Source organism: Boleophthalmus pectinirostris, unplaced genomic scaffold, assembly GCF_026225935.1.
Source record: "Boleophthalmus pectinirostris isolate CB_2022bp ecotype Guang Dong unplaced genomic scaffold, ASM2622593v1 HiC_scaffold_20, whole genome shotgun sequence".
Lineage (NCBI taxonomy): Eukaryota > Metazoa > Chordata > Actinopteri > Gobiiformes > Gobiidae > Boleophthalmus > Boleophthalmus pectinirostris.
Window position 1 is genome coordinate 26,162,720 of NW_026571153.1, and position 67,844 is coordinate 26,230,563.

The 67,844-nt window shown below is 39.0% G+C and overlaps 3 protein-coding genes across 3 annotated transcripts; 1 reads left to right on the forward strand and 2 right to left on the reverse strand.

The window, feature by feature from the left end:
- Positions 1–305: 305 nt before the first annotated feature.
- On the reverse strand, positions 306–6,103 carry LOC110153823 (high mobility group protein B2-like). The gene is made up of 5 exons (XM_020917749.2): positions 5,956–6,103; positions 4,594–4,744; positions 4,237–4,388; positions 2,670–2,844; positions 306–1,725 (listed from the first exon to the last, which is right to left on the reverse strand). The coding sequence occupies exons 2-5, from the start codon at positions 4,741–4,743 to the stop codon at positions 1,600–1,602; spliced, it is 603 nt and encodes a 200-aa protein (XP_020773408.1). The 5' UTR covers position 4,744; positions 5,956–6,103; the 3' UTR covers positions 306–1,599.
- A 986-nt stretch (positions 6,104–7,089) lies between these two features.
- On the reverse strand, positions 7,090–39,749 carry tec (tec protein tyrosine kinase). The gene is made up of 18 exons (XM_055156275.1): positions 39,568–39,749; positions 31,085–31,285; positions 29,114–29,218; positions 26,670–26,751; positions 24,532–24,660; positions 22,279–22,319; positions 19,759–19,961; positions 16,931–16,996; positions 16,668–16,722; positions 16,177–16,256; positions 13,660–13,793; positions 12,165–12,239; positions 11,874–12,045; positions 10,723–10,939; positions 9,691–9,755; positions 9,195–9,313; positions 8,335–8,492; positions 7,090–7,387 (listed from the first exon to the last, which is right to left on the reverse strand). The coding sequence occupies exons 2-18, from the start codon at positions 31,220–31,222 to the stop codon at positions 7,304–7,306; spliced, it is 1,923 nt and encodes a 640-aa protein (XP_055012250.1). The 5' UTR covers positions 31,223–31,285; positions 39,568–39,749; the 3' UTR covers positions 7,090–7,303.
- A 3,601-nt stretch (positions 39,750–43,350) lies between these two features.
- On the forward strand, positions 43,351–62,259 carry txk (TXK tyrosine kinase). Its single transcript, XM_020917750.2, has 16 exons — positions 43,351–43,585; positions 51,987–52,035; positions 53,886–53,973; positions 56,011–56,139; positions 56,610–56,674; positions 58,076–58,135; positions 58,208–58,262; positions 59,192–59,271; positions 59,482–59,606; positions 59,963–60,037; positions 60,204–60,375; positions 60,663–60,879; positions 61,095–61,159; positions 61,375–61,493; positions 61,724–61,881; positions 62,024–62,259. Exons 1-16 carry the CDS (start codon positions 43,573–43,575, stop codon positions 62,105–62,107), a joined length of 1,554 nt encoding a protein of 517 aa, XP_020773409.2. The 5' UTR covers positions 43,351–43,572; the 3' UTR covers positions 62,108–62,259.
- Positions 62,260–67,844: the final 5,585 nt, after the last annotated feature.

Here is a 67,844-nt window from a genome sequence, read left to right on the forward strand (position 1 = left end):
GAGGTGCTGATTCTTTGATGTAAATGTTGTAAATGAAAGGTCAGTGTTCTGATATGGAAGTCACTGGAGTCGTTTCTTTTATTAATTCATTTAAGATGAATACTGTGATTTAAATTATGGCAGTTATAACATAATAATCCAAGAGTGTCATAGATTATAACTGTGTAGTATCATAGGCTCAAGCACAGTAGGTCTTCTTTAACCCCCTAATGCAACAGAAGAACTTTTAAATTTAAAGCTTTACAGTTATATATTTTGGTGTTTAAATTTCACCAACCAAAACTGAAAAAAAAAGTCAGGGCACATTTTTGGTTCATTTTGTGTTTTTATTAAAAAACTTTTCTACGTTTCAGTGAATCAAATAAAAAACGTCACGAACAACACGAAGAGGTGGAATGGTGTCTACAACAGCTCAGCCGCGCACGCACACACACAGCACGTGCACGCCCCTGCGCTCGTGCACGAGGGGCGCGCACGTGAGGGTCTCAGAGGAGCACCACACAAATCCAGCCCGACCACAAGACCAAGTCCGGGTTAAATCCTGGTCCTTCTTCAAAACCCCCGTTGTAATCTCAATTTTGAAACTCATCAAAACTAAACCAAGAAAGTTCACCTTTCTGTTCATTTAAAACTAATTTTACGTTACATAAGCGCTTTTTTTTAACTCCAAATTTAAATTTTATACAAAATAACATAAAATACAAGTTTCATATTTTTCCCCAAATAAACTCAACAGTGGATCTAAAACATCATTGTCACCTGTTACAATTTTTTCTCTTTTCCATAATTTGTGAAACGATAAACTTGCTGCGTAATCACTTTTTATCTCCACATTTAAACTAAGGATGCATCAATCCTGCTTTTTCACTTCAGATATCGAAACTGCCGATATTAACCGATACCAGTGTAGGGACAGAAAATGGTCTTTTTTTTCTCAAAATGCAGTTCAATTATACAAAATGTACCTACTGTTATTGTTTTATATAACTGTTATTTATCCTGCAAGTGGCTACAGAACAGTTTTATACGAGTTAAAGTTCAAACATTATGAGAAGTCTTGGGCCTGCATCAGTCAATAAAGAGTTTCAAATTAACAGCTCAACCAGAATATCGACTGAATCGATATCATTTTACGATACCCAATCCATCGATATCGGTATTCGTATTGGTGCATCCCTAATTTAAACACTATTCTTAACAAGATAAAATACAAGTTTCAGTTTTTTTCTATAAAATCCGTGGAACTAAAAATGCTAAAATTCACCTCTTTTTTTTTTCTTTTTTTTGTCAATAATTAGTGATATGTAACAGTTTCCTCTTTTTTCGTTAAATATTCATGATTCACACAATTTTTAAACCAGAAGTCCACAGCGTTCTCCAACCACTGACTACATATTTGGAAGATTTTAAGATACCACGTTTTCACTTTTTCCATTCGACACCATTCAAAAACCAGGGATGGGATGTGTAACTATCAAGTCCTAAGTCCTGGTTTAGTTCCAAGTGCTACTAAAAGTCCCCCGGTTCAGTCCTGTCCAGTCGGGTTTTGGTGGTGGTTCTGTGAGACCCGTCAGTCCTGGTCCAGATCCCGGTCCAGATCTACTCGTCGTCCTCCTCTTCTTCCTCTTCATCTTCTCCTTCGTCGTCCTCGTCTTCCTCTGGACCCTGAGCCGAAGAGCCAGGATTTCTGGCCAAAGTTCCTCCCCCGCGGTAAGCCACCATGTCCTACAGAAACCAGCGAAAACAGGTCAGAAACAAAGGCGCAAAGTCATTTTAAAGGGCCTGTATTACACTCTTTTCTGAGCTATGTTCTAATGTTGTTTCCTCATCACAAATAGACCTGGAGTTGTGTTTTGCTTCATTCACACCTTTAACACACACACCCTGCAGATTTAGGCTGAAGGCCACACATTCACTAGAATCATTTGGATAATTTCAGCCCTGGACTTGCCCATCTCTACTGAACTAAAGGTAAAAAGAGCTGCTAATTTGAAAACGACTGCTTCATGACATCATAACAATAAAGGATTACTCATTTGTGTGAGCTCCAGGTATGTTTTTGAGGATGTAACAGCAGTATAAGGGATTATAAGGGATCTGAGGGATTCTAGCATGTACAGGTAATTGTAAACCTTTTAAAATCTCAGGAGTTACTCTGTCTCATCTTTCTACACATACCAGAACTGTCTCTCCTGCTCTAATTCACCAAAGCTTTATAACAACTCAATAATAAATAATAAACATTTTTTCATACCTACTTTGTACTTCTACTTAAAGGAACCATGAGGAAGATATAATGTAGGCATGTTCAAATCAAATATGCATTTTACTGATAACAATTGTTAATACTGATTTATTCTTAATTACAAAAACACGACATGATGTTTCGTTTGTTTATGTTTGATACTTTGGTTCTCAAGACCATTATTCAACCAGAAAGCAGAATGAGCCTCACATGAGTCTGTCATTTGAGCTGCCAGTTTCAATGCTGAAACTGAGTGCTTAAACCTAAAATGTCTCTCTCTGATCTGAATGGTCACTGCCTAAACCACAGTGCTTGCAGCCAGTCATGAATCAGTGCTAGTGCAGCTTCTGCAGCTCACTGGGGGAATTCTGGAGGTTCTGAGGTCTGTTCATATACTAAGAATAAGAAAGGCTCTGCTCTGTACCCGGTCATATTTCTCCCGGAGTTTCTGGGCCTTCTCTTCGTACGGCTGCTTGTCGTTCTGTCCCAGTTTGGACCACATCTCTCCCAGTTTTTTAGCGCAGTCCCCGATGGACAGACCCGGGTACTGCTGCTTCACTGTGGGTCTGTACTCACCACAGAAGACGAAGAATGCAGACCTGCAAAGAGCAAGACCAAGACCAGGTTTAGAACAGGGTTATTGCAGGGTACGTCCAGGGTTTGACCTGGTTTAGATCCGGTTAGAGACTTGGTGCATTATTGACCAGTTTGAGTCCATTGACCTAGTTCCTGGTTTACTTTGTCTTATCACCATAGTAGTTCCAATGATAGTGATTAGCAAGCAGATTAACCAATCTGGCTCAATCTCGCTGAGATTTGGAAAGTCTTTTTCAAAGAACATACATAAGCACAGTGTGAACATGCAAACTGCACACATAGGCCCCTTGCTGGCTCCATGTCACCCCCCGCTCTGCTCTGCCATTATGTGTCAAAACAATCCTCTGGTTTCAAGTAAAAGTTCACACCTGTACTCCTGAGCTGACTGAAGCATCACGTCTGGAGAACATCACTCATGCCATTTTCACACTGACATTCAGGTCGATCTCAGGCCATTGTGAACCCAACAGTCAAACTCTGGACCATTCGCATTAAACAGAAGATCTCAGAGCAGCTCCTCTCTGGAGGAGGCAGCGTACGGTGTTAAAGATCAACTGATGCCTTTCACGTGGTTCATGGTGTTTGGGGTGATTCATGCATGGTGCAGTGAACAAGACCAACAAATAGTACAGAACAACAAAACTGAAGCTAATGCCACTGGGCCGCTCCACAGTGGGCATGAGTGAAAAAAAACGATTGGTGTCGCCATGTTTTGGATGCTTCACCTTTGACTCCACCCAAATCACAGTGCTGCCCTGTCACTGGTCCAGCCTCCAGCCCACTTCTGGCCCTGGCCCTTTCGCACCAGCAGGAGTCTGGAGCCAACATGGATTCTCCTGAGTTTGTGAACTCACAAATATTGCATGAAAAAATTTTGCTTCGCAGGGTCAGCCATCCTGGACCCTACGGCCTTTGAACAGAAAGTCGAAGCCATACCAGCTTGTCAAAAGCCTGATCCCGTCAGATCTCAGAAGCTAAGCAGGGCCGGGCCTGGTTAGTACTTGGATGGGAGACCACTGGAAATTCCAGATGCCACAATGGGGCACCAGTGGCATAAAAAAAAAAAAAAAAACAGTTGTTTTGTCCTTAGGCAAGAGACCTCACCTACATTGCCTAGTATGAAAGTGGTGTGTGCGTGAGTGTTGGTGGTGGTCAGAGGGGCCGATGGCGCAGATTGGCAGCCTTGCTTCTGTCAGTCTGCCCCAGGGCAGCTGTGGTTATGATAGTATCTCACCACCACTGAGTGTGGAGTGAATTAATAATGAACAGTAAAGTGCTTTGGGAGGCTTGAAAGGCTCTATATAAATGCAATGATTAATTAATTAAAAGTTGGAGGCTGTCTGACCAGGCTAGTCAAGTCTCAGTGTCAGTCCTGGTACAGACTCAGTACTCACGGTGGTCTCTTGGGGGCGTTGGGGTCTTTTCTCTTGCGTCCTCTTTTGCCGAAACCTTTTGGAGGGATGTAGTCCTTCATTTCACGGTTGTACCGGACTTTGTCGGCTTTGGCCATGTCCTCGAACACTTTCTTATCGGTGGGACTCAGCGCCTGGAACCAAGAGACCAGGTTTAGAATTGGACAGTTTATATAAAAAACTGCCCCCAACTAGGACCAGTCAGGACTTGACCCTCATAAACCTGTCCTGGAGCTGTATCCAAGTGACTTGCTCATTTGCCTACCAGAGTTTCCCTTACACTCTAAGTACTTTTATTAGCTTTGCCTCCATCTGAGAGAGGGACCCTGTGACACTAACCTTCCATCTCTCGGAGCACTTCTTGGAGAATTCTGCGAAGTTGACGGACTGTTCTGGGTTCTTTTTACGATGCTCCTCACGACACGTCTGAACGAAGAAGGCGTACGCCGACGTCTTCCCCTTCGGCTTGTTTAAGTCCTTTCGCATCATTCTGGAGGTGAAGGAGACAAGGAGTAGACAAGGAAGCATGAGGAGGAGACAAGGAAATAAGAGGAGGAGACAAGGAAGGAAGAGGAGGAGATGAGGAGCAAGAGGAGGAGATAAGGAAACAAGAGGAGGAGACAAGGAAACAAGAGGAGGACACAAGGACACAAGAGGAGAGGATGATAAAGGAGAGAGTGGGAGAAAGAGGAGGAGGGAGGAGAGGAGTCAGTAGTCTGAAAAACATCAGCAGCACTTTGCTTTATTTATCTGTATGACATTATTGATTTTCACGATGAAAATGTGTCGGTAGATTTTATATTATTTATAACTAAATGTCTGAGCACATGTATTTATTAGCCTCCTGGGTTTTCTTGGAGCATGTTCCTCCGTGTGTGGCGTTTTGGACAGTGGACGGGACAGGCTGGGGTCTGGAGAACAGAGGACAAAGGATCTGACGGGGATCCATTTTCCCTGGGACCCGCGGGCTGGGGCCCTCTTCCCGAACACTTTCTCCACTTTCACTGATGCGCAGCGCGGTCCAGCCCTCCCCGGGGCTCCGCCGCTCTGTGCCCGCATCTTCACTCCTCTTTCCGGGCTTCAGCCCCTGCGCCCTGACGCTTCTCTGGAGCTCCTCTGAAGCTAGCCCCGCTGCTAATGTTAGCCCCCGCAGAACAATGGACCACCATTTTCCCGCCGTTTGATGCGCCCCTCCCCCTCGGCAAAGCCAATATAAACATTAGAAGCGCATTACTACGGCATTTAAACTACACTTTCACTAGCGGCGCATTACAGGGAACAGACTGCACATCAAACGCAAGACAGGAGCGGTGTGAAGTGCTCAGGTGAGCCGCTGTCACATCCGCAGATGTGCTTTTTCAGGGCTCCTGGATCTCTGGAGAGGTCAGGCGGAGCGCACAGGACGACACTGTTTCCTGACCACAAAATGGGCGTTCCGTGTTTACAGCGGCAGCCTGGCACAGCCATGGGAGTATGGGCACAGCGCGACCCAAACACACGGAGAGGCGGTGATCCAGCGGGACCAGAGCTCAGATCCGCCTCGCTCTGGCCTTCACCAAAAAGCGGCCATTTTACCCCGCTTTGGAGCACCCTTCTCCGCTGGGGCTGCTGTGAGACCCCCGTGCAGACAGCCGCCCGGAGCGCAGCGGCGCGTAGTGCGAAACGGACGCGGGCAAAGAGCGCTGAGGACGGGGTACTCACGTGTCGGGAGGACCGGCTGGAGCTGCGGCAGTAGCGGGGCTTGGCCGGGTTTACTGCCGGGGTTTGGGGCTCTGTAGCGGGCTGGTGTTGTTGTTTGAGGCTGGAGCAGGAGACTGGGGGAGCAGAGGCACAGCGCAGACCCGCCCCGCGCTCCTCCCCGCTGCAGCTGCTTCCATTCAGGGGGCGGGGCAGTGGGCACGGCTTCCTCACGCTCCCGCCTCTGATTGGCTGGGGCGGGAATCGAGAACTACAATAGGGCGGGGTTTGTAGAATATACTTCTGTGATTGGTTATTAGATATGCGTGACAGAGCGCTAGGCCAATCAGGAGTGAGAAGGCAGAGATAGGGATGCGGTTTAGAATTTCCATCAAAACAAATCACTGCTTCTCGCACGCAGTTCGTCTTAATTATTTACTGCAATCAGCTGATTTAACACGTTTCAGAATTTATTCATAAAGAAATTACAACTCAACCAGGGACCTCTTTTTATAAAACAGGACCAGAAATACTTAGCTGGTGAATTATTTGATTTAACCTGTGTCAAAGACTGTTACATGCATAATTAAAGGGCCCAAATTACACTATTTTCTGATGTATGCTATAATGTTGTTTCCTAATCACAGACGTACTTGTTTTTTGTTTTTTTTCCATTCTTACATGTTTAACACACAAACCCTGCAGTTCTTCTCTCAAACACAAATCACACACAGTTCCACCTTGTGATGTCATGTGATAATACAGGAAGTGCTCTACTGTGTTTTTAAACTCCATACACCTTCAATAGAACCATATGGATAATTTCAGCCCCCGGAAATGCCAATCTGTGAGAAACTAAAGGTAAAAGGAGCAGCTAACTTGAAAACTACCACTACATGACATCACAAGTTTGAATAGAGCATTTCAAGCTTTGGAGAAGTAGACAGACTAATAATAAAGGATTACTCTCACTCATGTGTGAAAACAAACACACAAACAAACAAACAAACAGGGTATGTTTTTAAGGAGGTGACAACATTCAAGAGTTAATTTTATGTAATATAGGACCTTTAAAGTTGCACTATGTAACATTTTTGAGGGGCCACCACTGGCTTGTCTGAAAATAATATATGGATGAATTGAAGAAACAAAAAACGGTTTATGCTGTTTAAGTTTAATAGTACATTGTGAATAGACATTTCAAAGGATAGGCAGACTTCTTTAAATATATCACAGTAAAACAGTTTCTTGGTCTGGGAGCTTTTTCATTTGATTGGTCAGTCATTCTGTTAGTAATGTCTTTTATATTTGTTACTTCTTCAAAATGGCTTCATACGGAGTGGAAAACGGAGGCAGCTGATTGTTCAGTTGGTCACGGTGTGGGAGGGACATCACCTTCCAAAACGGCGGAGATTTTTGAAACTAGTTCCTTAAAAGACGGACGTTTATCTGGTCTCTGAAAGCAAAACAGAAGATATAAGAAAATGCGCAAAAAAATCGACAAATTATTTTACATATTTTAAAATTTTAATTGTGATTAATTAAATTTTTGGGATCAATTAACTGCAAAAAATATTACATGGTTAAAAGTACAGCTGATTTAGGAAAAAATAGGTATAATAAGTGTCAATTCCTTTCTTAAAACTTGTTTTTGGATTTGATTTTTGTTTTTTCCCTCCTCTCCACTAAAAATGTTTTGTGAACTACAAAAACAAAAGGTCCAAACTGAAAAGACTGTATTCAGAAGTTGTCATATTTAAGCCACTGGGGAAATATTTTATGAATGAGAAACTACTGCATTAAACATACAGCCCCAACATTTACATAATTTGACGTCTCTGATTTTAGAACACTTCATGGCCCTGTGCTGTACTCCGCTCACTGACTTTCTTGCATTTTCAGTGTAATTTCCAAAGCAAGAAATTGGGAAAAATAAAAGTTTATTTTCTTCCAAACGAATTGATTTGAACTTCAAATTCGATTAACTGATTTTATTGATTTAAAAATATATTTCTAGGAAAAAATGCATAAGCTTTTCTCTACAAGGATTGCAATTTGAAAGAAATCTATTAGTAAAACAGAAATGATAAAGTTCACATTTTAAATGTGTCCAGAAGAATTGCCAAAAAGACTGAAATCTGAACTAACAAACTAATACAAGAAACACATTTGAGAACATTGTACAGATCTTAACTACAGGGTTAGATGTTTTTATGCAGAATAAAACAGGAGATTTTATTGTGTGGAGGAAATTATGGTACTTTAAAAATGGCAGCCTTTGCCATTTGCCTATTACTCCATTTAAACTCTGATTTTGATTCATTTGTGATAAATTTTGCATCTGTTATTAAAAGTTAAACTCAATCCAGTGTAGAAGTTTCAGAGGATCAGGTCTTTTCTCACCTCATGCCAGCACTTTTGCATGATGCCGTAGATTGTTTCTGATGCCAGTTTGGGCCGGTACAGGCGGTGACCTTTCATCACCATGGATACGACTTCGTGGTTTGAGTTCTGTTCAAACGGCATACGGCCCTCGGTGAAGACCTCCCACATCAGCACACCTAAGAAAACAGAAAACCATGTAAGCTCTGAATCCAGTGTCTTTCAGTAAGGGCATGAGTAAAATTAAGGCTGCATTATGTAACTTTTCTGGTGGCCATCTGCTTGTCTCCATGGAGATATTATTGCTTTACTGGAATGCTCCATAGCATTAAAGTGCTTATGACAGTATTTAACGATTCTCAAAATTCTCCTTAATTTGGTGGGGATAATTATGAAAGCCCATTTCCATCAGTAAATAAAAAATAAAAGCCTCACAGGAAGTCATAAGTACAAGTTTAAAAGTCATAACTATGACTAAAATCCAGCCCTTGCACTCATAGAACCAAAGTTACGTTAATGTAACCTGAGTTTCTTTGTTCCAGGTAGAGTTTTAGAAGCAGACTACTTTCTTTTCTGTTCCTATGTGTTTTATATCTGTGTAATCCTTCAGTGGTGCATGTAGGTTCTATAGTGATCCATGGGCGTATACTAGTCTATGTGCTCTTATACTTGTTCTGAAACTGCTCAAGTTCATTCTAAAGCTATTCAGGAAAGCGTCATTTCTGTCCTGTCAATGTGACTTTTTTAGTATTGATTCTTGCATGAATGAGTATCTAGTTTCAATAGTAGTTTCAGTATCCACATTCAATATTTGAGAACTTTGTTTACTTGGGAGTAAAACACGTTGAAGGTTCTAAACTGTGCTCTGTTTTCATCCTCACCAAAGGACCACACGTCTGACTTGCTGCTGTATTTGGAGAAGCTGAAGACCTCTGGAGGAGACCACTTCACCGGGAACTTGGCTCCAGATGAACTGGTGTACTGGTCATCCAACACGTATCTGAAAACAAAACATTACACTATCAGTCAAAAGTTTGGACGCACCCTCTCATTAGTTTTCTTTATGTTTACTACTTTCTACATTTTATATACATACAAAAGACCTCAAATATATGAAGCAAGATACATGGCAAGAAAAAAGTCAAATAACTCAACTAAACATAAAAATAAATATATTCAAAATAAATATATTTTAAATTAAAATCTATCTATCAAACTATCCACCCTTTGTTTTGTTGACAGTGCTGCAAAGCCAGGACCAATTTTTGATGAAGTCTCCAGAAATGGTTTTCACTAAAACCCTTAACAAGCCCCTGTGGTCTTTGGCCCCAGTCACAGTCCACGGTCAAAGAGGATTATAAAATGATGAGTGCAAACCTGGTCATGCCAAAATCGGACACTTTCACAACCATAGAGTCGTTCACCAAACAGTTCCTGGCAGCCTGAAAGAAAAAAATAAAGATGCATAAAGATTTTGGCTTTCCTATGTGGGGGATACCATCTGCTGGTCTTCATGGAGATGTCATTGATTTGGCTGGAATGTTCCACAGTGTGGTATTAAACTTATCTATCCTAAATTTATTCTATTACAGGTATTTTTATTCCTCAAAAATGAGCGGGCTTTCCTCCTCACGGATCCAACCTGTAACTTGAAAAGTCACAAGTTACAAGTCAGGTCTGTGGAGACGTATTTTAGCAAAGAGAATACCTCCAATGAGTATTATTTATTGTCTGAAATGTCCCGCACTGGTGCTTTAAGGCTCATTTATGCTCCACTTTCCTATGTAAAAAGATCAGTGTGTTCTAAGTATAGTAATCGTGCCTGCATTTATACTTCCAAATGTTTCTAATGTCAAGGCTGTGTTCTGTTAACTAACCACCAAAGGGCGCTAAAAGTCAGTTTGAGAATTGACCAAAACGGAAAAAACAGAGCAACAAATAAATCCATGCAAATATTTTGCATGGATCTATTAAAATAACGATAGGGTATTGTTTGCTTAGAGCTGTCGTGTGTTGACTTAGTGGCCACTCACTGGAACTACAGCGAAAAAATCCCTCCTGCCCTGAAAGGATTTTTCCCAGAGCGCAATGTAATCACAAACTGCTCGTGTTTGGCTTTCAAAAAGGTCATATTTTGTGGCGATTTTTACTTATTTTCAAATCATATTTATTTCTCAGCTCAAAATCCTTCAGTTGTCTTAAAAATTGCTTTTTAATCATTAGCTAAAGGCCAATTTGGAGACATGCACTACTGAGCTTGGCCCACTGACTTGAATGGGTGACTGTGATTAGGCCCTGAGCCAAGAAAATGAGGTGAGGGAGACATGTATTTGTCTTGCACCTGGTTCTTTTTTTCAAGTTTAGTTTCCACTGTCAAGCTATGTTCACTACTGCCCCACTTTATTGTACCAAGTCTCTGTGGATGAAGCGGTTCTTTTCCAGGTACTCCATGCCCTGGCACACGTCTAGAGCTGCACTGAGGAGCATGTCCTTGGTCTGGCTCCCTCTCTTCTGCCTCAGCACGTTCAGGAGGCACCCCATCTCCATGAACTCCGTCACGATGTAGATAGGCCTCTGCTGACTGCACACGCCATACAACTGCACCAGGCGAGGGTGGGAAAGACGCCTGGGGACACACAGGTGAGGATACAGTATCTTTAGATTATTATTTAACATAGCTTTAAGAATTCTATTTTCAGTGTATTTCTCTTTTTTGGCTTCTACCAAACTCATTCACAAAGACAGCTGTTGTACATATGATGAAACAATAGGCCACATCATCTTAAAGGTCTTATACTGTGCAAAACTGACAACTGGCAATTGATTGTGAGCCATGTTATAATGTTACCTCATCAAAAACATGCCTGGAGTTGTGTTTTGTTTCATTTTCACATGTTTGAGTCACCTACATCGTCTACATCTCCAAAGGTCTAAATGCTCTGTTCCACCTTGTGATGTCATGAAGCAATAGTTTTCAAGTTGCAACTACTTTTTAGCTTTTGTTTAGTAGAGATTGGCAATTCTGGGTCTGAAATTATCTAAATGATTCTAGTGAAGGTGTATGGAGTAAAAAAATAAATAAATACAGTGGAGCACTTCCTGTATTACCACAAGAGATTACAAGGTGGAACTCAGGTGAAATATGCAGGGTTTGTGTGTTAACATGATTGATAAGTTTCACTTTCAGTTTTGACAATGAGTTTCCCTTCCCTTTGCTCTCCACGCTAAGTCACTCCCCCTTCAGAGCACTATCACAACACAATCAGTGTGCATCCCACTAATGAAACTAAGTTGTTGTGTGCAGTTTTGTATCATGTTTTTGTAGATTTATGGAGAACTGTCGTGTGGGAGCATGGGTGATTTAAGCTTGTGGGCGGAGCCTTGTACAGAATCTTACAGCTAAATGTGAGGAGGGTTTGAATAGGGCCCGAGAGAGATCGCTAAATTTCTCAAACTGCATGACATCTAAAAAAACTTGAGGCATGTTTTTGATGAGGGAACAATGTTATAACAATAGTAGTAGTAGTACTAGTAGTAGCAGTAGTAGTAGTAGTACTCACATCATGACCTTGGCCTCCTCGATGAAGTCCTCCTCGTACATGGCTCCTTCTCTGATGGCTTTGATGGCCACTTTGTGCTGAGCTCTCCATTTGCCCAGTCGCACCTGCCCAAACTGCCCACAGCCCAACTCCTTCATGAAGGTCAGCTCACTCGGGTTTATCTCCCACTTCTCTGCAAAACAACAACAACAATATTTAGACAGTGTAAAAGAAACACGTATCACCAATCAAACTGTGAATAAAAAACCCGGATCATATCAGAAGATTCAGGGTTTAGTTTTTGAGTCTGACCGTAGCTGAAGCCGGCTGTAGAAGGAGCAGATGTGTCTTGTTTTCCTACAGAATACCTCAGTCTGGCAACAAGACCTGGAAAAGGAGTCAATGAAAGGAAAACATTTTAGTATATATATATATATATATATATATATATATATATATATATATATATATATTTTTTTTTTTTTTTTTTTTTTTTATTTAAAAGTCCTATATTACACAAAATTGACTCTTGTGAGCTTTAAGCCATGTTGTTACCTCCTCAAAAACAGACCTGGAGTTGTGTTTTGTTTCATTCACACGTGTTTAAGTAACTCTTTATTATTAGTCTGTCTCCAAAGCTCATAATTCTCTGTTCAACCTTGTGATGTCATGAAGTGGTAGTTTTGAAGTTAACAACTCCCTTTATGTTTTATTTAGTAGAGATTTTAGTAAAGGTATGGAGTAGAGCACTTCCTAAATATGCAGTATTTGTGTGTTAAACATCTAGGGATATATTTTTGACAAGGAAACAAAATTATAACATAGATCAGAAAATAACATAATATGAGTTCTTTAAAGATGCACTGTGTAACTTTTCTGGTGGGGAGATGTAATTGCAATGCCTATAATCACTGTTGGGCAAGTTACTTTAAAAGTGTAATGTGTTATTTATGATTTGTTACTGTCATTTCAAAGTCATTTGTTACATTACAATATTACTGTATTTAAAATGTAAGACATTACACGACTATTGCAGGACTTTTAAGTTACTCTCACCAAAATAACTGTGAAGATGCTGAACTTTTGCACCATATATGGATTGAAACAGAATTAAACCAGGACTAAATCAAAACTGAACCAGAGCTGAACCCGGACTGAACCAGGACTAAACCAGGACTGAACCAGGACTAAACCAGGACTAAACCAGGACTGAACCAGGACTAAACCAGGACTAAACCAGAACTGAACCAGGACTAAGCCAGGTCTAAACCAGGACTAAACCAGGTCTAAACCAGGACTAAATCAAAACTGAACCAGAGCTGAACCCGGACTGAACCAGGACTAAACCAGGACTGAACCAGGACTAAACCAGGACTAAACCAGAACTGAACCAGGACTAAGCCAGGTCTAAACCAGGACTAAACCAGGTCTAAACCAGGACTAAACCAGGTCTAATTCAAATGATCTATCTTGCATTTATTTCGGGAAAACATGTTGTCGTAATATAAGTGTGGTCACCTCTCCACAGATATGACCTGTAACCTGGTGGCTTCACCTGCTTAATGCCTTAATACTGTGGATCATTCCATGCAAAGAAATAACATCTCCATAGAGACAACCAGCCAAGGTCAGATCTGTGGAGAGGTGACCACGCTCACAGTAAGATTGCATGTCTTCCAAAGTAATACGCATTAAAATAAATGCTAGATACTTTTATTGCCATACTGTGGATCATTCAAAGCAATAACTTCATGGAAACCAGGTGGTAGACTCAGAAAAGTTCCACAGTGCTGCTTTATCACGTTACCTGCGGCGTTGTGCTTGTGGTACTCGATCAGGTCTGGGATGTTGGAGAACAGGTGTTTTTCGGCCAGGTAATACTGCTTTGGTGAGCCTGAGGTTTCTTTTATGTGGTAATGTTTGATGGCAGAACCGCCGTCTCTGAAAAACAAAAACACAACAACAGTCTTGACAGAGCCTTAGGACTATATTATACTGTATAGATAAAAAACATTGAAAACACATCACAATGGAGGTGTTCTACATGTATGTCTATGGCGGAATGTTCAGTACCGTAATGACACGATAACACATTAGTAACGACTGTCAAAAAAGTTTTAAAGGGATAGTTCAGAATTTTTGACACAGGGCCTCATTTCCTAGTGAGCCAGAGTGCTGTAGGTATGTGGAGACACTTTTTGAAATAATCCATCCAGTCCTTGTATTTGGAGAGGTTGTTGATGCTAGGCTAGTGCATGTCTATGGCCACTGTTAGCCTGCCACTAAAAACAGTCTTACCCACTTCACAGTGTGCCCGAAGCAAATCTGTTATTACACCAGATTATCAATGTAAATGTCTGTGTCAATAGAATAATTTTAGAAGTAAAACTAACTTTGTATCACATGAATCGTTGCATGTTGAGGGACTATTTTCTCAGCAGCAGCAGAATTTTACTCTGCTCTATTTACTTGTGATGACATGAACGTGGTCATAACTGGAACAGGCTTCATCGTGTGCTCTATGTGTCGCTATGGCAACTGCAGGTAAACAAACTATTACAAAGCCAGTTGGTGCTAGATGATATCAGTCTGCCGCTGCCGAGCTTTCTATCAGGAAATACACCTCGCTGCTGCTGCTCACACATAAATCCTTCAAATGCAAGGTTAGTTTTATTTCCAAAATTATTCTATTGACACAGACATTTACATCGACAGTCTGGTGTAGTAATAGATTTACCTCGGGTGCTTTGTGGAGTGGGTAAGACTGTTTTTAGTGCCAAGAATTCCCTCATAGTAAGTGCCTAAACCAAATTTTGAACTACAGATCTATTTAAAATGACTAAACAGACTGTCCCACATTAATAAATATGTGTAATATATAAATATAATGTTTCTGAGAGCATATTTTTGTAGTTTTACAACACTCGTTTTTGGAGAAAAACATCAACTATCACAAGTATCATAGTCCTGTTTTACAAAACACCTAAAAACATAAAAGCCATTATGATTTTTATATATTATTGCATTTGAAAATGACATGAATATTCTGGAACTGTTGGAATTTATAATATATCAATGTTTATCCACTGCAGCCATTATGCTTATTTCAAACTAGTCAGTGCATTCAGAGCAGTGGTAGGAAACTTTGTGTGTGTGGGACTTGCATCTGTGTTTCCCACATTTGCAACAGGTTGTAGCTGTTTTGCAGTTCTTCTTTGCAGGGCTTAAGGTGCATCTCCTTCTCTTCTGTGCCCTTGTCTTGGTTTCTGATGTGACTTCTTGATCAGGGTCAGGTTCAGATCACTGCACTGGCCTCTCCAACGCTGATGAAGCTGCTGTGTGGGTAAGCTGGTGTCACCTTTGCATACAGGGAGTCACAAGGGCCTTTCTAAGCTCCTCCAGAAAAGAACCTCCTCCAGTTCCTCCTGCTTGCCCTCCAGGTTCAGCTCACTCCATAGACAAAGCGGGCCAGCAAAGCTGGCCACTGGGAGGTTCTGCTCTTGCAGCTGTGCCTGTTACTTTGTCAAGGTTTTCCACTCCTCCTTGTTGGCATTGTAGTCAAGGATGATGATGGAGCTCCCAGGAGCTCACCTCTGCAGCCATATGTAATGTGCTCATAAGGATGACAGTCTTGTTCTTCTTTTACATGTACGAGACAACTGTGGTGTCCTGGGTGAACTTAGTCAAACTTTGAAGAAAAGATCTCTCTCTCCCACTTGATTGACTTATGTTTCTTATGTGCTCCATAAACAGGATGATCACTCCTTTCACTGTTTTGAGATTCTCCTTTGCCGCTCCAAAAACCAACAGTGAACTCTTGAACTCTGTCACCTACTGTGCCATAAAATAAAAAATACACACAAACATGGTCTGTGCAGTTTCACAGTTTCAAGTTTCTCTAAAACTTCCATTTTGCTTCATTTGACCTGCACTGATAGAGCTAAAATCCATCTTAATAGATACGGGTCAAAATTAACCCGAAACAGCCTCAGTGTCGCAAAATTTGTAGCACCTGTACAAAAGTATAAAATTTAAAAATATTTTCATTTTTGTGTATTTTGGCAAGATTTAGGAAAAGTCATCAAATTTCAGGATAAAAGAATGATGTTTAGGGTATTTTTTCTACTGTTGAATCAAAACGGGTCAAATTTGACCCCAACAGTATGTAAGGGTTAAGTGTTTGAAATAAAGCTTAGATTAGGTCTAATGTGAGTAACAGTCAGAGTAGTGCTTCAGGTAGTTTCACACCCCCAGCGAATGTTGATAACATCAGCTGCAAAGTATCACTTGCAGACTAAAAACAGGTTCATTTTGTGTTTCTCACCCGAGGCACTTGGCGTATACAGACACTGTGTAGGCCCCAGCTGTGCTCGAGTCTCGGACAATGAACGCTCCCTCTTTGTCCTGTAGGGGGCGACACAACGCAGCAAATATTAAATGAGGAGAAGTAGATTTTATTCTTGAACAAAATCAGTTTTACTATTGAATGGTGCTTTGCCAGATATGTTCCAAAGTATGGCATTGACTTATGTATTCATGCACATGCGTTTTTATTGCAAAAACAATCTTAAAGAACATTATGTACTGTAAGTTGGCTTGTTTCTCCATAGATCTGACCTGTAACCGGGCACCTCAATCACAGTAAGAATCCATGTCTTCCAAGGTATATTTGAGCAAAAAAACACATGCAATAAACTAAATGTTAGATACTTTTAATGGCCTACTGTGGAACATTCTAGGCAAGGAGGTTGGCTCTACTAGGTTTAAAATTGGACAGAAAAGTTACACAGTGAAGCTTTAATGAACAAAACAGACCTCTTCCCTAAGTAGTGCCTCGGCTTTGTTTCGGTTCACTTGTTTACTGTACCACCTAAAACACAAAACACAGGATTCAATCATTATTAATATGTAATTATATGTAATTACAAGCATTAAATGGCCCATAATACGCTCTTTTCTTTTCTTTTTTTCTATTATCTATCTATATAATGGTATCACATGACATGATTGACATGATGGCATGAGCTTTAGACACTGTACACACCCTCAGCTGCAAAGTTTGAATAGAAAGGACTCACACAAACTGCTCCAGGTTTCCACATTTCTTCTCAGTCACATAATTACTTGGTATGTAGCCCTCCTCCCTGTGAAAAAAAACAAAACAAAAACATTTGCTCTAGGTATGATATGATATATGATATTATTATATATAGCCCCTTTTAACATATTGATTTTGTGGTGTGATTGGAAAATACATAGATCGTGAGCCTTGTCAGTAATATAAATGAGAAGACTTTGGGACAAAATAAAGAAAAAAAAAATAAACAGAGGGAAAAAAAACTAAATACACTGTGGTCATCAGAGAAAGGTATTTTTGTTTTGTTTTATTTTATTTTATTTGGAGGAGAGGACTCAAGGAGGAGGAAGCGAGGAAAGAGAAATGAGACGCAGTCAATAAGTTACACAATGCAGCCATAAGTAGTCTCATTTCTCTCTCTCTAGATCTCAATCAAACATGTCACATTAAGCGGTGTCCTGAAGAAAACCACGGAATGAAGGAGTAAACCTGAGGGAAGCTTCAGGAGCAGACATTAGAGAAAAGAATCAAACTTTATCGGCCTCAGTGAGTCTCTCTTCGCTGTGTCTCCTCTGTGGGCGGGACTTCCTCACTCATTTCTTACAAAATCGAGGAGAGGAATCAAGGAGAAGGAAGCGATGAAAAAAGAAATGAGAGAGTGGAGAGGGTGGGGAGATAAATGGTAAGAGGTGGAGGTTAGAGTGTGGATTGGGCCGATTTTTTTTCTGTCAGAGCGTGGCCCGCGTCCGACAGAGCAGTGATCGAATCCGACCCGAGCCCGATAGACATTAAGATATCTCTGTCCGAATTCAACCGACCCTGACACAATTAAAATCATACTATTTTCATAGGCCGACTAATGACATGCGTAGGATATTGTTTGTGTGGCCTCTAATGGACACAAGCTTATATAGGTATACAGTATAATGAAAATAATGAAGATTTTATTCCTCGCCTCTCTTAAAGTGGTAAATTTAAAGTGCAGCGTCTCTCACACATTGTCCATAGAAATTATTCTCTGCAAATAACGACATCCAGTCCACAGAACCATGCTATTAATAGAGTTTGAGGCGTTCCTTGAAAGTAAAATGGCAAGAGTATTTTCGCATGTGTGTCTGTTTATATCCACACAGAGGACGCATCAAGGTGAAGCTGCAGTTTAGCGATAGTGACTCTACTTCCTGTGTACTTTACTGCCAATCTTTTTTGTTTTAAAAATCATGTATCTGAAGTACTGCACCACATTTCACAAATAATAATAACACAGTATGACTTGTATCTTACCTAGAAGTGCAGTGCTCTGATCTTTTGAACACTTAAGAGTCTCAAAGCGAGTCGTTTTACTGTAGATAAACAAATATTACAAGTCTGTACTTCTTTCTAGAGTTGTCCTGATCCAATCACATGATCGGAAATCGGCGCCGATCACGTGACTGCGGACTTGATCCGGACTCGGCCATTATCTGCCAATCAGGTATTGGATAAATAATATACGTATATAACACACAGCGCACACGGGACACACAGAACACAACAGTTTTTCTGAGGCGCGGGATTTGCTCAGGGACGTCCAGTCAGTGCGATTATAGGCCCAACGCCTGCTGTACTAGAGGCGCACTTAAGATGGGACTTTTGGGCCATACTGTACATGAGCGCTGTTGCCTGGGGTTCTGTGGCCCGTGTATCACACTTGCGTGGCCGATGGCGTCATCGGACTGCGCTGTTTGTTGCAAATAAAACAAACTGGCACTATTGGCGGTGAGGGTCCGTCCAGCTGCATGAAGTGTCTATTGAGTGGTGGGACCGATGTTGCAGTGCGCGCTCCATGGCGGGTTTGTGGATGTGGTGCGGCCAGGGGAGAGAGGCTGTGGGGCTTCTGTCATCTCGTTTTTATTTGGTAAGATTTTGTATTATTTGGAGATCATACACAAGCCTAAATGTTTTAAATGTAATGCTCATGCCTCCATATAATATCAAATATACAAAGTGTAGATTGTGCAGAGTCTCAGGTTTGATCTGATTCTGGTCTGGTTCCTGTTTTGTTCAGTTCATTAAGTTTACTGAGTTACACATTCCAAGACCAGACTATGAAAAAGTCAAGATTTTCAACAACGATGGTGAATGGTTAGAAAAGTTATTTAAAAAAATTAAAGTTTTGGACATTTGAAGTTCAGCCCAAATACTACACATTGAAATCAACACAATCTGACCCCCCCCCACACACACACACACACACATATCCTGGATCTTATTCTTTGCTCTTAGTTCATTTCATGATGTTTTATAGAAGTATTGGATCGGGACTCGGTATCGGCAGATACTCAAAATCAAAGGACTCAGACTCGGGGACATCCCTACTTCTTTCTGCTCCTTTTCATTCACATTGATGCATGAAACATAATTATTTTTTCATGAACAAAAAAACAAATAAAAAAATAAATAAACTGTAGACAGGAAGCAGCTGACATGTTGATGTGTCCAAATCCGACCCAAGCCCAAACATAAGTTCTAAATATTTGTCCGAGTCTGGGTCCTGTCAGACTTCGGTCAGGTTTCCATGCTGAAAGAAAGAGAGAAACTTAGAGAAACAGAGGAAAGGGGAGAAAAGAAGGAGGAGAGATGAAGAGAGTTAAGGAGCGAGAGAGACGGGGAGAGAGAAACGGTGAGAAAGAGGGAAGGGAAAAAGTGAAAACAGAAAAAGTCACGGCCCCTGTGTATCTGACCCAAACTGCACTCGCAAGACTACACCTGCAGGGGGAGCTCATACAAAAGAAACGACTACTTACGCAGAAGAACGCGGCATTAACCGAGCAAAGACGTCTCACTCACCCGTACTTGTTGCGTGCTTTGTACCAGTTGACGTCGCATTTCTCCACGATGATGTACTCCTCGCCCTTCTTCAGGCTCAGGTCGTGAGGTTCGGCCCCGGGGAAATCGTAAAGGGCCACCACCGTCTCCTGCTGCGGCTGCTGAGGAGGAAGAGGGGGAGGGTCTGAAGAGGGAGGGACGGGGGCGGGCGGGGCCGGGCGACGCTGGGGGGAGAGGGAGAGGAAAGAGTTAAGGAACGAGAGGGGGGAGAGATCGGTGAGAGAGAGAGGAAGGAGGAGAAGGAGGATCAAGAGGAAGGGAGCGAGAGAAAAATGGAGAGAGAAAGATGGAAAGGGACAGAGAGAATAAGGAGAGGGAGAGGAAGAGAGGAATGGGGGTAGGAGAGAAACAGAAACAGGTGAGAGAGAGGGGAGGGAGAGAAAAATAAGGAGTGCAAGAGGGAAAAGAGGAGAGATAGAAGTTGAGGGTAGAATGAAAGACAGGCAGAGAAAAGGAGAGAAGAGAAGGGGGGAGAGAAACAAAGAAACAGGTGAGAGAGAGTGGAGAGACAGAGAAGAAGATGATGGATGTGGGGAGATGGACAGAAGGAGTGGATGGAAAGGAGGTGAGGAGAGAAAGGGTGAGAGAGGGGAGGGAGTTTAGAGGAGAGGAGGGATAGAAAGAGAGAGACAGAGAGAGCGGGGAGGGAAATGGTGAGAGAGATGGCGGTATAGAAAGAAAAAGAGAAGTACAGAGAAATAGATGAGAGAGGAGAGGGAATGGAGAGAGTTTAGAAGAGAGAGGGAGTTGAGGAGGGAGAGAGAGAGAGAAGGGAAGGAGGAGTGAGAGGGGTTGAGGGTAGAGACAGAGATAGAGAGCGGGAGAGAAAGAGCAAGGGGGAGAGAAGAGAGGGATGGGGGAGGAGAGAAACAGAAACAGGTGAGACGGAGGGAGAGGCGAAGAGAGGGGGATGGAGGGTGGAATCAAATGACAGGACAAGGAAGAGAAAGCAACAGGGAGAGGTGGGAGTTGAGGGAAGAGAGAAAGAGAAAGTGAGAGCAAGAAAATGGGGAGAGAAGGATGGAAAGGAGGAGACGGACAGAAGGGGCGGAGGGAGATAGAGAAAGAAGGAGGAGAGGAAGAGAGAGGGAGGGAATAGATAGATAGAAAGGGAGAGAGAGTGAAAAAAGCAAAGGAGGGAGGTGGGAAAGAGTTATAAAGAGACAGTGTTGGGAAGGTTACTTTTGAAATGTAATCCCCTACAGATTACAGATTACACAACCCAAAATGTAGTTTGTAACGTAATCCATTAAATTACTTAAAGTGAGTAATGTAATCTGATTACTTTGGATTACTTGATATTGTCATGTTTTTTTAAATGACATGAATGTAGCAACCACATCCTCAAAATTCTTGTTTGTTGTCTTCAAATTGTCTGAGCCCAAGTCTCCATGAATAAACAACTGTTTGCTGTAGAGAAACAAAGACCACGAGATCTTAATATAAGAGGTTTAGTCTGTTAAAAGACAGTAACAAGATAAGCTTTTCATTCACCATATTAAAAAATATTATTGATAGAGAAATTATTTTTTATATGAGATCACCTTAAATTATGTCAACCTACTGTTAGGTGTCATGTTGTTTAGACCTGGTTTAGTCCTGGTTTAGTCCTGATTTTAGACCTGGTTTAGACCAGGTCTAGACCAGGTCTTTACTTCTGGTTTAGTCGTGGTTTAGTCCTAGTTTAAACCTGGTTTAGTCCTGGATTAGTCCTGCTTTAGTCCTGTTTTAGTCCTGGTTTTAGTCCTGGTGTTAGTTCTGGTTTAGAGGCGCACAGGAGGAAGCGCGGTTTACGCGAGAAAACACGGTCCACACGCGGCGCACGAGACGGCGGTGTCCGCGCTGTAACTACGGAAGGAGACGTGGTCCGCGGGTTCTCAGGTTGATGACGATGATGAAGGTGTGTGTTTGTGTGTGTTTGTGTGCACGTCCACTCATGTCCCAGGTCATTATAGGACAGTAGTGCAGATATTATGAGTCTATGCAGGTTGTTTTCACCGGTGCCAGTAGCTCCTGTTTCACATTTAAGTTGTAGGTGATTTTATATTTGTTTTTTTTATATATATATCTCACATCGGGAGAAGAATTTCCAAGACACAAATGCGTTTTTACCAATGCACTGCTGCTTCCACTGTGTGACTGACACCGCCAACTTTAACATGACGTTTACATCGCTCTTATTGCGCGCGTTCTGTTTGGGTTTCCGGCAATGAGTGGAATTACCGAAATAAAAAAATAAATAAATGGGATGTAGCACAAAATGTGAAAACAGGAAAATACCGCCTTGTAATCCACTTATTTCAGCAAAGTAACTGTAATCCAATTACCACTCATTGAAACAGTAACTGTAACGGAATACAGTTACTCATAATTTGTACTCTGATTACGTAACGGCGGTACATGTAATCCGTTACTCCCCAACACTGTAAAGAGATGTCTCCAATTCATTTTTACGTTACATCTGTTGGTGCAGTCTCTTACCCGCTCCTCTCCTGGAATCGGGGGCAGTGGCTTTCTGGAAACTGTAAAAGAAAGAAAGAAAGAAAAAAAAGAAGCGAAACAAAAATGATGCAGGTGCAGTCACTCAACCGACAACTTCAGTGTGATTCAACGCACTGCAAACACTTTGATACAGCTACTTCCTGTTTGATCACGCTCTGCAAGTTTTGGTAAATATGGTTCATGGAAGTGGAGCAGTGGCTGAGCGGTTTGAACTTTTGTTTCTCAGGAGAAAGGTCACCGGATCAACTCTCACCATGTTTGGGCCTTTCTGTGTGGCGTTTGCATGTTCTACCTGGTTCCGGGTTGGTTTTCTGTATGTGCTTCGGTTTCTCTCATCAAACCAAAACGTGCACAGTTCTATGTCAAATCCAAAGACTAGCTCAAGATCTAGAGATAGGTCCCACTGTTTCTGACAGGTTTAACCCAGAAACACTGAAGGATGGGTCAAATGCAGAGGACAAATTTCCCTACGGGAACAATAAAGTAGGGCTTGGAATTAGACCTGACCAATATATCGATATATGGGCACTTGGAGACATATCGGACTAAATCTTGCCAATATGGGCCAATAGACCACGTGGGCATGTTATATCTCGTTATAAAGCTTAGACTCCCTATATTATGTAAATTTAATCCAATTTAAAGACAGATAAATGTCCTAATATGTGGCGCAGCATCAATATAATCTCTGGAGTAATTTGTCTGTGTCTGTGACGCTGTACTGCCCCTGAAGACACCACCAGAGTAACGTCACATGACACACATGCTCTTGTTTACACCAGTGTGTTCTGATACAGCACCGAGGCGCTGGCTTTAAACGCTCTTGTGTCTAAGGTATTAATTATAAATGAAACTGAACGTCAGTGCAGTTTAGGCCAGTTTGGGTGTTTCCTGCGACTTATACTCCAGTGCGACTTATATATTCAAATGTTCAGACTGACAGCTGCGAGAGAGCGCTCTAGTCTTGTGTGTCAGTATCTAGTACTACTATTACTCATGGATCTGCTATTAGTCCTGTACCACTGTCACGTCGCACTCTACTGCGCATGCCTCCTGTAGAAAAAGCCTTCTTCTTCATTGCGCATTTTTTGGCTGGTGCGACTTATACTCTGGAGCGACTTATAGTCCGAAAAATACAGTAATTGTTTTTTATCAAAGCGTGAGTGCAGAGAAGAGAGAACTGTCCCACAGACAGAGGACACACACACAGCTGCTAGACAACATGCTGGATTATGTTCTTTTTACAGACGATCGTTTTGAGTCAAATGCAAATGTGTGGTTTTTGAAGCTAGTTTTCGTTCTTTCTCATTGGTTCGCACCTAGCTGCTGTACATAAACAGCCTGTTTTCTTACATTGGCCTAATGTAAAGTGACTATAGTGGCTGTGTACATGTTACTTGACCTGCACTGATATGTAGATGAACTGTGAATAAAAGTGTGAATGGTCTGCTTTTACGCATATCAATAATTACTGCGGCATATATGCATTTATTGCCAAAGGCTGATAGCAGTAGTTTACTTACTTTGTTTACTGGCTACTATGTCATGCAAAAATGCCTTTAGACTGACCTCCTGTCATTAAATATGACTGTAAAGAGACAGAATTACAATAAATTTATCCTAAATAAATCCAATTTCAAACCCAGTAGAGCCAAACCTAAGTTTATAATCTGTTGAAAATTTACAGTGAGTTTTTACATCACTAAATATACAGGCTATCGGCACAAAGCCCGTTTTATGGGTATCATATCGGATAAAAAAATATCCATATCGGTCAGGCTCTACTGGGGCTCACAGGGTCCCACACGATTCGATATGAGTGATTTGATACAGTAAATGGCTCACGATATGGCGATACATGTGATGATCGACATATTGCACATGATGCTCTTTGATATACTACTGTTTTTTTAAGAACCAAACCCATTTTATTTTTATTTCTTTGTTAAAACACTACTTGTGCAAAATTAATTTGAAGTACATTTATTTTAATAATCAAAACATTATGTCAAGTGTATCGCATAAACAAGTTTCCTTCCACTAAATAAGCGACAAAATTGTAGTGCAGTCACAAAAGAACTACTAAGAGATACCAAAAAACTACTAAATACTCGATATATATCGATACAGTCGCCCATGATAATGATACCACATCACCAAATTTAGTATAATGCTATATCCATATTTCTTATAAGGCTTATAAAGTTTGAGTGTATTTTTGCTGATTCTTACTGTCTCCAAACAGTTTGTACTCTTCACATCCGGGAGCCATCTTTTCCACCTGCCGACAGCAGAGCCACGCCCCCTCCTGCCAAAAATGAGGGTGGAACTTGGCCACCACCGTTGAGTTCTCCTTTATCTCTGCTCAGATAAGACACAGGGAAACACGCAATGAAACAAAAAAATAGTAGGCCAGTTTATTCTATATCATTTCATGTTTTTGATGGTTTACAGGTTACACACTGCAAAAACAGAACCCTAGCCACATTAAGATTACTTTAATTAATAAAGTTTAATCATGATTTGAGTGAATTTTGTTATCTTTGTTATCTAAAATTATCTACCGAAGAAGACTTTTTGTATTTAATATATGAATAAACATTTTGATACACTTAAAGGTGCACTGTGTAGCTTTTCTGGTGGAGGCTGTTAAATGCTTTTCTCAGTGAAAATATTATTGCTTTGTCTGGAATGTTTCACAGTATGGCATTAAGCCTTTCTATCATCATGGAGACCAAGCTACAGGTCAGATCTGTGGAGAGGTGACCCACTCACAGTCAGAATGTCTGTTTTTGTAGGTAGTTTTGAGCAGAAAAACCACCTGTAAATGAATAAATGTAAGGCAGAGCTGTTGAATTGCATACTGTGGAACATTCCAGATATTGGCTAGACATTGCTTTTTGCAGTGCAGGTATAACCTTAGCTTTAGAACTTTATTCATCCACAAGTGAAATTATTTGGACATAGTAGCTCACACATCACAATATATTATAATGACAAAGAGCAAAAAATAATATATATATATATATATATATATATATATATATATATATATATATATATATATATATATATATATATATATATATATATATATATATATATATATATATCACTGTCAGTGCTGCATTCACATCGTCTAGGAAACACCTCCAAAGGTTGTGGAGAATGACCGAGCCAAGATCCTGTGGGACTTCCAGATACAGACTGACAGAATGGTGATGGCGAACCAACCAGACATAGTGGTGGTGGATAAGAAACAGAGCAGAGCCGTGGTGGTTGACATCGCAATACCAAGCGATGGTAATATCAGGAAAAAGGAACACGAGAAGCTAGAGAAATACCAGGGGCTCAAGGAAGAGCTGGAGAGAGCCTGGAAAGTAAAGGCATCAGTGGTGCCTGTGGTGATCAGAGCACTCGGGGCTGTAACCCCCAAACTGGAAGAGTGGCTTACAACAGATACCGGGAAAAACAATGGACATCTCAGTCCAGAAAAGTGCAGTACTGGGAACAGCAAAGATACTGCGCAGAACTCTCAAGCTCCCAGGCCTCTGGTAGAGGACCCGAGCTGAATGAGGGTGAGAGAGACCTACCACCGTGGAAGGTGAGAAACACATTTTTTTTTTTTTTTTTTTATATATATATATCTGTTGTAATACAGTGAGTTCTTGGGTCTAGGCACTAATAGAAAAGATCTGGTTCAACATTTGTGAGTTCACTTTTTGGATCTTATATGGAATGGCATACTAAGTTGTTCCTCATCAGAAACATACCTGGAGTTGTTTCATTCAAACATGTTTAACCACCTTGTGATATCATGTGGTAATACAGGAAATGTTTTAAATGTTTTAAAACTCCATTCACCTTCACTCAAATCATTTGAATGCCAGTCTTTACTGAACCAAAGGTAAAAGGAGCTGTTAACTTGAAAACTCAGCCTAAATATGCAGGAATTGTGTGTTAAACATGTTTGAATGATACAAAACACAACTCCAGGTCCGGTGTGTCTTGTTTTTACTGTTTTGCCCTGACAAAGACCATCTTGCTGGTCGAAACGTGTTGGCGTTTTAATAGGACTTTTAATATACTCAGTCGGAGTGCCTCGGGTTTGTACCATTACCCATTTTTACATTTTCCTGTAAGGGTAATTTTCTGTTCTAAGACAACTCCAGGTCTGTTTGTGATGAGGAAACAACATTAGAACATTATTATTATTAGCCTTATTATTCAGCAAATACCGTAAAATGGGCCCTTTTATACCGTGGGAATTTCCACACCAAGTTATAATAATCTGTAAAGTAATATGTTGAGTTTTGCAGAGGCTGACTGAAAAAAATGTGTGAAATTGTGGTTAAAATGTGTGAACATACCATCTTTGAGACTCTGCACCCATTGGCTCCTACTGTCTTGGCTCGGAGCAAACACGTACAGCGTTGAGTTGTCATACACCACCTGAGCACACAACAGTGGATTTTATAGCAAACATTATATCTTCCTTTGTATTATTTGACAACTATATGGCTGCAATTAACAATTATTTCGATTTAAACTATATTTTTTTCTGATTGGTTGACATGACAATTGGTTTCTATAGTATTTTTTATTTTTAAAGGGCCCATGTTACACTATTTTCATATTTCTTTTTAGTGCAATTTTGCATGCTTTTTTTTTTTTTACAGCATATGAAAGTGTATTGTGTTCCTCCCCCTGTGTCCTGATTGGCTAAGGGATTGTAGACCATTGTCAATCAGTCTCCTCCGTGCCATGTCTCCTGTACAGTACAGAATGCTTCAGCTTGCCAAATTTATATAAATGTTCGGTCACTAGTAGTATGATTCTGAAGTGCAGCGCGATCAAGCAGTTGCCGCGCTTGCCTCCGTGAGGTGCGGAGCTCTCCGTCAGTCCTTTCTCCTGCGGTCACCTCCAAGCCTGTCTTGACAGTGAGTCCTAGTTCAGTCCTGGTTTAGTCCTGGTTCAGTCCTGTTTTAGTCCTCTTCCTCAGTCCTGGAATCAGTCCTAGGTTAGTCCTGGGTTAGTCCTGGGTTAGTCTTGGTTTAGTCTTGATTCAGTCTGTGGAGTTTGATATGATCTCAGGTTAACGGGCGGATGTGGTGTTGTACTGCGCGGGTGCGGGTCTCCAAAAATGGATCCGTGCAGGACTCTGAGCTGTAGGGCTCTATTACGGAATAAATTAATCTTCAATTCGTTACATAAAGAAGGAGGAAAATAACAAAAGGAGGACAGCAGCAATAAGTTTGATGAACGATGCAAAAAAGGGTTGTAACTGTCCTGTCTGAGAAAAGTGTGTAAAGTGTGTGGTGAGGGGTTTTACAGCCTTAAAACAGATATAATAATTGTAAAATATAAAGTTGGTTATTTTCAGAACGTAACCCCCGCAATAAACGAGGGACCACTGTAATGTTGTTTCCTTGTCACAAACACACCTGGAGTTGTGTTTTATTTCTTTCACACTTGTTTGTGACACATGACATCACAAGGTGGAACAGAGCATTTTGAGCTTTGGAGATGTAGATAGAATACTAAAGGATTACTCCAACATGTATGAATGAAACAAAACACAACTGCAGGTGTGTTTGTGATGAGGTAACAACATTATAACATGGCTTAAAGGTCAGAATTAATTTTGCATAATGTGGAACCTTTAAGAACAATGGCCTCTACATAGCATCTCTAAACTCTTCTGTTTTGTCCACATAATTGCTATTCTAATAGGGGTAGTTATCAGTTGGACTGTTCAAACAATTAACTGGAATATTCTGAACTAATTGACTAATTTTATACACATATATATATATATATATATATATATATATATATATATATATATATATATATATATATATATATATATATATATATATATATTATATTTATATATTTATATTTATATACATACATACATACATATGTAGTTATTTGGACTAAAGACGTTTTATAACAAAGACATAACTGATAAATAGTTCAGAAAATATGATAATATGGGCTCTTTTAGATGCTTTACTTCAAATATTGTAGGATCCATCTTTCAAATAAAGCTACTAAATTAAGAAAATTATTGGTAAATACTACCTTTAAAACTATATTTGAGTAACTTCCTTATGGAATTATAACTACAAATCTTCTTTTATATATTGTGTCTCTTTATGCGTGTAGAACAGTGTTGGGTGAATCTTTTTGTGATGTACTAAACCAGGTCTAACCCAGGGCTAAACCAGGTCTAATCCACAATTAAACCAGGTCTAACCCAGGACTAAACTGGGTCTAACCCAGAACTATACCAGGTCTAACCCAAGACTATACCAGGTCTACCCCAGAATTAAACTAGGTCTAACCTAGGACTAAACCAGGTCTAACCCAGGAATCTACTAGGTCTACACCAGGACTAAACCAGGTCTAATCCAGTACTAAACCAAGTCCAACCCAGGATTAAATCAGGTCTAAACCAGGACTAAACCAGGACTAAACCAGGTCTAACCCAGGACCAAACCAGGTCTAACTCAGGATTAAACCGGATCTGACACAGGACAAATCCAAGATTAAACCAATAGTAAACAAGGTCTAACTCAGGACTAACCTGAGACTTAAACCTGATCTAACCCAGGCCTAAACCAGGTGTAACCCAAGACTAAATCAGGATTAAACTGAGATTAAACCAGGTCTGACCGAGGATTAACCTGGGACTAAACCAGGTCTAAACCAGGACTAAACCAGAAGTAAACAGGACAAAAGAAACCAAGAACCAAATCTTCTCTTATATAGTGCCCCACTTTAGACATGTAGAACAGAGCTGTACCTGAAATGGATACTTGTACTGACAGGGGATGACAATTCCTCCGTTCTTCACGATCTCGACACATTTGATCCGATTTAATTCAATCAGGCCTTTTCTGAAGCGCTTCTAAAAAGTTCAGAAAATATCAAATTAAGAGTTACAGATTTTGCAAATTTAAAAAAAATTGTGTGAATAGTAAACCAATCAGTTCCTCCACTTTCAACACTGTAGTCACACACTTGAAATAAAAATAAGCTACTTCTGTGGTCCCATACACTGTATATATAAATGGGCATCGCTAACCCAAAAGCCGCATTATAAATATGAAATCAGCAGGTCACACTTACAGCTACAATGACTCCATTTCCTTTCTATTCACAAAATTCACCTCTATAACTGCAGCCTCAATAAGCTTCATTTGACTGGAGCTGAACGCATCACCACTAGGGCTGGGTATCATTAAGAATTTTCCAATACGACACATACCTTGATACATAGGCCGTGAAACGATACAAATTTACAAAGGCTAAATCATGACTAAAAGTCTTTGTTAAAACACTTCTTGTGCAAAGTTAAAATGAAAAACACCCATTTTATTCATCAGAACAGTGAATATGTCAAATGTGTTGCATAAGTGAGTTTCCTTCCTCTAAATAAGCAACAAAACTGCAGCACTGTAACAAAACATTTAGTAAAATACACAGCAGCCCATAATATTGATACTGTATTGTCACATTAAACAATATGATATATTGATATTTTTATATTTTTGCACACCCCTAAACATCACACTCCGTTAGTCCACTTCTTTATGCACTACTTTTAGACATTGATGAGGTGGGTGTCTTGCCCAGGGACACGACAACAGTATGCACTGGTTGAGATCAAACCAACCAACAGTTTGAGCTTAGTTTTTACCAAGTGCTTTTTAATATAGAACCAGACTGTATAAAGAAGTGGACTAAGGAGTTTGACGTCATCCACAGCATTCGACTCCTTTCAAATCAAACTCATCGAAGCTAGCAATTATGGACCGAATTTAGAGTTGAGTTCTAAGAGAGGAATTCTGAATGCGTGGATCATAGCAACCAAAGAGCCAATCCACAGCGAGGCTGTTGAAGGTAGGGCACAAAAAATATATCTCGATATATTTTGCTATAACCCCAAAAAACTCCTTCAAAAACAAATATGCCAAATTCCACAAGGTCTTTTTTTAATTGAAGTGCAAGAGGTAGGTATACAACATATACACCATGACAACTATAGAGCCAGCCCGTTTGAGATTATAATGGGTTTAATGCGGCTTTGCGCACATGTGTTTACATTTTACAGAAAAAAAACTTAAAACCACATGATTCATTTGCAGAAACTGCTCGCTCCTTGTGCCACTGAAGTGGTTCAGCTTCTGTCGGAGTGAAGGACATTTGTTTTCCGTGGAATACAAGTGTTCTCTCTGTGACAGAGGATGTGCTGCTGATGGCCTTGTCTGTAAATGGTGGAAAAGGTTCATGGTGCAAGCTTTTCACTGGCACCAACTTTCATCATTCACAGCGGTCGTGAGGAGTGAATGAGACACAAGCGAGAAAAATCAAGGAGGTGGGGGAGAGTGGAGGCGCGCACAGAGAAGGCAAACAAGCAAAGAGGTGAATTTAGAATTAAATATAAGCTTTCTATCGATATATACGATATGTCGGAATCCATATTGTGTTTAAAAATATCTCAGTATATTTATAATATTGAGATATCGCTCACCCAAGTTGAAGGTAACACCCCTTGGTCTGTTATTAATGTTCATATCTTGATTTACAGACAAAATAGTGAAATAAAAACACCAGGATCATGTAGAACAAGTTAATACAAACATTTTAAGACCAAAATGAGAGAGAGTAGGGTTGGCGGTTTTTCAGTAGAAATTGAATTGGAAGTCGATGAGGCTGGAAGCGCCCATGTTCTAAGTATAGAACGTTTGCTGAACCCAGAGTAGCTCCTCACCTCGCTCCGTCTGTCGTAGTAACTTAGTGTGCTCTTGGTCAGCACAAACAGTCTCTCCTTGTAGTTCAGTGGAGACGTTTTCTTCTTCTGCTGCGACCGTTTAATCAGCAGCTCCTCCAATAGCGGCTCAGCGCTCATCCTGGTCCCGCCCGCCGCCTCAGCCCATTGGTCCACGTCAGTAAACCCCGGTCTGCTGCCGAACTGGAAGGAACAATATAGTTACATTACAATGATCACAATAAGGACTCAAAAGTTATATTTGATTTGCAAAGGATGAAAATTATTTATCCCAGGACTAAACCAGAACTAATCCAGGTCGAACCCAGGACTAAACCAGGACTAAACTAGGTCTAACCCAGGACTAAACCAGAACAAACCAGGTCGAACCCAGGACTAATCCAGGTCTAACTCAGGACTAATCCAGGTCTAACCCAGAATAAACCGGATCTAACCTAGAGCTAAATTATGCCAAACGTAGGACTAAACCAGGACTAAACACGGATTAGAGTAGGTGTAATCCTCCAGAACCAAACTAGGTCTAACCCAGGACTAGAGCCCGACCGATATATCGGCTGGCCGATATTATCGGCCAATATGGGCACCTGGAGACATATCGGCTATTGGCCGATATGCTTGCTGATATGGGCCGATATTTCACGTGGGCATGTTATACCTCGTTATAAAGCTTAGACTCTCTACATTATGTTCATTTAATCAAATTTACAGACAGATAAATGTCCTAATATGTGGCTCCACATCAGTATTTATCTACGGTGTAATTTGTCTGTGTCTGTGTCCGTACTGTCCCTGAACACACCACCAGAGTGACGTCACTTCACTCGCGTGTGTTTGTTTACACCTGCAGTGGTGCACAACACTGAGATTATATTCTTTTTCGGACAATCGGTTTGAGTCTGGATTAAAAAGACTTTTATTAGTGCAGACTTGTGATGTGAGGAGGAGCCTGTGTGAGCGGTGAGTGTTGGAAATATGTCGACTTTGAAGCTAGTTTAGCTTTTGTTAGCGATTAGCTGCTGTAGCTCCCGCACATAAACAGGCTGTTTTCTATTGGCCTATTGTAAAGTGACTACATTGGCCGTATATTTGTTACTGGATCTGCATTGATATGTAAATGAGCTGTGAATAGACGTGTGAATGATCCACATTTATGCATATAATTAATTACCGCGGTACGCACGTTTTTATGACTAAAGGCTAATAGCGATAGTTTACTAGCTAGGAGTTATGGGTCGGTCGCGATCGAAGCGGCTCTTTGAAGCGAACAACAGGAGCCTGCTTCTTATTGGGAGCCGTGTTTTCTCTTTTTCTCACTTTTTCTCTTCATGCCGCATGTAGACCCATAGTTTCACAGCAGCAGCGGCTGAAAACGAAACTTTCAGAAATCTGCGTGTGCATAGGATAAAAAAAAAGTGCATATTTGGCTGCAGTTCAGCATAAAATGAATAAACCAGGACTAAAGTGAAGGAGAGAGATAGAGACACTCAGTCCTGGTTCAGTTCTGGTTTAGTCCTGCTTGCAACAAAACCATCTCAAGAGTTGCTTGGGAGCCGAAAGAGCCAGTTGCTTTAGTGAGCTGAGCCGGTTCTCCAAAAAAAAAAAAAAAAAAAAAAAAACTGGAATACCCATCACTAGCACTGACAGTAACAGTAGCTAGAATGTGATGCAAAAATGCCATTAGGCCAATCTACTGTATGTAAATATGATGTAAAGAGTCAAAATAACAATACATGTTGCCTAAATAAACCCAATTTAGAATCCCCTAGAGCCAAACCTAAGTTTTTAATCAATTCAAGATTTACAGTGAATTTTTACATCACTAAATATATCGGCGATTATATCGGCTATCGGCAGCTCCAACTCCCATTATATCGGTCTCATATCGGTCACAACAAAATCCATATCGGTCGGACTCTACCCAGGACTAAACCAGGATAAATCAGACCTAAACCAGAACTAAACTGGGTCTAACTCAAGACTAAACCAGTACAAAACCAAAGCAGGTCTAATCTTCCAGGTTGAAACCAGGTGTAACACAGGAGTAAACTAGGACTAAACTGAGTCTTAACCAGGACTAAACCAAGACTAAAGCAGGTCTAACCCAGGACCAAACCAGGACTAACTCAGGACTAAACCAGGTCTAACCCAGAATAAATCGTATCTAACCAAATTATGTCAAACCTAGGACTAAACCAGGTCTAAACAAGAATTAAAGTAGATCTAAGCCTCCAAGACCAAACTAGGTCTAACCCAGGACTAAACCAGGACTAAATTGGGTTTTAACCAGGTCTAGCTCAGGATTAATCCAGAAGTAACACAGAAGTAAACCAGCTCTAACCTAGGACTAAATCATGTCAAACCTACGACTAAACCAGGAATAAAGAATTAGAGTAGGTGTAATCCTTCAGAACCAAACTAGGTCTAACCCAGGACTAAATCGGGACTAAATCAGACCTAAACCAGAACTAAACCGGGTCTAACCCAAGACTAAACCAGTACAAAACCAGGATTAAAGCAGGTCTAATCTTCCAGGACGAAACCAGGTTTAACACAGGACCAAACCAGGACTAAACTGAGTCTTAACCAGGACTAAACCAGGACTAAAACAGGTCTAACTCAGGACTAATCCAGGTTTAACACAGGACTAAATCAGGAAAAACCCTGGATTAAACCAGAATTAAAGTCAGTCTAATCCTTCCGAACCAAACTAGGTCTAAACCAGGACTAAACCAGGTCTAAATCAGGATTAACCCAGGTCTAAACCAGGTCTAAACCAGGACTAAACCAGAATTTACCAGAACGAAATCAGGTCTAACCCAGGAGTAAACCAGGATTAAAAACATGTTAAGAACTGGCTAATAACTCATCAAACCTGCGATCATTAGTGTGCCGCCCTCCCTACAAGTGTGTGTCTCCTGTCTGTGTGCTCTAGTGTGTGTCTTATTTCTCATTGTCTACATTGTGATTATGGTTGTTAGTGTGTGTTTGCATTCTCATTGTTTTTTAATTGACCTGTTATGTACAATTCACAATGTACTTTTTTGTATATCGTAATTCTTATTGTTGTGTTTTTAGGGAAGCCATGTTTACAATATGTCCAGGGAATACAGATGAAAAATGGCCTCTCTGGCTAATTGTGGTACATTTACAGAAATGTTGATAAATGTACACTGTCTGTACAGACGGTAATAATATTAAAGCCTTGTAAGTCTCTTGTGGCACAATAAAGCTGGTCTAAGTCTAAAAGAATGAAGTTTAAGATGAGATTAGCTTAGATCCATTGAATAATCAGGCTCCATGCCAGCTCCCTCTGTAGGTATACACCAATAAATACCTTTTAGATTTCCATCATATCTGAGCAGTTATCACAAGCCTTTTTTATGATTTCATTTCCATTACTGTGCACACAAGGCACTAAATTGTTTCATTTATTACAGGGCATAAAGGAATTTGGATGGACACAATTACACAAATCACAATGGCTTAATATTTTTTGGAGATGATTTTCTTCTAAATCTCCGTGTTATTCTGCATAAAAACTGCCAACTGTAGCTGATCTAATATTTTAAATTACATTTCTTTTATTTTCTTCTGCTCTTTTTACTAACCCAGGAGTAAACCAGGTTAAACTCAAGACTAAACCAAGACTAAACCAGGACTAAACCAGGTCAAATTCAAGACTAAACCAGGACTAAACCAGGTCTAAACCAGGTCTAATTCAGGTCTAATTCAGGTCTAAACCAGGTCTAACCATGTCTAATTCAGGTCTAAACCAGGTCTAAACCAGGTCTAAGCCAGGTCTAATTCAGGACTAAACCAGGTCTAAACCAGGTCTAATTCAGGTCTAATTCAGGTCTAAACCAGGTCTAAACCAGGTCTAATTCAGGTCTAATTCAGGTCTAAACCAGGTCTAAACCAGGTCTAATTCAGGTCTAATTCAGGTCTAAACCAGGTCTAAACCAGGTCTAAGCCATGTCTAATTCAGGACTAAACCAGGTCTAAACCAGGTCTAAACCAGGTCTAATTCAGGTCTAATTCAGGTCTAATTCAGATCTAAACTGGGTCTAAACCAGGTCTAAGCCAGGTCTAAACCAGAACTGAACCAGGTCAAACTCAAGACCAGGTATAAACCAGGACTAACCCATGCAGAAAAGTTACACAATGCTCCTTTAAAAATGTATTTTCAGTGGTGTATGACATTATCTTCAGATCAGCCTCAATCATTGCTGTAGAACAAATTGGGTACTACAGCCTCAGTTTTGCAGAAGTGGTGAAGATGTCAAACCAAAGTGGTGACATCTGAGTTCATCTGTACTTTGCGTGTGTTTGTTTGTAGCATTCAAAACTCCACTTCCCCCCAGAGACTCTATTTTTATCTGTTTTGCACATTTCCTGTCATACTATAAAAAGTATGAGCGCATCATTAAGCACAACGTTACGCAAATATGAACTGTTGTAATTAGCCAAGTCACTAGTCTTTAGTGGAAGGTACAAAGGTAAAAGTGAAGAACAAAAGTAAAAGTACAATCATTTGAGAGCAGGTATCTGTACTTTCTTTCTTAAAATCTGGACTAAAAATTAAAAAGTACTGTCTTTGTGGTTTGAGACCTGCTGAAATAGCTGAGACTTATTTTCAGCACATTTAATCTGAGTTAACTCCCCAACTTTGAGCAGTCTAGTTTTGAGAATCACTTAAAGTCTCCTACATTATTTTTCTTTAACTGTATTGAGTACTTCATCCATCACTGTAATAGTAAATATTTGTTTGTTTAAGACTGCTGCTTGTTTCCATGGAGATGTTATAGTTTTGCCTGTAATGTTCCACAGTACATCATCTAGTTCTGTATTGTGTTTTGCATTCGCCCACTGATCTGAAGGTTGGTGGTTCGAATCCAGCTCTCGACATAAACATCTCAGGTTGAGCGGTCAGATCCACTGACCCACAGGTTGGCTGGTGTGATTCCAGCTCCCACAGATGAATGCTGCCGTTGTGTCCTTGGGCAAGACACTTAACCCACCTTGCCCACAGTGTCTGCGTACACTGGTGTGTGAATGTGTGTGTGAATGGGTGAGTGGTTCCTTGTTGTAAAACGCTTTGAGCCTTGAAGATGGAAAAGCGCTATGTGTGACCATTTAGTAGTAGTAGTAGCAGTAGTAGTAGTAGTAGTAGTAGTAGTAGTAGTAGTAGTAGTAGTAGTAGTAGCAGTAGTAGCAGCAGCAGTAGCAGCAGTAGTAGTAGTAGTAGTAGTAGCAGTAGTAGTAGTAGTAGTAGTAGTAGTAGTAGTAGTAGTGGTAGTAGCACTAGCAGCAACAGCAGCAGTAGTAGTAGTAGTAGAAGTAGTAGTAGTAGTTGCACTAGCAGTAGAAGTAGTAGCACTAGCAGCAGCAGCAGCAGCAGTAGTAGTAGTAGTAGTAGCAGTAGTAGCAATAATAGTGGAAGTGGTAGTGGTAGTATTTAGTAGTAGTAGTAGTAGCAATAACAGTAATAGTAGTAGTAATAATAGTGGTGGTAGTAGCAGTAGTAGTAGTAGTAGTAGTAGCACTAACAGCAGTAGTAGTAGTAGTAGTAGAAGTAGTGGCACTAGCAGCAGCAGCAGCAGTAGTAGTAGTAGTAGTGGTATTAGTAATAGTAGTAGTAGTAGGAGTATTAGTAGGACACACTCATTCAATGTTTTTACTTTGTTTACTAATTTCGACATGTTTTATATAGAAGACACTAAATATATGAAACAAGATATAAAGAACTAGGCAGTACATTTAAAAAAATGAAATAACTCACTCACACTAATATTTTTTTTTCTCACATATTTTAGATTCAGACCCTCAAAAGTACCCACCCTTTGCTTTGTGGGCAGCTGCACACTCCTCACCTTCTCTCTGTGAGCTTTTTGATGAACACTCCTGAAATGGTTTTCACTAAACAGCTATGCGATTTCAGGGTCAACAAATGCCAGCAGGGCAAAGCAGTGTTCAAAACAAAGGGTGAAAACAAGCAGGAGACGCCACCAAGACAAGTTACAGGTCAGATCTGCGGAGAGTATATAGAGTATAAAGTATATTTTAGGAAAACAAACCTGCCTAACTGAAGAAATGCAAGAGAGATAAGAAGTTAATTGCAGTACTGTGTGGAACATTCCAAAGCAAAAGCATCTCCGGTTAGACATAACTCTTTTGTTATTCTAATACAATGTGATGATGTGTGAACTACTGTGTCCAAAGTCATTTCCCCAAGTCTAAGTCTAAAATCCTAAACAGAAGTTTGGTTTTCCTCAACAAAATGCAGTTCTCCATTCAAAACGGGTCAAATTTCATCATCAGATCTCTCAGACAGTGGTGTTTTTCTGTGTTTTTCAGTGCTCTTTTTTTCCTTTTCATTCTTTTTCTTTTCTGTTATCTGACTCTGGACCCCAGGAAGAATAGTTGCTGTTTTTCAGTAGCTAATGGGGATCTAAATAAAAAAACAAACAAACAAACAAAAAACAAACTCTGCAGCTCAGAGTCTCGGCCGTGCCCTCAGTGACAGACAATCAACCACAGACATTCACAGGTTTAGTGCCATCTGCAAACAGGGTCCAGACTTAGATTTTGGTCTTAAACAGTATTTTATGTTTTTGTTCATTATTATTATTATTATTATTATTATTATTATTGTTATTATTATCAGTAGTAGTAGTAATAGTAGTAGTAGTAGTAGTAGTAGTAGCAGTAGTTAGCGTTGGAAAGGTTACTTTTAAAATGTATTCCCCTACAGATTACAGATTACATAGCCCAAAATGTAGTTTGTAACATAATCCATTAAATTACTTAAAGTGAGTAACGTAATCTGATTACTTTGTAACAGTAACTGTAACCAAATACAGTTACTCATAATTTGTACTTTGATTACGTAACTCCGGTACATGTAATTTGTTACTCCCCAACACTGGCAGTAGTATTAGTATTAGTATTAGTAGTAATGGTAGTAGTAGTAGCAGTAATAGTAGCAGTAGCAGTAGTGGTAGTAGCAGTAGCAGTAGTAGGAGCAGTAGTAGTAGTTGTAGTAGTAGTCGTGATAGTAGTAGTAGTGGTAGTAGTAGTAGAAGTAGTAACAGTAGTCGTAGTAACAGCAATAGTAGTAGTAGCAGCAATAGTAGCAGCAGTAGTAGCAGTAGTAGTACTAGTAGTAGCAGCAGCAGCAGCATCAGTAGTAGTAGTAGTAGTAGTAGTAGTAGTAGTAGTAGTAGTAGTAATAGTAGGAGTGGAAGCAGTAGTAGTAGTAGTAGTAGTAGTAGTAGTAGTAGTAGTGGCAATGAGGGTTTTAAAAATATGCACAAATTACTCAAACTATTTCAGACTCCACTTTGACAGCAAATACATCAACACTACTTCTGTAACGCACATTTTATTGACATAAAATTAGACTTTTACATCTGGACGCAGCAGCTCACACATCACAATATATTATAATAACAAAGAGTAAATAAAACATGTAAATTGTAATCATAAATTCCAAATATATAGACCTATTCACACACTGTACTCTGACCCTTCTCCCTGTTTGACATATGAGTGAAATCCTCTGTTGTTCAATTTTAGGAGCTCACAAATTGCAGTTTTTTGTTGTTACGTTTTAGTATCTATATTGAAAGAAACAATAATTTGGACCAGTGTCTTTTGCGTGTACTTGTAGTAAAAAGTAGTGGGGAAAAAAACAAGGTGAGAGCTGGGCCAAGAGCCTGAGAACTGTGTGACCTGGTGCGAACTGTTCCAAATGATTTCAGATACACGTTTGAACCAAAAGATCAAACTAAACCAAGATTCCAAAACGTTTTCTTCTAACCTGCAATAATTTTACAGCAGTAGAAAAGTCATTTAATAAGAAAATACAACAACACGTACTGGTCAACTGCAAGACTCAGATATAATAAGTCAATCTTTAACATTTAACTCAAGAAAGAATGTTTTTGTAGCCTGATTATGCATTTTATAATCAATTTCAATAAGGCTACGATTAATTCGCCCGTATAAAGAGCACCAAAGAGCACGTTGACTGACCGTTTACTTAATTATAACAACATTAGTCACGTAAAAAGTCCCGTATTTAATCCTTCCTCTTGGATCACCTGTTATAAACTACGCGCAACAAAAAAACGCGCTGAAACTTAAAAAAAAAAATAAAAATAAAAAAAAAACTCCGCTGTCTCATCTATTTGCTTAAAAACACAGATTTTTCAGACAATTTCATATTCTATTACACTCATAAATTTAGGCTAACGTGCGCTAACTGTGTACGAAGCACGTTTAATTCATACAAAATGTGTGCGTAATGGCAATAAGCGGTTTTACGACTTTTAAGACTTTGACCATTAAACATCCAACTTAGCTTAACATCCAAAAAAAAAAGCACGTTCTTAAAAAGCAAAATGAACAGCGTAAAAATAGGAATTACAGATCGTATTATGAGCTTTTTCGGATCCTTTTCTTACCTTTTTGTGGCATCGTAGGTTTGAGTTGACAGGGAGCAGAGTCTGTGCGTAAATTTCACGCGTACAGTTTAAGGAAATGAAAGCGCCGGTTCACTTCCTGGTTTGGTGTTTTTAAAAAGCGGTATGAGAGCTGAGGTTTCTGACTGACAAATCTGGCGACTGCAGATACAGAAAGGGGTTGCGTAACTCAGAAGTTAATGAGTAGTTTTATTATGATGAGGTCGTTATGATATGTGGCAGTTTGGGGAAGCACATCGGAACAGGTGGCGCTGACGTAATTAAAGCCACACTGCGTAACATTTCGGCCAATAAGTGACTAAAATATATCAGATTTTGACATAGTTTTGTCAAAGTTTAGACCTGGATTAGTCCAAGTTTAATCTGCATTTAGACTTGGTTTAGTTCTACTTTAGTTCCAGATTATTCAGACCTGGTTCAGTCCTAGTTAAGACCTGTTTTGGACCTGATTTAGACCTGGTTTAAATCTAGTTTTGAACTTTAGTCCTGGTTTAGATTTGGTTTTGTCCAGGTCTGGTTTGGAGTTACACTTTTCTTGTCAGATTTTGTTTAGTCCTGGTCCAGATATAAATCTGGTTTACTACACATTTAATCCTAGTTTAGTTTTGGTTTATTTAGACCTGGTTTGCTCCTGATTTGATCTGAATTTTGGCCTGGTTTTGGACAGATTTCAACTTGGTCAAATCTTTAGTTCATGTTTAGACCTGGTTTGCTGGTATTCACTAGTAGTAGTAGTAGTAGTAGTAGTAGTAGTAGTAGCAGTAGCAGCACTAGTAACAAGAAATTAAATCCGATAGCATACATACAAATTTAACCTATACATGAGTTTGGGATTAGTAAAATGATATAACATGTTGTCTTAATTTGTTCACCATGGCAACTTGCCTAATTTCTCATCATTGTGACATTCATGGATAGGACTTCTCTATTGTCTTTTTTGCTTTGAAGTTAAAAACATTTTATCAAAAAATATAAAGATAATACAATTCTTTAGAAAAGCTTGACCTTTGATCTGTGTAAGTAAGTAGCTTGGTAAATTATTTATGATGTAGTAGTAGTAGTAGTATAGCAGTTCTAATATAGTAATAGCAAGACATAGGCAGAACATGCAAACTCCAACTCCAAAGAAAAAGTCTGGTGGAATTGAACCGGCAACCTTCTGGTAATGAGGCAGGTAGGCTAACCACATTCAAGGGGCTGTATTTTAAATGAGAGAATATTGGTAGAATCTTCTACATAAGCATACATGATCGTTATTGAACTTAAATGTGAACTGTTTTACTTTTCTTGTCTGGGGTTCTCTGTCTCCTTGTCTCCATGAAGATGTTATGTTATTGTCTGGAATGTTCCATAGTATGGCATTAAACTGGTCTATCCTGCATGTACTCCTTTATATGCGGTTTCATTGCTCAATAATACCTTGCATTGTTATTCTGTACGATGTCGCCTCTCCACAGATCTGACCTTTAGCTTGGCCTGGTGGCATCATCTGCTTGACTGCATGGAGATACTGTAGGGAGGTTTAATAACGCCATGCTGTGGAACATTCTTTCAATGTTTCTCTTAGAACCTGTTTTAATGCATTGTTTCTGGTGACTACATTTAAAGGTATTGTCTGGAGCAGGTGGTGACAGCGGTTGCTCCTAACACACTCCCGGCCCCATGGAGAGGACGCCCATTCTAGAATCCAGGTAGAGGCTTTGGGTGGTGTATGTTTGGGGGTGCTGGCATTTGACGGCATGTGTGGTAATCAGTGTATTCTCAATTCTCTCAAATTGTACCAATTTCTTTAAAGTCCTTAGGGATTCTCTCGCAAAGTCTGATTCCATAGTTCCTTTTATCTGTAGAGTTGGTGTAGTTGCTCTAGTGTGTGTATTTATTGGCTAAAAAGTAAACTGTGGACCACTACTTCACGTCTTGTCTGGATTTTTTAACCTTTCTCACTGAACCCCAACCCGTCACATGCTGAATAAGTCAAATTTGACTGATAAAATGCCTTTTACTATTGTGCATGTATCATTTTGATGCCTAACTTTGTGCTCTAATAAATGGATAATGGTTTATGTTTTGTAGGCATCTAACTGTATGCAGTGTTGGGGAGTAACGGATTACACGTACCGGCGTTATGTAATCAGAGTACAAATTATGAGTAACTGTATTCAGTTACAGTTACTGTTTCAATGAGAGGTACTTGGATTACAGTTACTTTTGTTGAAATAAATGGATTACATGGTGGTATTTTCCTGTTTTCACATTTTGGGCTAAACCAGGACTAAACCAGGAATAAACCAGGACTAAACCAGGTCTAATACCAGGACTAAAACCAGGACTAAACCAGGTCTAATACCAGGACTAAAACCAGGACTAAACCAGGTCTAATACCAGGACTAAAACCAGGACTAAACCAGGACTAAACCAGGTCTAAACCGGGACTAAAACCAGGACTAGGGATTTCTCTATTTTATTATTTTTATTTTTTATTTAGATTAAATTTTATTATTATTTATTTTTTTATATGGTTAAGTAAAGACTAAGATTTTTTTTGTCTTTAAACAGACAAAACATCTTATGTTAAGATCCTAGTCTTTGCTACTTTACAGCAAACATTTACCTGTTCATGGAGTCTTAGGTTCAACAGCCAATTTGAAAAGAACAAGCAAGAATTTTCAGGATGTGGTTGCTACATTCATGTAGTTTTAAAAAGCATGACAATATCAAGTAATCCAAAGTATTCAGATTACGTTACTCACTTTAAGTAATTTAATGGATTATGTTACAAACTACATTTTGGTGTATGTAATCTGTAATCTGTAGGGAAATACATTTTAAAAGCAACCTTCCCAACACTGACTGTATTTCATCTAAGGTTGCTGTTACTCTTTTATATAATACATTTCTTGTGACTGCTAAAGGTTTCTGACATTTTTGTTTTGTGATGGTAGCTCACCGGAAGAAAAAGGTTGGAGAAGACTGGCATACATGTCCGGGCACTTACTTTAAAACTGCTGCAGTTCGGAGCCATGCACCGATTTCTTCGATGCACAAATCTTTCCTGTTAAAATATGGTCAACAGAAAGTTCCAGCCACCGTGATCCATGGCTACACACTCAGCAGGTGAGTGTGCTCCTGCCATATAGACCACACCACACATCGCAGTGTCGTGCACAGGAATAAAGTGTGTGCACGTAGACACACACAGGAGAAACTATAGAAAACCCACGTATTGCTCCTACAGGTCGTTTTCAAGTTAAAAGCTCCTTTTACCTTTAGTTCAGTAGAGATTTGCAATTCTAGGTCTGAAATCATCCAAATGATTCTAGAGAAGGTGTATGGGGTTTAAAAAACACAGTGGAGCACTTCCTGTATTACCACATGACATCACAAGTTGGAATGGAGTGTGTTCTGTTTGAGTGAAGAACTCAGCCTAACTGTGCAGAGTTTGCGTGTTAAACATGTGTGAATGAAATAAAACACAACTCCAGGTGTGTTTGTGTTGAGGAAAAAACATTCTAACACAAATCAGAACTCAGAGTAATATGGGCCCTTTAAGACAAAAAAAAAAAAGTATGTTATTTCTCTGAAACCTTTCTCTTTTTCAGCGGATGTTGTGGTTTTGTTCACGTCATTTCCTTCAAATTTTTCTTCCAACTACATAACACCAACCCACTCATTTTTTACACTTTTTTTTAAACAATTTTATCAGTATATCATCAGAATATTAGCATGTTCCAAAAATATCCATCTATCTATATCCACCATTGTAACCTACGTGCATTTTTGAGCTGGATATGAGTTTGTGTGTGTTCTTGCGTGGTATGTACGCCCCTCTTCACTTCCTCCTCCCACCTGTGGCTTTTTATTCTACTCCTTGTTAGGTGTAAATCAATTGTTTCATTTGAGTTGTTACCATGAAAGGTTCAGACCAGAGCAAATGAAGCAAAACACAAGAGAAGAAGACAGAGTTTTGAGCCCGACTCGAGACCGAAGATGATACATTCAAGTGGGTAACGCAGTGTTTTTATATTGAAAATCTGCAATGTTGTGTTTGGATTATTGGTTTTGACCTCATTTTGATCTGATTTTGACATAGTTTTGTCAAAATTTAGACCTGCATTAGTCCAAGTTTAGTACCCGGTTTAGACCAAGTTTAATCTGCATTTAGACCTGGTTTAGTCCTCGTTACGTTTTGGTTTCTTCAGACCTGGTTTATTTCTAGTACAGTATCCGGTTTAATCCAAGTTTAATCTGCATTTAGACCTGGTTTAGTCCTCGTTACGTTTCGGTTTCTTCAGACCTGGTTTATTTCTAGTACAGTATCCGGTTTAATCCAAGTTTAATCTACATTTAGATCTGGTTTTGACCCTGTTTTGTCAAAATTTAGACCTGGTTTAGTCCAAGTTTAGTACCCGGTTTAGTCCAAGGTTAATCTCTATTTAGACCTGGTTTAGTCCAAGTTTAGTACCTGGTTTAGTACAAAATTTAAACTCTATTTAGACCTGATTTAGTCCAAGTTTAGTACCCGGTTTTGTACAAATTTAATCTCTTAAAGGGATAGTTCTGATTTTTTGACATAAATCTGTGTGGCATCCCCGTCATCAGTGTTGTGCATCCACACCGACTTTACCCCCGAAAGCGTCCGGTGAGCCGAGATACTGGCCCGTTTTGGTGCTGAGGAAAGTAGTTCGCCAAGTTGTGTGGGGACTGTATACTAAAGCGTTTTTCTTCTCAAAGCAATATTTGTTCAAAAGAGTGATACATTTGCATCACAAAACCATCGTCGCCAAAAAAGTCAGATCTCATAATCGCTTGGCGCTATTTTCTCTCCGTACATACCACTGCGCCAGGTGACAGCCTGGCACTTCTTCGTTCTTACCTGGTTTGGTTTCCACATTGAAGCCAAAGGCAAGAAGCCAAAGTTTCCTCAGCGCAAAGTCCGTGACAGGAAAACAGTGAAATGTGCGTGGAGATTTAGCCAGATTTTTGTTGTTACAGCCTCTATAATCAAGAGTTTGCACCATTTTTTAGATATATTCATATGTATCTTATACAAGCTTATATACTTCTGGCTCTAGCTCTCTCGTTAGCTCTCTCGCGTGGCGGCGGTCTGCGCATGTAAACACTGCCGAACAACTGAAGAAAGTGATGGATCCGTGCGCAGCTGTCACCTGGCGGCCGCGCGCAGTGGTACGTACGGAGAGAAAATAGCGCCAAGCGATTATGAGACTTATCTGACTTTTTTGGCGACGATGGTTTTTGTGATGCAAATGTATCACTCTTTTGAACAACATATTGCTTTGAGAAGAAAAACGCTTTAGTATACAGTCCCCACACAACTTGGCGAACTACTTTCCTCAGCACCAAAACGGGCCAGTATCTCGGCTCACCGGACGCTTTCGGGGGTAAGTCGGTGTGGATGCACAACACTGATGACGGGGATGACATACAGATTTATGTCAAAAAATCCGAAACTATCCCTTTAGTCCTAGTTTAGTCCTCTAGTTCCCCTGGCATTTAGACCTGGTTTAATCCAAGTTTAATAACCGGTTTAGTCCAAATTTAATATGCATTTAGACCTGGTTTAGTTCTACTTTACTTTTAGTTTATTCAGGCCTGGTTCAGTCCTAGTTACAACCTGTTTGGACCTGATTTAGACCTGGTTTAAACCTAGTTTTGAGCTTTAGTCCTGGTATAGATTAGGTTTTGTCCACGTCTGGTTTGGAGTTACACTTTTCTTGTCAGATTCTGTTTAGTCCTGGTCCAGATATAAATCTGGTTTACTTCACATTTAATCCTAGTTTAGTTTTGATTTATTTAGACCTGGTTTGGTCCTGATTTTGGCCAGATTTCAACTTGGTTAAATCTGCCTTAGTCCATGTTTAGACCTGGTTTGCTGGTATTCACTAATAGTAGTAGTAGTAGTAGTAGTAGTAGTAGTAGTAGTAGTAGCAATAGTACTAGTAATGCTAGTAGCCGTTGTAGTAGCAGCAGTAGTAGTTGTATTTGCAGTTTTTTGTAGTCTTTTGTAGCCTCACTGCTTCTGCTTTTTGTCTTCGAAGAAACTAAAATGTGTAAAATTCTAACATTGTGCAAGTTTGATTCAGTAATCCACTTCTCCAAATCTGTTTTACAACCTGGTTTCACTCTAGATCAGAGCTTCTGTAGAGGCTCATAATGTAACACACCTAAACCTGTATTTACTTGTTTCCTGAACGATTTTAAAGGCTCATTTGATTCTCACATCACGTTTAATTAAAACTGCATTTATATTTATGCAAACGCTCCATCAAAAAAAAAAAAGAAAAGAAAAAACTTGATTATAACAAAACTAAACCGGGACTACAACGACGGAACTAAACCAGGACTAAACCAATTCTACACGAGGACTAAGTCAGGCCCAAAACAGGACTAGATGTTTAGTCCAGCTCTGAAAATGCTAGTTTCATAGTAGTTACATTATCCTGTGGTGTTCCATGTAGCTCCTCTGTATTTTTAAAGTCCATTCACCTCCACTAGACTCATTTTAAACATTAGTGCTCCAACAGCCTTCATTACGCAGCAACTTTTGTGATATAGAAACCACTGTTTTTAGGTTCCAGTTCCTTCTTTATCATCTGTGAAATTACATCATAAGAGTCCCAACTGTACTGGAACATTTACTTTTTTTTTCTATTTCTATACTAAGGAATAAAGTATACCAAAATCTCTTCTTATGCAACAGAATGTAATTTAATTTTCAACAAAAAATAATTATAGTTTCTTTAAAGGTCCTATATTACACAAACTTGACTCCTGTGAGCATGTTTGTGTTGTTTTTTTCACCCACACATGTTTGAGTAACTCTTTATTATTAGTCTGTCTACATCTCCAAACATCAGAATGCTCTGTTGCACCTTGTGATGTCATGAAGCTGTAGTTTTGTAGTAGTAGTAGTAGTAGTAGTAATTAGCAGTAGGTAGTAGTTAGTAGTAATAGTAATAGTTAGTAGTAGTAGTGGTAGTAGTAGTAGTTAGTAGTAGTAGTAGTAGTAGTAGTAGTAGTAGTAGTAGTAGTAGTAGTAGTAGTAGTAGTAGTAGTAGTAGTAGTAGTAGTAGTAGTAGTAGTAGTAGTAGTAGTGGTAGTAGTAGTAGTTAGTAGTAGTAATAGTAGTTAGTAGTAGTAATAGCAATAGTAGTAGTTAGTAGTAGTAGTTAGTAGTAGTAGTAGTAGTAGTAATAGTAGTAGTATTAATAGTAATAGTAGTTAGTAGTAGTAATAGTAATAGTAGTAGTAATAGTAGTAGTAGTGGTGGTAGTAGTTAGCAGTAGTAGTAATAGCAATAGTAGTAGTAATAGGAATAGTAGTAGTTAGCAGTAGGTAGTAGTAGTAGTAATAGTAGTAGTTAGTAGTAGTAGTTAGTAGTAATAATAGTAGGTAGTAGTAGTAGTGGTATTAGTACTAGTTAGTAGTAGTAATAGTAGTTAGTAGTAGTAATAGCAATAGTAGTAGTAATAATAATAGTAGTAATTAGTAGTAGTAGTTAGTACTAGTAATAGTAGTAGTATTAATAGTAGTAGTAGTAGTAATAGTAGTAGTAGTAGTAATAGTAATAGTAGTAGTAGTAATAGTAATAGTAGTAGTAGTAGTAGTAGTTGTTCTTGTTGTTTTTCTTGTTCTTGTTGTTGTTTGTTTTGAAGTTAACAGATACTTTTACCTTTGTTTCAGTAGAGGTGGGTAAATCCAGAGTTGAAATCATCCAAATGATTCTAGTGAGGGTGTATGGAGTTTAAAAACACAGTGGAGCACCACCAAGATGGAACAGAGTGTTTGTTTGTTTGAGAGAAAAACTCGGCTTAAATATACAGTGTGTTGTGTGTTAAACATGTGTGAATGAAACAAAACACAACTCCAGGTCTGTTTGTGATGAGGAAACAACATTATAAGAATGAATTATTTATGGAACAAAACCATTCTGCACCGGAGCACTGTAACACTTTGTAATTGTGTTTTTTATGTGTTTATTGTGTATAATGTGGATGAATTAAGTGGGAAATGTGGGACCAGCCTCTCAAATCTGCAAAACAAATTTACCTAGGGGTACGAATAAAGCAACCTAACCTAACCTTATAACAGATCAGAGGAAAAAAAAAGATCATACAAAAGAGTATAAAACTATGAAATCAAATCAAATGTTTCTTTAAGCTTACAAATTTACATTTCTTTCAAGATATTGTGCTAATATTTTAGAGACAGTATTATCATAGGAGAGTAGATTAAGTAACAGTAGCCTTGCTAGTTTACAGGAAGTCGGTTTACCACAGACCACCTGTACTTCTGCAAAGCTTCATGGGAGACTGACTCAGACAGACAGAGGAAATGTCCTTTAAAGCCTCATCATACTTTCATTATTCAGTATAGGATAAAAGGAGGTGGTGTTGTGGGTTAAACATTTGCACATAAACCAGATGGTCACCAGTTTGAATCTCACCTAAGGATACTGCAAAGTATTGTGGCTGGTTATAAATGGGAGGGCATCTGGATTAAAAGCTGTAATCATTTTGAAAACCTTTAAATGTTGTGGAAAGTATAGTAAAGATAAGTATTACTGTTAATTCAAAGTAATAATATTAAATTAAAGGCTCACTGCGTAGCTTTTCTACTTAAGGGTATATGCCACCTGCTTGTCTCCATGGAGATGTTATTACTTAGTCTCGAATGTTTCACAGTATGGCATTACATTACTTGGTTGATCTTTATGGAAACAAGTGGAACCACTGGGCAAAGTTAAAAGTCAGATCTCTGGAGAGGCGACCCCACTCATAGTAAGAGTCTACGGGGTATTAACTAAAACACATAACATATTTAGATCACCATGTAACCTTTTCTTTTTTTTGAAAATGCTACATTCACAGAAAACAATGTATTAACACACAGTGGCAAAGATAGCAATTTTGGGGCCCTAGGCGAACTTGAGTTTGGGGGCCCTCACTATAATGCACCATTTTATTTACTGTCAGTTTTTCTCCATTGTTCTTCTATTTATTTGAATTATGGTGGATTGGAAACTTGTCTTATTAGTTAGATAGCCGACTAACCAGAAGGGAGAGTAGTTTTATTTTTTTGCTGGTACATTACATTTTGGTTTACATTCATTACATATGATTTACGAAATTATTATTTTTCTTATGATTATTGTTTAAAACTAAATTTAATGTCATATTGAGAGAAAATCAAATGAGGCCTCGGTCTTTAGTGGCACTGAGGACAAGTGGTCGGGGGCCCCTCCAGGTTTGGGGGCCCTAAGCAGCCGCCTACTCTTGCCTAATGGTAGCGCCACCTCTGTTAACATGTTTTAATTTAGTTTCTTGAGTCCCTCCTCTTTTTGCTCTCTGTGCTAAGTCACTCCCCTTCAGAGCACTATCACAAAACAATCTGCTAATGAAACTACTGCACATCGCATCAGGTTTGTCAACTTGCTGTGTACAGTTTTGTATCATGTTTTTGTATATTTATGAAGAATTGTTGTGTGGGAGCATGGGTGATTTAGGCTTGGGGGTGGAGCCTTGCACAGAATCTTACAGTTAACCTTAAGGAGGGTTTGAATAGGACCCAGGAGAGATCACTAACTCAAACATATGGATGACATCTAAAACCTCTTCAGGCATGTTTTTGATGAGAAAACAACATTATAACATGGGAAAAAGCTTTAAAAAAAAAAAAAAAAAAAAGTCAATTTTGCATAATACCCCCTCTTTCAAGTGCCTAGGACAGTGTAGACTACTCATTTGACTAAAACACAGTTAAGATCATTATATTTAAGATTTTATCAAACATTTAGAGCCATTTTTTAGGTTTCAAATTTTGCTTCCTAGTTGGAAGGCATGACATCCCTGTTGCTGTTACCTAGCAACCATATAGTACACTGGACCAAAACACCTCTAATGTACACAGAGATTAATATTTGACAAATAAAAATATCAGAAAACAAGCTCAATTTTTTTGAAATAATGTTTAAAATATCGGGTAAAAAACTGTTTCTTATATGTAAATTGTGTCAGATTTCTGGACAGAATTCTCCCAGTGTGATGTTTTCAGTATGGGGCTCTCTAAAATATAACTCTTTTTTCTGTAATGTTGTATATATTTTTCAACTTGCTTCCTATTTCTCAAATTGCATCCTGATCTGTGTAAAACATTTACAACAGTTATTATCCCACCAAATTAAGTAGAAATTAGAAAATTGAGAATTGTCAAAACCTGCCTGCCATATGCATTTTTAAGTTTTTTTTTTGTTTGTTTTTTTTTTTAAGCAATCTGTCAGCTGTAAGATAAATTTTATGTCATACTGTGCAACATTCCTGGCAAAGCAATAACATCTCCATTCCTGGTACAGTAAAGTTCCACAGAGCGTCTTTAGGTCACAGTATCACAGACTGCTGCAGCTGAACCTTTGCCCAGACGTGGTGACATCTCAACAGGAAGCACAAAGCATTCTGGGACGGCTAATAAAACGAGAGGTTTTACTGTGTTAAAGGAAACTACACTTCCTGAACAGACAACTCATTCAAACCCACACAATCGACCAAAAATACTAGAATCCAAACTGAAAATCTACAAATATAGAACACTGTAAAAATCAAAGTTAAAATGACTAAAATTAAGAACATTTTATTTTATTTGAGTAGATTATTTTAAAGGTGCATTGTGTAACTTTTTGGTTGAAGGTGTGTCACCTGCTTGTTTCTAGTCATTGCTCTGCCTGGAATGTTCCACAGTATAACAGGAAACAGTTCTATTTTACATTTATTCAATTACAGGTAGTTTTATAGCTCAAAAATACCTAGAGAAACAGGCATTCTGTTGCCTCTCCACGGATCTGACCTGTAACTTGATCTGGTTTGGTCTCCGTGAAGATAGAAAGGTTTAATGCCATACTGTGAACCAGTCCAGACAAAACAAGAATTTGACAGAAATTGAGAAATTTACTGAGAACCTAATAAAATTTTCTTGAAGGGACAGTCCGAAATTTTGGACATAGAACTTCTCCTGGTGAGCCAGAGTGTTGGAGACGTGTGGAGACACTTTTTGAAATATTCCATCCAGTCCTTGTATTTGCAGAGATCGCTGGTGCTAGGCTAGTGCATGTCAATGGCCATAGTTCTCCTGCCACTAAAAACAGTCTTACCCACTCCACAAAACACCTGAAGAAAATCTATTATTACACCAGACTGTCCATGTGATTGTCTGTGTTGATAGAAAAATGTTTGAAATAAAACTAACTTGCATCTCATGAATCGTTGCATGTTGAGGGATTATTTTCTCAGCACCAGCGGAATTTTACTTTGCTGGTAAGATAGGTGCTAGGTGATATCAGTCTACCGCTGCTAAGCTTTCTATTAGGAAGTATAACTTGCTGCTGCTGCTCAAACATAAATCCTTGAAATACAAGGTTGGTTTTACTTCTAAAATGATTCTATCAACACAGACATTCACATCAACAGTCTGGTGTAATAACAGATTTGCTTCGGGTGTTTTGTGGAGTGGGTAAGACTGTTTTTAGCAACAGGCTAACTATGGCCATTGACATGCACTAGCCTAGCACCAGCGACCTGTGCAAATACAAGGACTGGATGGAATATTTAAAAAAGTGTCTCTACATGTCTCCAACACTCTGGCTCACTAGGAAATGAGGCTCTATGTCCAAATCCAGACTGTCCCTTGAATTCAACTCATCTTAACTTGGCTACATTTGAGTTTTTGCAGTGAACCAGCAATTGCTTTTAGCCTCATTTACACTGCTTAAAATCCTTCCTGCATTTTTACATAGTCAGAAATAAGGACTGAATTAATTTGACTTGTTTCTTATATTTACATTTTTATTTTAAACTGTGATTTTTTTAGAGAGGGTATTATGCAAAATCAAGTTTATAACATTGTTCCCTCATCTAAAACATGTCTGAAGAAGGACCAGAAGGTTTTAGATGTCATCCATGCATGTTTGAGTAATTTAGCAATCTCTCCGGGCGCTATTCAAACCCTCCTTACGTTTACCTGTAAGATTCTATACAAGGCTCCGCCCACAAGCCTAAGTCACTTATGCTCCCATACGGCAAATAAATATACAAAAACATGACTCAAAACTGTACATAGCAACTTGCAGTAGTTTCATTAGTGGGACGCACACTGATTGTGTTGTTATAGCGCTCTGAAGGGGGAGTGACACAACGCGGGGAGCAAAGGAAACATGTCAATACATAGTTTTTGGCAAATATAAAATTTTTAAAACACTAAAAGGAAACATGGTGATCTAAATATGTTATGTGTTATACCCCATAGAAGTGAAATACTCCTCTTTAACAATGAATCATTATTTATTTCATTAATTATTAGTTTTAATGTATTCTTTTTTTTTTTTTTTCTTTCAGATCGGTCAGTGATGTCTGTCTTCTGCTGCTGCTGCGTTGTTCATACAAGGTAATAACCAAAACCACTTCCTTTCTCAGTTATCGGTGGTTTTCAGATTCGAGAAGGAGAATGGGAGCAGATCTAAGAACCAGATTTCCCAATAGACCTTTTACACAGCGGTTGGAAATCCCACGTTGTAGGGTTGTGGCACTTCTGGTTAATGGTTTTACGACGGCAAAATGTCTGCGGAAATGTCTCGCATATTCTCAACCAGCTTAATAAATCTGCATCTCAACATCATCAACCAGCAAGATGGACACAGGATAAACATTCTATCGTGAAGAATTTATCCACAACTATCAAGATAAGAAAGATGAAAGCTTAAAGATGTAAACAACTACTAGCATTTGTGAACTGCTGAGCAAAACTAATGTTATGGTCATGAATAAAACATAAGTAACTTGTTCACTCAGACTGATCCGAGAATTAAAATAAAAAAGCAATTTCATGATGTAGATATTAGCATAGATAGATAGATTTGTGAAGTTTGGGTGCAAGACATGTAATCTGTGAACATCTCCAGCATAAATAAATAAATTCTTCGTGGAAAAATCACGGCCCTCATGAAAAAAGTCTATTGCTGTGTTTCAGATGACATCAGAGCAGTCTATCAGCCATGATTATTAATACAAATGGGAGGGCAGCTAAAATTCTTAAAATGCAAAGTTATGCTGTAATACAGTGAGTTCTTGAGTTTAGTTAATAATTGAAAATACCAGGTTCAACATTCGAGAATTTACCTTTTGTATATTTGATGGTAAAGTACAACGTGATCAATAGGAAAAAAGGACTTTCCCCCCCATCAGAGAGAGACATAATCATATTCTAACCTGAAAACTACTATTAATATATTCTTTTGTACTTTGCCCTGAGAACATTTAAAAGTGGAACCTGACTATTTCTATTAGTGACTACACCCAAGAACTCACTGTATTACAACAGAAAGCTGCATTTTAATAATAATTTCAGCTGCCCCCATCTGTATTGAATCATATTGGCCTGTAGAATGTTGTAATGTAATCTGAAACCCAGCAATAGACCGCCACAGTATTTTAAATGAGCACCTTTTGGCAAATTCTTATTATAAAATCACCATGTGACAAAATCACACCACTGTGAGTGTCCTGTATTATCTGCATCTCAGAGTAAAACTTGTCATCAAATCAATTCAATCACTTCATTCATCTCTATGGGGTAGAGATGGGACAAGATCTCGTATTACAAGACCTCACAAGACAAAATGAGGAAAATGATCTCATGACATGTTTTTCCTCATATTTTTACATTTGCCATGGGAAAAAAAGGGTAGCTTTGCTGAGTTACTCCTCTTGAGAAGTTGTAATACCAAAAAGCAGTGCTACAGTGACACTGTAAAACTGTTAGATTAAATACATAACATGTTTTATTATTTATTAATATTGTATCAAAATCTCATCTCGTCTCATTCTTGTGAGCCAATTCTCATACCATGGCTCGTCTTGTAGAAATTGTGTCTAACCCTAAACCTAATAAAAAACCATAGAGAGTAGCAGAGTTTCATAATAAAGGTACATACATAAAATCAGCCGTAACATCCATTAGGGGTGAGACGAGACACAATTTTCACAAAAGGAGACATACCACGAGATCAGATCTGCGAGAACGAGACATGTCGAGATTTTGACCTAATTTGTAATAAATGAGTAGTGCAATCCATTTCACAATTTTGGCTTCACTTCTTGTGAAAGACAGGAAGAACTACTTTCTGTTTTCACAGGTACCCCAACTTTAAGAGAAAAAAAAAAAGAAAAGATCTTTGTATCTGGGTTTAAAATCTATGCAAATAAATAAAAACTGAATCATTCTGTTGTTGTTTTTAGAGAGTACAGTACAAGCATGAACCTGGAAGGAAGTCCCTCTCTGTGTTTCCAGAGGAGGAACTATCCTGGACATGCACGACGGGCTCAGGTCAGTCTTGAAATCATTTATGAAACTTATGAAAGTATGAGTGTGTGTGAATGGGGGAGTAGTTCCTTGTTGTAAAGCGCTTTGAGTGCCTTGAAGGTGGAAAAGTGCTGTATAAAAATTTACCAATCCAAAAACATTCATTTTGTCTTCTTATGTACATTAACATCTTGGGTTCTTTTTAAACACAATTCAGTAGGAGGTGCAACAAGGTAAATACATCTCCTACTGAATTATCATTAAAGGTCCTATATTATGCAAAATGGTCTGTTCTGAGCTTTTAGTCGTGTTCTAATGTTGTTACCTCCTCATAAACATATCCAGAGTTGTGTTTTGTTTCATTCACACATGTTTGAGTAACACTACAATATTAGTCTGTCTACATCTCCAAAGCTCAAAATGCTCTGATCCACCTTGTGATGTCATGAAGCAGTAGTTTTCAAGTAACAGTTGCAGTAGTAGTAGTAATAGCAGTAGTAGTAGTAGTTTTATTAGTAGTTGTAGTAGTAGTTGTAGTAGTAGTAGTAGTAGCAGTAGCAGTATTAGTAGTAGTAGTATTAGTATAAGTAGTAGTTGTAGTTATTGTTGTTGTTGTACTTGTAGTAGTTGTAGTAGTAGGAGTAGTAGTAGTAGGAGGAGTAGGAGTAGCAGTAGTAGTAGCAGTAGGAGTAGTAGTAGGAGTAGTAGTTGTTGATGTTATTGTTGTTGTTGTTGTGGTTATTGTTGTAGAAGTATTGGGAGTAGCAGTAGTGTCGTAGGAGTAGTAGTAGTAGTTGGAGGAGGAGAAGTAGTAGTAGTAGTAGTAGAAGTAGAAGTAGTTATTTCATGTTAATGCGATATAAATTACTTCATATACTTGATGACTTCAGTGTGTATTTACAGTGTAGAAAGTCATACACAGAAAGAAAGAAAAACATTGAATGAGAGGTGTGTCCACACTTTTGACTGCTATTGTATGCTCATAAAATATATAATGTAAGGTTTCATTTTTAAAAAGTTGAATTTAAATAATCAAAAGTAAAAATAATCACTGACTGATCAAATAATTGTTAGTTTTGGGATTTGGACATTGTAATTGTGTGGTTGTTGGATCCTAACAGTGGAAAACGGCTCGAGAAATTTGTTTGCGAACTTCATAACTGCAAAAGGGAATCAGATGTGTGTGACTGCAAACCTCTGTTCAAACTGTTTCCCTTCCCAGCGGAATTGAAAAATAGTGAAAGGTGAAGGCCATGGGCAATATTGATACACAGGAAAGATGAAAAAGGAAACCTTTGACTGCCTAAATCATCCTGAGTTTGCAGCGAACATTTTGTATGTGGAGCACCATCAAAGCAAAACCCCGATCCCTCGTTCCATTTGGTTACGAATTTAAAAAGTCAACACCAAAGCGAAAGGCATCAACTGTTTACCAAGAAACACCTTCCACTGCAAAGCGACCAAGATGTGATGTTGCTGTAAAACCACAAGAACAAGAAGTCTGAGCTCAGTCTGTTTGTCTTCTGTAACTCTCACTTAACAAACAGGATCCCGCTTTGATGGTGCTCCACATACAAAATGTTTGCTGCAAACTCGGGATGATTTAGGCAGTCAGAGGTTTCCTTTTTCGTCCTTCCTGTGGATCAATACTGCCCATCGCCTTCACCTTTCACTATTTTTCAATTCCGTTGAGAAGGGAAACAGTTTGAACAGAGGTTTGCAGTCACACACATCTGATTCCCTTTTGTATTTATGGAGATTGCAAACAAGTTTCTCGAGCCGTTTTCCACTGTTAGAACATCCAACAACCACACAATTACGATGTCTGAATCCCAAAACTAAAATATGACAATATCAGAACCAGAAACAAAAGTGATATGGTTCAAAAGACTAGAAAACACTGACTTTGTCAATAGACGCATCCCACTGGGAAAACAAACATGGCAGTTTGATGCTCACTTTTTCGGAAAATCCTTCCCAGTATGAATTGTGCATTGACCGGAAGTCTGAAATTCTTGATGCATCTATTGGCTTCTGCACTGACTCATACCATGTGTTCAGATGGACAAGTCGAGGAAGAAGCTGCCCATGCCTCCTCCAGAAGGGGACGACACTGAAGGCCATGGGCTCAGGGTCGTGGCTATGTACGACTTCACCGCCAAAGAAGACACAGACCTCACTATCAAACAGGTGATTGAATTATTAGTGAAAATAATATAAACATACAGTATTTCCAACCAGGTCCTGTATTGAACACAACTCTTATGTAACTTCTCCTCATTTAAATCATGGAGTTGTGATTTGTTTCATTGCACACAATTTCCAGGAGGGGGAGCTGAGACTCTGAAATTATACCCTGCAGCTGAACATTAACATTCCTTAGGTGTGTGATGCTAACTGTAAGCACTGCTCCGTCTGAAGCTCTGTTACTCAAAGACTTTATTCTGAGTTTTATTTTAACACACTCTGACCAGAAATAGTTGATTTAGCTGGAACTGCAGCAGGTGAGCTGATTTGTGCTGTTAAACAAGTCCCCCCCCCCCCCCCCCCCCCCCCCCAGCATAATGTCCCTGCAAAGTCTAGACTCATTCTGATTAAATACATTCACATCTGTCATGTCTACTTGCCCTGGTTTCATTCGAGTCCTGTTTTTCCTTCAGGGAGAGGAGTACTTCATTTTACACAAACAGGACCAGCTGTGGTGGAGAGCTCAGGACAAGCACGGGTTTGTACAGTCACTGCAAAATCAACTTTTTTTTTTTTTTTTTTCATGTTTTTATCCATGTTATAGCCGTTTCTTTCTCATTTACCTTCTCAGAGTTGTATTTGGTGTGAGCTTCTTTGAGTAATCTTTTATTTTCAAGACACCATTTTGCAGATCAACCACACGCTCACTGCTCTGTACTTCATTTTACAATTTTATTTCCTTAATCTGTGGCAGATATTAAGTTTGATACAAAAAAAAAAAAAAAAAAAAACTCTTTTACTCACTATTTGTGCATTGGCGATCTCCTCAGTTTCACTTTCGTGTCACCATCTGAAATCAAAAAAATGGTTTAAAATTGTTTGTGTCTGAAAATGACAAGTGAATACTGGTGATTAGATGATATGGTTTGTGAAAGACAGGAAGTTATTTTTAGTGAACTACTTTGTCTTTTCATGTCTTAAAAACCAGGTACCCCAACTTTAAGAGTAAAATAAATGAAAAAAATATGAATAGATCTTTGAATCTGGGTTTAAAATCTATGTAAATCAGAGGTGTCCAAACTTTTTTCATCAAGGGCCACATATCTAAACACAGATGAAGCAGAGGGCCGATCAAGGGCCGTAGACTGATGCTCAGTACAGGGAATAATTGAAATATGTGCATGTTTAACACGTTAGAATGAGGCATCAGTCTTTATTTATGCTAAGATCCTTAAAACCACACACTAAATATTAAATATGAGCTTTATCAAGGTAGATTTTCAAAAAAGTTGCAATAAAAAACTATTTTTTAATTGATGCAAGTTAATTTGGCCCAATTCACCTGGAAGTCTGAGGGCCAAGAAAAATTTGTCTGAGGGCTGCATTTGGCCCCCGGGCCATAGTTTGGACATGCCTGATGTAAATAAATAAAAAACTGAATTGTTCTGTTGTTTTGGTTTTCTTATCTTATTTTGAAGTATCACAGACGCCAATTCTTCCAGTCTTAAGAATGTTTTTGAAGGATTATGAAAATATTAAAGGTGCATTTTGTAACTTTTTGGTTGGAGGACCTTCACCTGCTTGTTTCCAAGGATATGTCATTGCTCTGCCTGGAATGTTCCACAGTATGACATTAAACAGCTCTACTTTATATTTATTCAATTACATGTGGTTTTATAGCTCAAAAATACTTAGAAAAACATGCCTTGTGACAGGGATGCCTCTCCACAGATCTGACCTGTAACTTGACCTGGTTTGGTCTCCTTGAAGATAGAAAGGTTTAATGCCATACTGTGAAACATTCCAGACAAAGCAACAACATCTCCATCAAGAAAAGTATTTGACAGACCCTCCACCAGAAAAGTTAAACACTGCACCTTTGAACAATGATTAACCTGCTAATATTGTTGTTGTTGTTTTTTTTTTTTTTTGTATTCAGAAACAAAGGCTTCATTCCGAGTAACTACGTGACAGAGAAAAACAACATTGAGGCCAATGCGTAAGTGCCACATACTTACTTTTTATTTCTATTTCAGATAGTTATAATTTAAACTCATCTTATTTCTTTCAGATGGTATTGTAAAAACATCAACAGGACTGAAGCCGAGCAGCTCCTCAGACAAGAGGTACCACCGGCTTTTCAAACTTTTAAAATGTGTCAATTAAAGGTGCATTGTGTAGCTTTTTTGTTGAAGAGGCCGTCAAATGCTTTTCTCCATGGAGATGTTATTACTTTGTCTGGAATGTTTCACAGTATGGCATTAAACCTTTCTATATGCACGGAGACCAAACCAGACCAAGTTACAGGTCAGATCTGCAGAGAGGTGACCCCACTCACAGTCAGAATGGCTGGTATTTCTATGTATTTTTAAGCTATAAAACCACCTGAAATTGAATAATAAGTAATGTCATACTGTGGAACATTCCAGGCAGAGCAATAACATATCCACAGAAACAAGCAGGTGACAAACCTCCAACCAAAATGTTACCTAGTGCATCTTTTTATTCACAAGTTGCTTACATGAATTTGGAAGCAACTTTTCAAATAATTCTGTTTAACTTTAATTTTATATCAGTTCGGTTTAATTAAATAGTTACTGAGCCTGAATCATTCTTAAACTATTATTACTGCCATCGGTACACGCCCACTGCTCTGTACTTACTTTGTTTTCCAGTTTTATTTTCTTAATCGGTGATACGAGTTTGTTTCAACAGTGTTGTCTAATCATTTTGGTACAAATGAAAAATGCTTGTTAGTGTCAGTGTGCGGCTATCCAACAGAAGAGCTGACTCTTTGTTGTGATGATGTTTATGGCGATGTCAGCTCCCATTGGGCACCACAGTTTTCTAACATGATTCTGTTATGTGATTTAAAATGTGCAAATTGTAACAGAATGATCCATGGGTGTCATAGGTTATATAACAGACACAAGCACAATAGATCTTCTTTTAAGCAAATGAATGTAGCTATCACAAAGTGGTAATAAAGCTTGTCTCCAATAAAACAACAGACATTTCACTGACTAAAAAACTAAACAGTCCTTTCATATTTCAGGGAAAAGAGGGCGGGTTTGTGGTCCGAGAGTCGAGCCAAAGAGGAGTCTACACCGTGTCTGTCTACAGTAAAACTTTAGGGTAAGAAATCACAAAAACTATGACGCTTTGATTTCAGAAGGGTGTGATATTGGTAAAAAGCAGGAAGAAAATGAATAAGAAGGTCACCAGATCACACAAGGGAATGTTGATGACTTATCAGTATTTGTTTGCAGAGGACATAATGCCTAATTGTAGCCTGTGACACTTCCTTATGGGTACTCATTCAAATGTGTTCTAATGTTTTTTCAGGGAGAGTGGAGGAGTGAAGCATTATCAGATCAAACTCAGTGACACGGGACAGTTTTATTTGGCTGAAAAACACACGTTTGACTCCATTCCAGAAGTAATCCACTACCACGAACACAACGCAGCAGGTACCACTTACAGACATTATAATAATGTCTATGCATAATCCATATTTAAAGGTGCATTGTGTAAATTTAGTCTCCATGGAGATGTTATTCCTTTGGCCAGAGCCACAAGTGTTTCTATTGCTCAAAGTGTATTCATTGCATTCTTTGTATGGAGTTGCCTCTCCATAGATCTAGAAGCTGTCTATGTATCTGTCTACCCATCTGTTTGTCTGTCTATTTATCTAAAGTAATAACATCCCCATGGACACAAGCAAGTAGCTGACCCTTTACCACAAAAGTTCCAAAGTACACCTTTAAAACTATCGCTACACATAATATTCTGTTGTATATTGAATGTGTATATTGTGTGTGTGTAGGTCTGGTGACTCGGCTGCGTTACGCTCTGGGGCCGATGGGGAGGTGTGTCCCGGCCACTGCAGGGTTCAGCTCAGGTAAAAAAAAGGTTTTTGTATTCTTACTGTGTAATTTCACATCTAATTAACTACATTTAAGCAACAGCCTTCTGGGCTGCACTTCCAGGCACTCCCTAAGGATGGCGCTGTCAAGCCTATTGTCTTTGTGTTACTGTGTCTAAATATTGTTGTTGTTGTTTTGCAGAGAAGTGGGAGATTAGCCCAAGTGAGCTGACCTTCATGAAGGAGTTGGGCTGTGGGCAGTTTGGGCAGGTGCGACTGGGCAAATGGAGAGCTCAGCACAAAGTGGCCATCAAAACCATCAGAGAAGGAGCCATGTACGAGGAGGACTTCATCGAGGAGGCCAAGGTCATGATGTGAGTACTACTACTACTACTACTGCTAATATTACTGCTACTGCTACTACTACTACTACTACTACAACTACTGGTGTGAGATCCTATCATTGTATTCAGAGGCTGTGCGTCTGTCTCCGAAGAGCACAGCAGTGTTACTGAGTTCATATCTGAGGCCACAGCCGCCCTCGGGTGAACTTGTGCCGTTCGTCTCTGAACATTCTCAGTCCCATTTGGTGATAGTGACCTACAGGCTAACAGAGCTAATGTAGTGCACTGATTTAACAAACTTCTCGATGATTTCCCAGGAGGCTTTGCCACCCACGGCTGGTGCAGTTATATGGCGTGTGTCTGCAGCAGCGCCCCCTGCTGATTGTGGCTGAGTTTATGGAGAATGGATGTCTGCTGAACTTCCTACGTCAGAGGGGCGGAGCTCTGAATGAGGCGTGGCTTCTGTCCATGTGTCAGGACGTGTGTGAGGGCATGGAGTATTTAGAGAGGAACTGCTTCATCCACAGAGACCTGGTGAGACTAACACTGTGTAACTGTTACACACTAACACTATGAGTGTAAAAGCACAGAGACACTATGAACACTGTGAATGTGGGACGTACTGTCTATGTTTGCGTATTCTCCCTGTGAGAGGGTTTTTCTGATACTCTGGTTTCATAGTCCTGGATCATATCTCTCTATGTATCTATGCATTCTCTATGCATTTTTAAACAGTTTTTCTTTTTCAGGCGGCAAGGAACTGCTTGGTGAACGAACACAATGTGGTGAAAGTCAGTGATTTTGGGATGGCAAGGTACAGATACAATTACATGCTTCAGCCAGAGGGGGGCAGTAATGAACCATAATTTGAACAACATGTTGACTAAAATCTGAACTGCTAAACCAATACAAGAATTTTATCAGCTTTTACACAGAATCAAACCCCATGGACTTTTATTGAATCTGTGAGCCCTCTGAGCCGCTTTATCCTTCCCCTGTCTACCTCTCACTGTGTCCTTCTGTTTTCAGGTATGTGTTGGATAATCAGTACACCAGCTCCAGTGGGTCCAAGTTCCCGGTGAAGTGGTCTCCTCCAGAGGTTCTCCACTACAGTAAATACAGCAGCAAGTCAGATGTGTGGTCGTTCGGTGAGCTCCACAATATTTATGTAAAAACACTGTAAATGAGGTTAAAACAATTTCCTGGAGGTAATTTAAGTGACAATGTTTTAAAGGTAGAATGAGTGTGTAGTGACAGTATATGGACTTGTGTTAGCAGTCAGTACCCCGTAGAAGTAAAATACCCCCTCTTTAAGTCAACATTATATTTCTTAGAGTTTATTCTATTTTAATTCTTTCTTTCTCCCTGTCGTGTGCAGGAGTGGTGATGTGGGAGATCTACTCTGTGGGCCGGACCCCTTTTGACAACCGCTCAAACTCGGAGGTGGTCGATGATATCACAAGAGGAATCCGACTGTACAGACCGCACAAAGCCTCACACGCGCTCTACAAAGTCATGTACATGTGCTGGCACAACGTACGCTTTAATGAACACTCTCTATGAATGAATATGATATATTACTATTCCCCACTTTTTTTTAGATTTATTTGTAAAGTGCACTTTCTTCCAATGTGAGATTCATGATTTTAATGTTTGGTTTTCTTTTTGTATGTTACAGAAACCCCTGGAGCGGCCATCTTTCGCTGAGCTGCTGGAGGAGATCAAAAAACTGTCAGAAAATCAGGACGTAGTAGTAGTATGAAATCCACAACTATAATCAAAACTGTAAATAATGTGTATTTATAGTGTAAATACTTTATCTTTTTTATGTGACTATTGTTTTAAAGTTTTGTGTACAGTCTATTTTAATTGATTAATTTATAATAAAGCATGCAATATTGATTTTCTCATGTAGTAACTGTATTTTGTCACTAGATGGAGACAGTTCAAGCTAAATAGAGTGGCAGAATACTATTATGTCATTTATTGACTGCTTTTTAATTCTACAGTCTCTTAAAACTCACATTAAGAAGACAAGGGTTAGGGTTAGGGTTAGGGTTACCCTCAAGATAAATAGAGCTGCAAAATACTGTTTAGTCACTTTAATTCTGCTTATCAGGACTTAATTAATATGAAATCCACAACAATGGTCAAAACTGTAAACAAAGTTTATTTAGTACTAGTGTAAAAACAATTCAACTATTCAAATTTTGTGAGTAGTCTTAACCTTAATTCAGGCATGTCCAAACTATGGCCTGTGGGTCAAACGCGGCCCTCAGACAAACTTTTCTTGGCCCTCAAGCTTCCAGGTGAATTAGCTCAAATTAACTTGCATCAATAGAAATTAACTTTTTACTCCAAATTTTTTGAAAATCTACCTTGATAAAGCTATTATTTAATATTTAGTGTGTTAAGACTGGAAGAATTGGCCTCTGTGATACTTCAAAATAAGATAAGAAAACCAAAACAACAGAACAATTCAGTTTTTTATTTATTTACATCAGGCATGTCCAAACTATGGCCCGGGGGCCAAATGCAGCCCTCAGACAAATTTTTCTTGGCCCTCAGACTTCCAGGTGAATTGGGCCAAATTACCTTGCATCAATTAAAAAATATTTTTTTACTGCAACGTTTTTGAAAATCTACCTTGATAAAGCTCATATTTAATATTTAGTGTGTGGTTTTAAGGATCTTAGCATGAATAAAGACTGATGGCACTTTATAACGTATTAAACATGCATATATTTCAGTTATTCACTGTATTGCGCACCAGTCTACAGCCCTCAATCGGCTCTCTGCTTCATCTGTGTTTAGATATGTGGCCCTTGATGAAAAAAAGTTTGGACACCCCTGCCTTAATTGATTAATTTATAATAAATCATGCAATATTGAGTTTATCATGTAATAACTGCATTTTGTCACTAGATGGCGACAGTTCAAGCTAAATAGAGTGGCAGAATACTATTATGTCATTTATTGACTGCTTTTTAATTCTACAGTCTCTTAAAACTCACATTAAGAAGACATTTTTCCAAGATATTTCTGAGCAATACAATTACATTTACATAAAGGAAGTATGCAGCCTATGCACTTACAGTCTTAAATAGTTACTTACTACATTCACAACTGAACCAATGTAGATAGTTTGTCTCATTCTCAGTATATGGACATATCAGGCCTCATGTGAAAGCTCAGAACCCCCAGAATTCCCTCAATGAGCTGCGGAGGCTGCACAAGCACTGGGGTTTTGGTAGTGACCATCCAGATCAGAGAGAGACATTTTAGGTTTAAACACACTGGATTTCAGCATTCAGCTCATTCTGCTTTCTGATTGGAGAGTATAATCGTCATGAGAACTAAAACAACAAATCAGAACAAAAATGTGACAATTATGCCCAATGTTTTAATGTTCTCTAATGTTCCAATAGATGCATCAAGAATTTTGGACTTCCGGTCATTGCACAATGCATACTGGGAAGGATTTTCCAAAGAAGTGAGCATCAAACCGCCATGTTTGTTTTCCCATTGGGATGTGTCTATTGACAAAGCCAGTCTTTTCAAGACTTTTGAACCATATCACTTTTGTTTCTGGTTCTGATGTTGTTATATTTTAGTTTTGGGATTTGGACATCATAATTGTGTGGTTGTTGGATCCTAACAACGGAAAACGGCTCAAGAATTTTTTTGCGAACTTCATAAATGCAAAAGGGAATCAGATCTGTGTGACCTCTGTTCAAACTGTTTCGCTTCTCAACGGAATTGAAAAATAGTGAAAAAATAATGGAAAAATAGGCAAAAGTGATGGGAAGTATTGATCCACAGGAAGGACAAAAAAGGAAACCTTTGACTGCCTTAATCATCCCAAGTTTGCAGTGAACATTTTGTAGCAAACAAATTTCTCGAGCCATTTTCCAGTGTTAGGATCCAACAACAAACACAATTACGAAGTCCTAATCTCAAAACTAAAATATGACAATATTAGAACCAGAAACAAAAGTGATATGGTTCAAAAGACTAGAAAAGACTGGCTTTGTCAATTGACGCATCCCACAGGGAAAACAAACATCGTGGTTTGATGCTCACTTTTTCGGAAAATCCTTCCCAGTATGCATTGCTCAATGACCGGAAGTCTGAAATTCTTGATGCATCTATTAAGAATAAATGAACATTGCAGTTGCTTTCAGTAAAAGCTATATTTGATTTAAACATGATTTGACTTACATTGTTTCCATAGACTGTATAAAGAAGTGGACTAAGAGAGAATGACGTCACTCATAGTGTTCAGCTCCAGACAAATGAAGCTCATCGAGGCTGGCAGTTATAGGGGTGAATTTGGAGCCGATAGGAATTGATTTACTTTTATTTATTTATTTATTTATTTACGGACAAAATAGTAAAATAAAAACACAAAAATGTATATTATAAGACCAAAATGATGAGCCTCACAGCAGCAGTTAAAGAGTTTTTCAATACGAAGTGAACTGTAGCCAGAGTAAATGGAGCCGTTGTAGTGCCCTTATGCTCAGTTGCTATTTGGAACATGGCAGCTAGAGGGTTAGCTATGTCCATTTTTATATACAGTCTATGGTTGGAACATAAACAGGCTCCATGGAGACTCCAACAGAAAAAGTTCCATAGTATCACTTTCTCTGTTGTCAGCTGGTTTATGTTCATAGCTTTACAGCCATCTCTCCATCACTGTTTTAATCCCTTCTTACTCTCTCCCCTTTGAGCCAAAAACTTCAAGCATGACGTCACTAATCTGAATATTTCCCATGATGCCGAGGGGCTTAATCCAGTCCGGCCATGGCAGCACCAGAGGAGAGAGAGGAGCTGTTTAAGAGGGAGAAACAACATGGATTTGGATCAAATTTTATGATGAATTTTGAATTTTTTAGAAAATTATGTCACAGTTTTTTTTGATACTGTATTTTCAGACACGCTCACTGCTGATGATGTAAAAATGAAGATGCTAATTGGATTTTAATAGATTTTTTACACAGAATTTTCTGACAATTATTCTACATTTTGATCAACAGTCTATTACTTAAATTTTTTGGTACTCGGGTTAAAAAATTTGTTTATTTTTTGTGTTTTTTTTTATTAGTAAGGAACAGATGTAACGCATGATTTTTAATTTTGTACTTTATTACTTAATCAGAACTTTTGACATTTTAAAATAAATATAAGAAGAATGGACGCGTGATTTTGTTATTTTTTTCATTATCAGTGCATTGAAACGTTGGTAGCTTTTATTTATTTATTTATTTTATTTTTTTTAAGTTGAGTTAAAAAATGCATCGAGTGTTGGAGGCCTGCACTGGGCTCTTCTCTTCACCTGAAGACAACAGCGCCCCCAATGGACAGGTAAGGAACTGCAGAACTGCACAAAATATTCAATCATGATTCCTTTTACAGAAAAAATGCATTTTTTGAACAATAAAACACCCGCAATTGAATAAATGCATTTTAAATACCCTGTGAATCATTCCAAACAAAGCAATAACATCACTGGAAAAGGTACGCAATGCACCTTTAAAGGAACTATGGATCTGTGCCCCCTGATACGAGGCAGATCAAGTCATGTTCAAACCAAATCTAGCTTCTGATAACAACTGTAATATTGATTTATTCTTAATTACAAAAACATTGGACAAGACAGACAAGTAGTTTATGTTATAATTTTGTGGTTTGGTTCTCCAGTCAGAAAGTAGAATGAGCTGAATACTGAAATCCAGTTGGTTTAAATCTAAAATGCCTCTTTCTGACCTGAATGATCACTACCTGTCCATATACTGAGTCTGCCTGTCCATATACTGAGAATAAGACAAACTTAGATGTGTCCTCTATGCTGCAGGTTAAGGCTCTGGCAACACAGGTTTAGTTGTGATTGTAATTCTTTAAAACAAGTGGTCAGATTACATACAGTTCTATTCAAGTCTCTCTGTGTGTGTGTGTGTGTGTGTGTGTGTGTGTGCTCAATAATAGCTAAAACCAGCTCTGATTTGGCCTCAAAATGGTGATTTCTTGAGAGAGCCACAAACTTTTGAAACCAGACACTTCTCAATATCCTGTGTGTCTGTGGCTTCTGTGTCTCTGAACATAAGTACATGTATATACGTATTTAGTGCTCAAAACGTTTAGTGAGCGAGATGATGTCCTCCCAGCTCAAGGTAATGTGTGAATTTAGGTACTTTAGTTTATCTTAGTTTATTATTTATTAGTTTATTATTTACACATAAGTGCAAATTATGGATCTACTTTTGTTAAGGTGCACTATGTAACATTTCTGTCTCCATAGATATGTTGTTGGTTTACTTGGAATGTTCCACAGTAAGGCATTAAAGCAGGCCTATCATGCAAAATAACATCGCCAAGGAGTTACAATGTGAATTTTTCTCAAAACAGCACAGGTTATAGGAAGCCATGAGTACTTAAACCTTTAGGACTGTTGCCATGGTGATTACCAGTGGAAAAACAAAATATCATATCTTTTGAATGGGGAAAAAGTCCTCAAAATGGCGCCTATAACAGGAAGCTGAAGCCCATGAGTTTGTTGTAAAGCAAAGTTGTATGAGAATGAGTTTACTGAGATTTGGGTCAGTAATCCTCTGGTGTTTTTATCATCGCCATGGGAACACACTAGTGGTAAATAAAGTGGATACAGGACATGTTTTGTAATTACAGTAAATCCAAAGCAATAGCCACAATAGTAGTAGTAGTAGTCATGGCCAGGCTAAGTCTAGTAGAGATAGTATTATATTTATTTTAACAGCAACATCAGCAGCTCTAATCAGTAGTAGTGGTAGTAGTAGCCTAGTAGTAGTATCAACTTCTGTAGCAGCAGCAGCAGAAGGAGAAGTAGTAGTAGTTTTTGCTGTAGTAAAAGTAGTTGACCACAATTTGTATTAATCGACAAAACATTTCATTTAGATATGGGACAACAGTAGAAAGGAGAAGTGAATGAGTGAGTGACTGAGCTGAAGATTTGGTATTTTTTGCTCTTGATCTGTGCAGATTAAACTCATGATTCACAAGTTTAATCTGTCTTTATATAAATACATCATTTCCTAGTACTTTTTCCTGCATAAATAGTAGTTTTTTTCTAGAGCTCCCCCTGCAGGTGTAGTCTGGTGAGTGCAGTTTGGGACAGAAACACGTGATAGTTTTGAGAGCTTTTGCCACGTCCCCTTTTTAGTCAACTATCAATATATTCTCCACAGCAGCGGAGGGGTTGGTTGCTCTTGTGGCTACCTGGCTCACACACTGAGCAGTTTCTGATTTGTTTTTTGAGCTCAGTTTTTAACCGGATTATAACCAACTAAGAAATGCAGCATGTGCAGGTCAAAGGACACAAATAAGAGACTGTTGGATTGGGTGAAATCAGCTGTTTGTTTTTCCCGTATCCATGGAGACCGTGCATGAGGCTAGATAAGGAGCTTCCTGTGGACTTTTGAGATGCTTTTTATGCCAAAGGTGGCAGCAAAAGTGGCAGAAGA

Coding starts and splice junctions, on each gene's coding strand:
- LOC110153823 (XM_020917749.2), bottom strand. CDS start 4,743: ATGATGCGAAAGGACTTAAACAAGCCGAAGGGGAAGACGTCGGCGTAC. Junction 4,389..4,593: donor AGTGCTCCGAGAGATGGAAG/GTTAGTGTCACA, acceptor TCTTGGTTCCAG/GCGCTGAGTCCCACCGATAA. Junction 1,726..2,669: donor TCCGGGAGAAATATGACCGG/GTACAGAGCAGA, acceptor TGGTTTCTGTAG/GACATGGTGGCTTACCGCGG.
- tec (XM_055156275.1), bottom strand. CDS start 31,222: ATGAGCGCTGAGCCGCTATTGGAGGAGCTGCTGATTAAACGGTCGCAG. Junction 12,046..12,164: donor TACAGCCGGCTTCAGCTACG/GTCAGACTCAAA, acceptor GTTGTTTTGCAG/AGAAGTGGGAGATAAACCCG. Junction 7,388..8,334: donor TGCAAAAGTGCTGGCATGAG/GTGAGAAAAGAC, acceptor TTTTGCTTTCAG/AGACCAGATAAACGTCCGTC.
- txk (XM_020917750.2), top strand. Junction 58,263..59,191: donor AGCAGCTCCTCAGACAAGAG/GTACCACCGGCT, acceptor TTCATATTTCAG/GGAAAAGAGGGCGGGTTTGT. Junction 60,038..60,203: donor CACTGCAGGGTTCAGCTCAG/GTAAAAAAAAGG, acceptor GTTGTTTTGCAG/AGAAGTGGGAGATTAGCCCA.